The sequence below is a fragment of the Rhinoderma darwinii genome, chromosome 4 (assembly GCF_050947455.1).
Source record: "Rhinoderma darwinii isolate aRhiDar2 chromosome 4, aRhiDar2.hap1, whole genome shotgun sequence".
NCBI classification, from domain to species: Eukaryota; Metazoa; Chordata; class Amphibia; order Anura; family Rhinodermatidae; genus Rhinoderma; species Rhinoderma darwinii.
Genome location: NC_134690.1, coordinates 77,511,996 through 77,584,084, shown reverse-complemented (window position 1 = coordinate 77,584,084; position 72,089 = coordinate 77,511,996). Strand labels below are relative to the sequence as shown.

Sequence of the window (72,089 nt, the reverse complement as noted above, 5' to 3'; positions counted from 1 at the left end):
GGGACTAAGCCTACATATATACCTGGGGATGGTAGGATCCAGCATTGAATTGATTAAAATCACCCAGGGCAGAATGGGAGGAGTGCAAGAACAACAAGTGGAGGCAGTCACTAACCCCACATATATGGATCCCATAAACACAACAAAAATTTGAACAGCACATTCCAACTAAATGATACAAAATGTATGCAGGTGCAAGAACACCTGTGACTGCAGATATACAGCAGACATAGAATGGCGACAGCACACTGCGACACTAATGCCACCTAAACCACTATATATATATATATATATATATATATATATATTAGTATGTGTGTGTATCAGTGTGATTGATTGATTTTATTAAAAAATATTTTTACTTTTTGAGATACAGCTGCTTTGTATCTGACAGGATCAGTGACACGCAGGATCCACCTCAAATCTATCACATCTAAGATTATAATTTAGCGCAGGGCCCGTTTCACTGATCCCGTCAGTCCTGCTGACCTGACGGAAACCGGATACAAAGCAGCTGTATCTCAAAAAGTGAAAATATTTTTTCATAAAACGTAATTACAAAGTTGCACCAAACACACATTTTTATTAAAAAAAAATAAAACCGACGTGATTTTTGCGATGTTTTTTCCGTAGACAAGGCAGGTTTCATTTTTTATTGTTTTTATACACACCTTTTTTGCTATTTTAGAATTTTTATTGATAAAGTTTGAAAATAATACTAAAAAAATAAGCTTTTTTACGTTTCAGCTATTTTTTTTTGGTAATATAGTTTTACCCTAAAATAGACCTTTTATTTGTAATCGTCATTGTTTACCGTAAATTTTTATATATTACATGTCTATATTAGGGTAATTGGGTCAGCGCTAGCGTTACAACAATGATTGGCGGGAGGAACGTTTTTTTTTGGGGTGGGTATTTTATGTGTATTTATTATTTAATTTTTTTTTGCACTTTACTTTACAATTTTTTTATTACTATGGTCTGATCCTCAAAGGTCAAAAAAGACCTTTGGGGAACTTTATATATATTTTTTCTTTCTTTTACACCATGTTTTTCCACTGTAACTGGAGCTGCACAGCAGCCCCAGTTACAGGGGAAATCAGCCCTCTCAGGGTATGTGCACACACACTAATTACGTCCGTAATTGACGGACGTATTTCGGCCGCAAGTAGTGGACCGAACACAGTGCAGGGAGCCGGGCTCCTAGCATCATACTTATGTACGATGCTAGGAGTCCCTGCCTCGCTGCAGGACAACTGTCCCGTACTGTAATCATGTTTTCAGTACGGGACAGTTGTCCTGCAGCGAGGCAGGGACTCCTAGCATCGTACATAAGTATGATGCTAGGAGCCCGGCTCCCTGCACTGTGTTCGGTCCGGTACTTGCGGCCGAAATACGTCCGTCAATTACGGACGTAATTAGTGTGTGTGCACATACCCTCATAGTGACGATTGTCACTAATAGGGCTCTGCTGGGTCTAGTTAGACCCAGCAACAGTCTGCCACTAACGGCACCCGGCGATCATGTGACCAGTCACATGATCACCGGGAGGAATAGAGACAGCGCTGCTGCTGCTGTCTCTATTCCCATACACAGCGTTCATTGAACGCTGTATAAAAGAGATCAGAGCAGACAGAAGCAGCGAAAGCTGCTTCTGTCTTCTCCTCAGGGTCCCCGGCAGTCACTGACAGCCGGAGACCCGACATTCAGCTGCCCGATCGCGCGGGCAGCAAGTTAAAGCCCGAGCCGTAGAAAGTCTATGGCTCGGGTTTTAAGGACCCGTCCCTGACCGCTGGCCCTAAAAATACAGCCAGCGGTCGGGAACCAGTTGGGCAGGAGGATAAGCCAACTAACCTCAGCGCCGGTGACCACCCGCCCGGCTCTTCTCTTGCTGCTTTGGAGTAACAGAACAGCCGTCCGTCGCTGTTCTGTTACTCAATGGCGGCGGCCCGCACTTGTCAGGGAGGCGTGTCCTACCCCTTTCCCGGCCAATTCCCTGCTCCTCGGCAGTTAGCAGCGCTAGCGCGCTGAATAGATTTATAAGATGATGTGCGGTTCAGGCTGCCATGGGCCCCCTGGGAGCCTCGGGCCCCGGGCGGCCGCCCGAACTGCCCATATGATAATCCGCCACTGCTTATCACTTAAGTCATTGAAAACCATTGAAAAAGTTAAATTAAAGTTTCTTGACACTGTGTATTCAATGTATTTAACCCCTTCGCGCTCAGCGACGTAATATTCCGTCGCGCGGACCGCCCCGTTCGCGCTCAGTGACGGAATATTACGTCGCAGGGAAAATGCATCGCCATATTCCAATGACGCGTGCACAAGTTGTGACAGCTGCTGTTTCAGACAGCAGGCTATCACAGCTCAATACGTCGGGACCTGTCGCGATGGTCCCGCCTCCATGATCGCCACTATTGGTCAGTCAGTGAGTAACTGTCCAATAGTGGCGATCGGCCTCTTCACTTCCTCTCCCTGACATCACATCCTGCGGCACCTGCCCTGAACGCCTCTGTTGGAGATAGCGAGGCGTTCAGAGTGGTTGTGAGAAGAGGGAGAGAAGAAAAAGAGTGAAAAAAGTGAAAAAAAAGTGAAAAAACTACTTTTTTCTGCTTCCAACCTCCCCAATCCACTACCCAGTCCTGTACCCTTCCTCCTTGTGTTCCCCCCACGTTTTTGGTCAGTTATTTCCTATCACTGACCACTTTTTAGTCTTTAGGACCAATTTCTTGGTCCCTGGGGATTATTTTTTTCTACCTGTTAATTTAGACAATTTAACTGGTTAGTTTAGTATTAGGGTTAGTTAGTGTCAGGGAACCGTCAAAAAGCGTAGTTCGGTATGGCGTCAAGGAATTTAGTGTCAGGAATCCGTCACCGTAGTTAGATCTAGTGTTAGGGGCCCTTCACAATAGTTAGGTTTAGCGTCAGGGAAGCTCGGAATAATCTAGATAGTTTTAGTGTCAGGCACCCGTCACCGTAGTTAGGTTTAGTCTTAGGGAAGCTCGGAATACTCTAGTTAGGTTTAGTGTCAGGGAATAGTCGCCGTAGTTAGATTTAGTCTCAGAGAAGTTCAAATATAATCTAGTTAGGTTTAGTGTTAGGAACCCTCGCCCTAGTTAGATTTAATCTCAGGGAAGCCCACTCGTTTTTTAAAAACACCAATTTTTTGGGCTGGTTTAGGTAGCAGCATATGGCTCCTAGTTAGGGAAGCAATCAAACATGTTCCAACGGACATTTAGTGCCGAAGAGGCATATTCATTTCTTGCCTCCAACACTGAGTCGTCGGATGGTGAGACTCTGTTTTATTTATCCACCTCCTCATCCAGTGATGAAGAAGAGTAACCCCCTAGGAGACGCCCCAGGACCACCACTGCAGTTCAAGCCCCCGAGCGAAGTGACCCCATTTGGACCGCCACACCAGACATTTATGAGCCGCAAATCCCAGAGTACACAGGCAGCTCAGGGATAAAATTTAATACGGCAGGGCTGATGACTTTATAGATCTTATGGTCTCCCAGACTGATTAATATGCCCAACAGTATATTACTAAGAACCCCACATCATTTTATGCCCAATCCCACAGGTGGACCCCTGTAGATGCAGCAGAGTTGGGTAAGTTCTGGAGACTTCACTTGAACATGGGGCTTCTGAAAAAGCCGTCCATTAGGACCTACTGGAGCACGGACATCTTATACCACACCCAGATGTACCGTACCGCCATGTACAGGATGCGCTATGAGGCAATACTTCGCTTCTTACATTATACGGATAATGAGCAGTGCCCACCCCGAGAGGACAAGAGAGATGTTGTTGTATTGACAACAATACATGGCCACACCAGTACCCATGTACCTGTACGAGGTACCAGTACAGAGATCCCCAAACCAGACTGCATCCTGGACTATAATAGGTACATGGGAGGGGTTGACTTATCAGATCAAGTCCTGAAGCCCTACAGCGCCATGCAGAAATCGAGGGTGTGTTATAAGAAGCTGGCCGTGCACATCATACAGATGGCATTGTACAATGCGTACGTGCTACGTCGATGTGCAGGCCAGAGGGGAACTTTCCTGGAATTTCATGAGGTGGTTATCAAGAATCTAATCTTTAAGGACCAAGACGAGGGAGCACCCAGTACTTCTGGAAGCGAGGCCACACGCATCATACCAGGGCAACATTTTCCAGGAGAAGTTCCCCAAACTGGCAAGAAGGGAAAAAGTCAAAAGAGGTGCAGAGTCTGCTTAAAGAGGGGGATAAGGAGGCAAACAATATACCAATGCGACACGTGTCCCGAAAAACCAGGGCTCTGTATGAAAGATTGTTTTCAAATTTATCATACATCCCTTAATTTTTAATTTACCCTGTGGATACACTCCGCACAGCTTATCCCCCTCATCTTTCCCTTCTGAGCCCTGCCGTGTGTCCAGGCAGCTAATAACAGCCACACGTAGGGTATTGCCGTACCCGGGAGAACCCACATTACAGCTTATGGGGTGTATATCTCCGGTGGCACATGCTGGACACCATATCGGACACTGACATGCCATATATATATATAAAATTGCAAATCTCACTCTGCACCATCTGCTGCACATTATCTTTTACACAGTACCTGTGGAGTCAAAATGCTCACTACACCTCTAGATGAATGTCTTAAGGGGTGTAGTTTTTAAAATGGGGTCACTTCTCGGGGGTTTCAACTGTACTGGTACCTCAGGGGCTTCTGCATACATGACTTAGCACCAGAAAAGCTCCAGTAGGCCAAATGGTTGTCCTTTCCTTCTGAGCCCTGTCGTGTGCCCAGGTAGCTAATAACAGCTACATGTTGGGTATTGCTGTACCCGGGAGAACCCACATTACAGCTTATGGGGTGTATATTTCCGGTGGCACATGCTGAGCACACTATATCGGACACTGACATGCCATATACACTACCGTTCAAAAGTTTGGAGTCACCCAGACAATTTTGTGTTTTCCATGAAAACTCACACTTATATTTATCAAATGAGTTGCAAAATGACTAGACAATATAGTCAAGACATTGACAAGGTTAGAAATAATGATTTTTATTTCAAATAATAATTTTCTCCTTCAAACTTTGCTTTCATCAAAGAGTGCTCCATTTGCATCAATTACAGCATTGCAGACCTTTGGCATTCTAGCTGTTAATTTGCTGAGGTAATAGGGAGAAATTTCACCCCATGCTTCCAGAAGCCCCTCCCACAAGTTGGATTGGCTTGATGGGCACTTCTTGCGTACCATACGGTCAAGCTGCTCCCACAACAGCTCTATGGGTTTGAAATCTGGTGACTGCTGCCTGCTTCTTCCCTAAATAGTTCTTGCATAATTTGGAGGTGTGCTTTGGGTCATTGTCCTGTTGTAGGATGAAATTGGCTCCAATCAAGCGCTGTCCACAGGGTATGGCATGGCGTTGCAAAATGGAGTGATAGCCTTCCTTATTCAAAATCCCCTTTACGTTGTACAAATCTCACACTGTACCAGCACCAAAGCAACCCCAGACCATCACATTACCTCCACCATGCTTGGCAGATGGCGTCAGGCACTCTTCCAGCATCTTTTCAGTTGTTCTGCGTCTCACAAATGTTCTTCTGTGTGATCCAAACACCTCAAACTTCGATTCGTCTGTCCATAACACTTTTTTCCAATCTTCCTCTGTCCAATGTCTGTGTGCTTTTGCCCATATTAATCTTTTCCTTTTATTAGCCAGTCTCAGATATGGCTTTTTCTTTGCCACTCTGCCCTGAGGGCCAGCATCCCGGAGTCGCCTCTTCACTGTAGACGTTGACACTGGCGTTTTGCGGGTACTATTTAATGAAGCTGCCAGTTGAGGACCTGTGAGGCGTCTATTTCTCAAACTAGAGACTCTAATGTACTTGTCTTATTGCTCAGTTGTGCAGCGGGGCCTCCCACTTCTCTTTCTACTCTGGTTAGAGCCTGTTTGTGCTGTCCTCTGAAGGAAATAGTACACGCTGTTGTAGGAAATCTTCAGTTTCTTGGCAATTTCTCGCATGGAGTAGCCTTCATTTCTAAGAACAAGAATAGACTGTCGAGTTTCACATGAAAGCTCTCTTTTTCTAGCCATTTTGAGAGTTTAATCAAACCCACAAATGTAATGCTCCAGATTCTCAACTAGCTCAAAGGAAGGTCAGTTTTATAGCTCGTCTAAACAGCAAAACTGTTTACAGCGGTGCTAACATAATTGCACAAGGGTTTTCAAGTATTTTCTAATCATCCATTAGCCTTCTAACACAGTTAGCAAACACAATGTACCATTAGAACACTGGAGTGATGGTTGCTGGAAATGGGCCTCTATACACCTATGTAGATATTGCATTAAAAAACAGATGTTTGCAGCTAGAATAGTCATTTACCGCATTAACAATGTATATAGGGTATTTCTGATTCATTTAATGTAATCTTCATTGAAAAAAAACTGTGCTTTTCTTTCAAAAATAAGGAAATTTCTAAGTGACCCTAAACTTTTGAACGGTGGTGTATATATAATTCATTGTCTAAAACAATAGATCATAATAAAACACACATATAAAAGAGAGATAGAGGGTCTCTTGAGGTACAACGGGTTTAGGGGAAACAGAACCCCTTTATCAAGTAAACATGAGACCATAACGTTTAACCCCTCCCCCCTGCTTGCATTCTGGGCCCTAATGACCAAGCCATTTTTTACGTTTTTCCATTGTCAAATTCGAAGAGCTATAACTGTTTTATTTGCGTGTCGACATAGCTGTATAAGGTCTTGTTTTTTGCGGGACAAGTTGTACTTTTTAATAGCACCATTTTGGGGTACATATAATTTATTCATTAACTTTTATTAACTTTTTTTTGCGGGACCCTAAATCTATGTAGTTTACCGTGTGGTATAAATAACACAATAACTTTATTCCGCGGGTTGTTACGATTGCAAAGATACCAAACTTGTATAGATTTGGTATGTTTTACTACTTACACAGTAAAAACACTTTTTTTTCAAAATTATTTGTTCTTGCGTCTCCATATTTGGAGAGCCATAACTATTTTATTGTTCCACAGATGCAGTTGTATGAGAGCTTGTTTTTGCGGGACGACTTGTAGTTTTTGTTGGTACCATTTAGGAGTAGATGCGAGTTTTTGATCACTTTTTATCAAATTTTTTTAAGTCATGATTAACAGAAAACAGCAATTTTTCCATTGTTTTTTATTTTATTTTTTACGGCGTTCACCGTTCGGGTTAAATAACTTAACAACTTTATAGTCGGGTTCTTTACGGACGCGGCGATACCAAATATGTGTAACTTTTTTGCTTTATTGTGTTTTTTTAATAGTAAAGCATTTTGTAAGGAGAAAAAGATGGTTTTTCATTTTTTTTTTCCACACTAGGGGACTTTAATATGCGATCATCCAATCGCTATTATAATACACTGCAATACTTTTGTAATACTTTTGTATTGCAGTGTATTACTGTCTGTCCGATTAAAATGGACAGGCTCCTGCTAGGACATGCCTCTGGCATAGGCTAGCAGGCATTCACTATAGGCAGACCTGGGGGCCTTTATTAGAACCCCGGCTGCCATCTGAGACACAGACACTCGGCGATCCCATCGCCGGGTGTCGGTGGGATGAGAGGGAGCTCCCTCCCTCTTTCCAAAACCACTCAGATGCGGTCCACGCTATTGAGCACCGCATCTGAAGGGTTAAACGGGTGAGATCGATACTAATATCGATCTCACCCGGTCGAGCAGGGATGCCCCCAGCCCTCAGCTACCTCTGGCAGCTGAGAGCAGAGAGATTTGACAGTTCCCTGCTCTGTTTACATTATTCTGATGCAGCGCCGTGGAATGGCGGTGCTGTAGAATAAAGCCAACTAATGACCGCAGTGAAAAGGCTTATCGGCGGTCATTAAGGGGTTAAGGACCGCCGTAAAAAGGCGTATTGTCATTAAGGGGTTATATTCGCAGTGTTGGGCGATCATCTCCAGTTTACTGTAGTATCATTTTTATTATTACACCGAAATTTATATTATATAATATAATAATATATAATATAATATATATATTATTATATTATACCTGTTAGGAGATTATGTCACCCCCAGACGAAGGCTGTGCCGAAACGTGCGTCGTGGTTGGCGCCATCCCGGTTGTGTCATATAGATGGTTATATATTGCGGCATGTTATTTCATATGCTGTACTCTTTTGAACATGTGTTGCAACTATCCTAGGACCATCACTACTTGTATTTAGCTTCTTGTCCATGTCCTTATCCATCCTGCAGTATTGCAAAGACAATTTATATTATATATGGTATATATCTTTATTTCATATATTGCTTAGCACTTTGCACTTTATAAATAAGATGTATCCGTATTGTTATGGGCATGTGTTCACCCTGTGTATTTCACTCCGGAGATGTTGCTATATCTATTGTGTGACTCTTTTTATTCATTTGTCCTCTGTATTTAATAACGTTTTTTGATACTTTTCAAAAGCATCACTATTGGTGCTTTGTGCCATCACTGTTTAGGTCAGGTTCGCCCCCTGCCGCTAGGGGCTGTGGGGTAACACAGGCGGAGTTGTATGTAGATGCCTGAGGGACTCAGTGGGGTGCCTGCTGAACATGGTGGGGCGGTTCCCTGGTGAAGGGTGCGGGACCATCCCAGGTTTTTGCGTGGGCGGTCCTGTAAAGTCTGGGTAGGAGGGCGGTTTTTCCACATTTTCCCTTGTTAACCCTCTTCTGGTGAGTCATGAGGCGGTTGCGGTCTCAGTCCAGACTGAGGCACCTAATTAGGTAAACGGGGATCAGTTGGCTGTGTATGTCTGCTTCGAGGGATCGGGGCCCATCTTAAGCAGGAGGTCAGGAAACGTATAGGGAAGGATAGGTATGTGAAGAGGTTCTCCCTCCTCCCCTTGGAGATGTTCTATCTGGATCAGGGGAAGAGGGACTAAAGCAAAAAAGAAGGACGAGGAGAAAAGGCGTTATCTCCTGATTCCGCAAATGTTTACCAATTGGTTAATATGGTAAACGTTTGCATTTGCGATTCCAGCTAGTGTGATTTGCGAAAAGACGCCGGAGCACTGCTCGGCCCTTTTATGTTTTATAGATTCTATTGCGGAAGCACATAGTTTGTATGAGGGCCTGGTATGGCTCTGTTATGATAAAGAAGTCACAGTACAGACAACTCAGCTGACACTAAGCTTTATGCAGAACATAGTGGAATGTCAAAAACAGCAAAAAAAATCAAGAGAATCAAAAGAAATTTAATAAAACAACACCAGTCTCAAGTGAATATAATTCGTAATGTTGTAGGGGGGGGGGGGGTAAGGGAATGATAATGCTGGGAACTCAATCTGTTATACTCTACTTAAACCCTTCCCACCACTGCAGGATAGCCGCTCTGATAAAAGCAATCCAACACTCGAGCCTACAGTACCTATTATACGCTAGATCCACCTGCATAATTATTAGTGGGACCAAAGAAATGGTGACCAAAAACATCCAATTCCAATGCCATTCCCTATGTCTGAAGGTTATAGTTCATAAGGGAAACAAATATAGTTATTGGCCATATCAATCAGATCCTGAGTATACAGTAATAGATGTGTGAGATAATTGTTGTTTGGGTAAATATAAGACACAGTACAGAAGGTTGTATTGATCATGACAATAATTATATAGTTATATATTCCAAAATGAGGGACCAGTACAAATTAAAGTTGCACTGATCACAGCAATAGTACTTGTATGTCCCCAGTGTAGAAAGAAGTCAGCCGCATAGTATAGCTGGCCACCCGATGTCAGTCCATAATGGTGCAGGGGATAGAGGAGTATTCCCTGCACATAATATAAATAGCATCTGATGTCATAAAGTACTGCCCCGGATGTGATGATGAGCGGTACCATTGCACGGTGCAGAAGTCTATCAAGCATGTGTCACTGGTGGGAGTATCACGTGTCTCCCATGATCGAACGCCCAGAGTGTAGTCCATGAGGCTTCTCATGACATGAGCTGCCAACGTGTGTCAACAGATAGGGAACCAATAAGTGTGTCAGATGCCGGATACCACATCATCGGTAGCTGTGTATTGTATCTGTAGAGACCTGACCACAAATGTATTAACTCTAGGCACCCTCAGGAGTTTTCAGTGGTGGTCCTCTCTGTGATTATTTTTTTGCTGTTTTTACCTTCCACTGTGTTCTGTAGTCAGCGTACTGACAGCCCCATGATCAAATCACAGGGCGCTTATGGAGTGATAGAGGGAGCCGCCTCCCACTGTCTACCCACTTAAATGCTGCGGTGGCCAATGACTACACCATCTAAGAGGTTAAATGGTCAAGATCAGAGGTTTCAATCACAGCCGGGCTCCTCCTGTGCCCACACAATCACCATGATGGAATAGTACGTCACGGTGGCCCTATGTAAAGCAATCCATGACGTACATTTATTTTATGGAGGCTTAAGGGGTTAATTTTATGGCTGAACTTTGTATAATCATCAAGGGCTTAATAATAGGAGTTGCAGGGGTAAAAGCCTCACTGGTGCCTTGCTACCTGAGGGGCCCCAAAAGAAGACACTTGAATTATAAATGGAGCACAGTCTAGAAAAATAGTCGCCTATTGGTCAGTGTCTGTAGTGTCCGGAATAAAAAGAATACGTTGTTTCAAGGTAAAGTTGTTATGATGAGACGACCCCTTTAAATACATAAGTGACAGTTTTACACAATTAATTTATATAAGTGACACTATTGATATAATTGTTCTGCAATATGTCAGCTTCTATGTACAGATATAGTGATCTTTAACTTGACTTTAACCCCTTCCCGACATTTGTCGTAAGTTTACGTCATGGAAAGCCAGTGCTTCCCGCAAAATGTTGTATACTTACGACAAATGTTTGGCACTGGATCATCGCCGGATCTTAGCTGTATCTGACAACTGACATCCGGCTGTAATTGCGGGGACCGAAATTAGCTTCGATCCCTGCCATTAACCCCTTCAATGCAGTGTTCAAACGTGATCGCTACATTTAAGCTGTTTGTAGCTCATCAGAACCCCAGCAATTAAATTGTCGGGGTTCCGGTGGCTGCAATGGCAACCGGAGGGCTAATACTGGCCTCCCGATCTGCCTAGCATGGAAGCCCGTCAAGATCTGCCCGGCGGCGGAGCCTGATCGGCTTCCGTAGCCGCCGGCAAGATGGCGCCGACTCAGGAGCTGATCCAGCATCATCAGCAGTGAAAGTCAGCTGTATGTTACAGCTGACATCCACCTGTAACGGCAGGAACCGGAGCTAGCTCCGATCCCTGACATTAACCCCTTCGATGCAGCAATCGAAAGTGATTGCGGCATCGTAGCGGTTACTAGCAGATCGCCAGCCCTGACAGGCAATCGGGACTGGCAACTGCTGCTATGGCAATAGGAGACACAATGGCATCCTGCTCTACCATTACGAAAGCCGATTAGGCCCCACCGGGAGGCGAAGCCTAATCGGCTTTCTGTCAGTGAATAACTGACAGATCTAATACATTGCACTACGTAGGTAATGCAATGTATTAGAAAAAAAACATCAGACAGTTGGAACTTCAAGTCCCCTAGTGGGACTTGAAAAAAAGTGTAAAAAAAAAGTATTAAAAAAGTGTCAAAAAAAGTGAAAAAAATAAAAGTTTGAGAACAATAAAAGTTTCAAGTAATAAAATAAAACACAATCGCCCTTTTTCACTTATCAAGTCCTTTATTATTGAAAAATAAGAATAAGCCATACGTATTTGGTATCACCGCGACCGTAACGACCTGAGGTTTTAAAATATTATATTATTTATTGCACGCGGTGAACAGCGTAAAAAAAAACCGTAAAAAACTATATCAGAGTTTCTGTTTTTTGGTTACTTTGCCCTACAAATATTGGAATAAAAAGTGATCAAAAAGTCGCACCTATCCAAAAATGGTACCTATAAAAACTATCGCTTGTCTTGCAAAAAACAAGCCCTCATACAGCTCCATCGACAAACAAATTAAAAAGTTATGGTTCTCACAACTTGGCGACAGAAAAAATACATTCTTTTTACAAAAGTAATTTTATTGTGCAAAAAGTTGTAAAATATAAAAAAGTTCTATAAATTAGGTATCGCCGGAATCGTACTGATTTGCAGAATAACGTGAACATCTAGTTTATAACACATGGTGTATAAAAAAAAAATAAGAAAAACTATGGCAGAATTTGTTGTTTACCTGGCTTCCCAAAAAATAGGATAAAAGGTGATCAAAAAGTCGCATGTACCCCAAAATGGTACCAATAATCGCTACAGCTCGTCCCGCATATAAAAGCCCTCATACCACTATGTCTTTGAAAAAATAAAATTAATTAAGGCTCCAATAAGTCAGGAAATAAAAAATATGCAGTTGTGCCGGCCCGAGGGGAACATTTCTTCTGTTTCAAGAGGCGATTTATCAAGGACCTAAAATTAGGGAACCAGGAAGGGGAGGGCCAAACATATCTGCTGGAATCGAGGGCGCCCGTATTATACCAGGACAACACTTTCCCAGCAAAATTCCCCAAACTACAAAGGTGCGGAGTGCGGACCAAAAGGGGGATAAGAAATGACACCATTTATCAGTGCGACACTGGCCTGTGCAGAAAGGATTGCTTTACAGCGTAACACACATCTATTGATTTTTTTTTTTTTTACCCCATTATTATACCACCTGACTATGCCCCTTATATACTCCGACCCGCTTACATGTACCCCCACATTATAAATGGAAACACCAGCAATACTCAAACAACTATAGTACCAAGCAAAATCCGCTCTCCAAAAGGCAAATGACGCTCCCTCCGCTCCGAACCCTACAGTGTGCCCAAACAGCAGTTTCCTTCCACATATATGGCATCGTCATACCCGGGAGAACCCTTTTAACAATTTTTGGCGTGTGTGTCTCCAGTGGCATAATCTGAGTATGACATATTTGCCACTGAAATGGCATATCTAGGGAAAAATATAAATTTTTAATATGCACCATCCGCAGTGCAATCATTTATGGAAAAGACCTGTGGGGCGAAAATGCTCACTACACCCCTTAATAAATTCTTTGAGGGGTGTAGTTTCCAAATGGGGTCACTTCTCAGGGGTTTCTTTTTATTATTTCACATCTGAGCCTCTGCAATTGTCAACCAATACTTTGTAAATGGCCAAATTAGGCCTCAATTTTACATGGTACGCCTTCACTCCTAAGCCTGGTCGAATGTCCAGGCAAAAGATTAGTGCCCCATCCATGTAGGGTGTTTCTAAAACCGAGAAACACAGCATAATAATTAGAGAGCATGTCTTGTTATGGTGGCACAAGCTGGGCACCACATATTGGCATATCTATGGAAAAAATCCCATTTTCACTCTGCAACATCGAGTGCACACTAATTTCTACAAAACATCGGCAGGGTTAAAATGCTTACTACACCCCTAGGTAAATGCATTGAGGGGTAGTTTCCAAAATTGGGTCACTTCTGGGGGGTTTCTACTGTTTTTGGCCCACAGGCACCCAGAGACCAATCCAGCAACATCTGCACTCTAAATGGCCCTCCTTCCCTTCTGAGCCCTGCCGTGTGCCCAAACAGAAGTTTATGACCACATATGGGGTATTGCCGTACTTGGGAGAAATTGCTTTACAAATGTTGGGTTCTTTTTTTCCTTTATTTGTTGAGAAAATGAAAAATTTTTTGCTAAAGCCACGTCTTATTGAAGAAAAAGGATTGTTGTTTTTTTCACTGCCCAATTCTAATAAATTCTAAGAAACATCTGTGGTGTGAAAATGCTTACTACACCCCTAGATGAATTCCTCAAGAGGTATAGTTTCCTAAATGGAGTCACTTTTTGGGTGTTTTCATTGTTTTGTCCCCTCAGGGGCTCTGCAAATGCGACCTGGCCTCCTCCAAAAGCCAAATAGCGCTATTTCCCTTCTAAGCCCTGCCGTGTGTCCAAACAGCCGGTTATTACCACATGTGGGGTATTGTTTTACTCGGGAGAAATTGCTTTACAAATTTTGCAGTGTTTTTTCTCCTTCAGCCCTTGTGGAAATGAGAAAAAATTTGCTAAACCTACATTTTCTCTGAAAAAATTTAGATTGTCATTTTCAGGCCTACTTCTAATAATTTCTGTAAAAAGCCTGTGCGGTCAAAATGCTCACTATACCCCTAGATAATTTCCTTAAGGTATGTAGTTTCCCAAATGTGGTCACTTTTGGGGGATTTTCACTGTTTTGGCACCGCAAGAGCCCTTCAAACCTGACATGGTGATACCCGGACCCGCTAGGAGTCAATGGTTATAGAAACGGAGCGAAGCTCAGAGATTCATTCAAGCCATGTGGATACATTGTCCCAAGGGTCCATATCCAACGAATCTCACATTGTGCCAGCTTTTGTTTAACAGCACCTCCCCTCATACCCGATATGATGTGGTCAATCCCTCTCACCTTTAATTGAGATGGATCACAGGAATGATGTAACCTGAAATGTCGGGCTACTGGTTTGAGACCTTCCAAATTGTCCACTTCTGTCGCTCGCTTGATGTCGGACATATGTTCCCTTACTCGGACCTTCAATTCTCTGGATGTAAGGCCAACATAGATTTTGGGACAGGGACATACCGCATAATACACTACAGCTTTTGTGGTGCAGGTTATTGAATAGGTCATGTAGTATATTTTTGTACCTGAGGCATTCGTGAATGTTGATGCCTTCTCTATATTTGGACATGCAATGCAGTGTCCACAAGGATTACAGACCCATTTCGGGCCCCTAGTCCCAAAAGGATACTTGCTTTTGATTGGATTGTAGTGGCTCCTCACCAGGTGGTGCCTCAGGTTTTTAGAGCGTCTTGCTGTAATGCTTGGGTATCTGGTGATGAATCTCTCCAGTGTAGGGTCTGTCAATAAAATGGGCCAATACCGTTTAAAAATGTCCCTCATTTGTAACCACCTTGAGTGGTAGCTGGTTATAAACCTTACCTGTGTTTGTGTGTTTGTCTTTTTCTTTGGAAAGAGCAGGTCATCTCTAGTAGTATGTTTCGCCCTGTGATATGCCTTTTCAATGGACCTCATACTATATCTGCGGTTAAGGAAACGATTTTACAATTTGTCTGATGAACAGATTTTCCTAATCTGCAGAAATTGTCCAATGGGGACTGCCTGAATAGTCTGTGGGGGATGGGAAGAAGAAGAGTGTAACAATAATCTGACAGAGGTCTCCTTACGATACAGATCGCTTTGCAGAAAGCCATGTATATCCTTGACAAGTTTAATATCTAGAAATTCTATTTGTTTGCAGTGGAATTTATAGGTAAATTTCAGGTTTAATGTATTCTCATTCAGATTAGTCATGAATGAATCCAACTCAGACATCGCTGTCCCACATCCTCCCTGATGACGCGGCTTCCGGAAGTGGGGCGGCGGCCATCTTTGTACCCCCTATCTGACGCCGGTGTCCTCTTTCCGCTTGTGACCGGTGATTTTTGATCTGTAACACATGGGCCAGGTAGGATATAGGAGGGGCTCCCGCTAGGATGATGCCAACCCCAGACGAAGGCATTCACCGAAACGCACGTTGGGTGTTGGCGTCCTTCCTATGTGAGACCATGACTTTTGGTATGTACTTATTCCTTACACTCGTCTGTTATCTCATGTTGGCAGTTTGATGTCATTCAGTCCTTTGGATTTTCCATCATATAACCATTAGCCCCATTATTGATGTGTATAGGGAATATTAGCATGTGGCTATAAGCTATATATCTGTACTGTCTATCACTGCAAATTTTGACTACTATCTCACATCTATCAACTATCTGATGCATTTCCCATGCGGCTTGGCTGTCCTCCTTGGACTTTGATATACATTTGTGTCTGCATCCTACTACAAATATGCATAAACATGCCCATTACATTTACTTTTTGGTCTAGCATAGGCTGACGCCTTCTCATTGTGTGACTCATCTTTTTATTCTGTCATGTCTATTTGTAATAAAATTTATATATTTTTAAACTCCAACATTTTGTGCCGAAGTTGATAATTTTTCCACTTTGTAGTGTTCTTCTGGAAAAAAACTAAAGATGTCAGTGTGTCGAAATGCAGACAAGTCATGGCTATGAGAAGTCGTCTTGGCGGTCTTGGCTATGTGAAGAAAAGAAAAAGGGAAAGTGACCTACACTGTACATAAAATAAGTGCCAAACAGCCACAATTATATCTAAAAAAAAATATATCATCTTTTATGCTGCAGTCAAAACAATCATTAAAACCAATGATGAGTCTCGCAAGAATCGGCATCACAGGGGCACACTAACTAGACCCCTAAGTTAGTCCAAACCCCTGACCAGTTCCTTAAATTATTCCAGACCCCAGACAAGACCCCTAAATCAGACCCCAAAATTAATAAAACCCCAGATTAGACTAAAGGAAATTAACTCAGACCGCTCTATTTACTTACTGTTCCTCGCTGGCTTCTCTTCTTTTTGGGCGCCGCTGCACACATGGTCCTGATGCCAGCCAGCACAAAGACCTTGTATGTACCGCAACACACAACATCCTGGCGGTGACTAACATCAAGACCCTGTGTGGCGGGCTGTGAATAAATTCAATATATCTTATGCATGACTTTCATCTGAATGGACACCATGTAACAATGTGACACTACATTTCTCTACCTATGCAACCAGTATACTAATAGTTATGTCACTGTACATAGAGATCAGGACAATACACAGTATATAGAGAATTTATATAATAGAAATATATATGGCTATGAATGTATGACATATGGGGGCACATGTATGACAACAATGCCAGTTAATTTCTTGTAAATCTGAATAGAACTGATAAGATCACATTATAAAGCTTCTGGTCCTCAGTTTTTGCACATTTTACCCACGTCCAACAGATTTTTGGATTTGTGGATGCGTCAAATTTATGAGAGGCCTGCAAGATGTTAAATGGTAAAGATGACATCCTCCGCCAGGTCAGACATCAGTCAACATGCTTCTAACTCCAGCACCTGCACCAAAGATACATACATTATATATCAATTTTATATTAAAACGCACCATGACATTATTTCAGTGTACTTTCCCTTTAAACTTGCTGAGGCATGAATCATCATGGCAAGTGCCGCAAACAACAACAACCAATAGAATTGCAGGATTTGAATTTAAAGATAGAAAAATATCATCAGTTGGTGCCAGTCTGCGATTGCTCTTTTCAGAGATAAGACAGGCTCCATTTTGTTCTTCAAAGCGATTTGACAAACGTTTACTTTTATCGGAGGAGAAGACACTACTGCGTATCTGCGTCTTCTGAGAGACAACACCAACTGTCTTCAAGACTTCACAGGTAAAGTGCCGCCATTTACTAACCATAATGACCACGTCATCCCAGACACAGACACAGATGCTTCTTCCACTACTGAAATTTATTGTATTTTATTAATAAACTTAAAGGTTTTCACCTAAATACCCAAAATCTGGATAAACTAAGGAGACAAGAGTAAAATAACCCGACGTATCATCTCCTTCCTCAGATCTTGCTGATGGATCCCAAGCTGTAGGACCGTATGCTTATTATTATTCTGTATTTAGAGAGGTTTCCATTCTAGAAAATGATATCAATAGGATTTTCCACCATATTCTGATCAGTCTGCCAGCACCATCACCCCATTTCTTCAGTTTTGCCCTTCACAGTGGCATCCCCCCCCCCCACCCCGGTTTCCAGGGAACTACAACATAGTCTGATTTAATTGATTACACAATGCTGTCTCTTCATTCTCAGGATCGGCAGGGGTCCCGGAGATCAGACCCCACTAATCAGAATGTTATGTCATATCCTAGTAATATGCCATAACACTCAATTATGAGTAAACCCCCTTAATATTCATAGTGTATACATTTTATACCTCAGTGCAGCTGTCCTGTGATTCTTCTTTTTTTTATTTTCAACCAAGTTTTAAAATTGTCTTTAATCTATAATGTGTGTAAATTGGGTCCGGGGATGTGGATAATGTTAGAGGGGTGCTTATTGTGTTTTTACTATAATATATAAATATATTCCTGGTCTCTAATGTAAAATCTGTAGCAGGGCCCTTTCTATACCATGTGTCATTTATAATACTGGTGTCTTCTTATGGAAGAGTGGATTTTGGGCCCCCTATGGCAGTAGATCCTGGGTGTGACTGCTACCTCTGCACCCTCTATATAACGTCAGTCCAGCACACCCACTACATGTTTATATTAATTAAGTTTTTGTAACATCTTCTTCAGGAAACTTGAGGCCATCAGGCTTATTAGCCATTGGGCCCATGACTGTGTGGCACGGAAGGGGTTAAAGGAGGGATATATCCTGCTAGCGGTGGGTCTGTCCAAGATCAATTTAGGTGGGCCACAGGACCTATAGGGATAGAGGGCACCCGCCCAGGGGCGTAACTAGGAAAGACTGGGCCCCATAGCAAACTTTTGACTGGGGCCCCCGCCTCCCCTGGGTGTCACACAACCCCCCCCCCCCTTGTAGATAGTGCCTTTTTTACAGCCCCCCTTTAGATAACGCCATACAGCCCCCTCTTTAGATAGCGCCATACAGCCCCCTCTGTATATAACGCCATACAGCCCCCTCTGTAGATAGCGCCATACAGCCCCCTCTGTAGATAACTCCATACAGCCCCCTCTGTAGATAGCGCCATACAGCCCCCTCTGTAGATAGCGCCATACAGCCCCCTGTAGAGAACGCCATACAGCCCCCCTGTAGAGAACGCCATACATCCCCCTGTAGATAACGCCATACAGCCCCCACTGTAGATAACGCCATACAGAGTCCCCCCTGTAGATAATGCCATACAGCCCCCTTTGTAGATATCGGGCTGGCATACGGGTATAATAAGAAAACATTATTTTGAAAATACTTAAATAAATAAAGCTGTGGCCGACCCTCGTGTCAACCCACGTTTAAAAGTTTAGTTGTGTGTCGTTCAAATTACTTGTATGGTTTATGTATAATCCACCCTAGCCTGTACATGGTACAGGTATGCGCACAGTCAGTCACATTCCCAAATATTCATGGTAATTTTCTCTTCTGTTTAAGTTTCCCAGGAAGAGGAGAAGAGATGGCGAGGAAGAGGAAGAGAGAGATGGTCACTCTACATGTGGAGGAGACGTCAGTACAAGATTTTATATCACTGCAGTCACTACATACCAAATCCATACTTAGTGTTACAAACCATTACAAATCTAATGTATCAGCTTCTTATTAACCTCTTCACCCATGGGAATAAACACCCTATAAGGGTGACGCGTCCTTCTACCAAGGTCATACAAAGCTTAAAGGGAATGTGTCGCTAGAAAAAAATTTTTTTTCTAGTTAAACAATTAGTATATAAATGATTACACATTGTTCTAATTTTTTTAATTTTTTCACAAGTCTGGAAATATTATAAATTAGATTCTAATTTATAACATTTCCATGTGCTGGTAACTAGAGGGAGCAATTCCCAAAATTGCAGCATTGGCATGTGGTAAAGCAACCTCATTGCCTTATGCTGCAAAATTGGAGAAGACACACTCTTTCTAGTGTCCCCAAACAATCCCCCTTCTTTATCCTGGCTAGTGCCAGGAGAAAGGAGGGGGTTGAATGTTCAAATCTCCTACACTGTGTGCCGCCATTTTTTGAGCGAATGCACAATGTAGGAGGATTAGATACCGTGGTAATCACACAATATAAAACGAACATACACAAACATAACTTACCTGCTCCTGACGCCACCGTCGCTGTCGCCGCCACTGCCTCCGCCCCTTGCCCTTGCTTCTTAACATATGAACGGAAGCCGTGACCGGAAGTAGTCGTCATACTGTCCGGCCGCGGCTTCCGGTCCACATGAAAATGGTGCCGGATGTCGCTCTGCCAAAGACCTACCTTTTGGTCTGTGTGGGAGCGGCGCTTCCGCCGTTCCCACACAGACGGCGTACACTATAGTGAATGGAACGGCTCCCGTTCGCCTTCTCTATGGGGATGTATGTGCCGTATTCCATCTCTGTATGTGTAGTTAATCGTCACATACAGAGATGAAAAAAAAAATGGCAGCCCCCATAGAGAAGTAAAAGAAAGAAAAAAGAAACACAAACACACAAATAAATAAAATGTATTTTAATGACATACTAAAAGCAATAACATATAAAAAAAAATTTTTCGTGACACCTTCCCTTTAACTAATGCTCTGAGAGGTACTAACCCCAGAGACATACCACGAGGAAATGTTCTTAAACATGGATTTTACTAAGATTTCCCTGTCATTTATTCATTTCATTGTAAACTTATTAGCACATAATTGTCTGTATTTTATATTTTTACATTGGACTGCTGATTGTAATATCTATTTCTTCGCCAAACATGGACTCCTTGGATTGCTTTTCAGGGTTCTGACTCCTATAAAGACATTATACGAGAGCTGAGTACTGCGCGGCAGCCTGAGTAGCGCTCTTTACTTTGCGGGATGTCATGGTGGGACACCCCACTCACTTTAATCTGCTCCTCACCCTCCTCTATTTCTTTTTTTTTTGTAACTTTCTCTTCGTTCTCTGTACTCTTATGCGGCTGTTGAATCCGTCCTCTTCGTAGGGGGCCTGAGTCATGTAGACTACTCTCCTGCGTGGGAATATTGGCTTTCACAGCAGTTCTTTATATGTACGCTGCATTTATACTTTCTGTACTCTTATGTAATTCTGTACCCCAAATGTTTTACAAAATGGACCTTTTCGATCATGAAAATAAAGATTTTATATTTTTACATTGGACTGCTGACTGTAATAACTATTTCTTCTATGACAGTTCGCTGACCTACATGATAGACGAGTGCCGGAAGAGGAGGAAGGAGCATACCCTGCAGCCAGAAGAACGGACTGCTTTCTACAATCTCCTCGGTAAGATTCACTGCACCTTCCAATGATTTCTGACCAGACACAACGAGGGGGATTTATTAGGACTGACGTTTCATACCCCGGTCTTAGTAAACAGTTCGCTGGAGTAGGATGCCACACATTTAATAAGAAGCTAATTTCTCATAATAATTTTGCCTCATCTTTCAGCTGGCCATTCACCACAATCGTGGCGTAACAATTGCACTCACAGGGTGTGGGAACGTGACCGCAGCCCTATCCCTTTTCTCCCAGGATCGGACATTAGATAAATATATATATGCTCACCGCTCATCTTCTCCCTATGCCCTCTCAGCATGCTGCGGCTCATACAACATACAGGGCCATATATGTGATGCAGCACTCAACTACCTCAGTGCTGCATCACATACAACGCTCTGCGCCAGTGCCTTGTACGAGCTGTGGTCCGCAGGGAGAGCCTAAGTGGGGAGAAGCGAAGTGGAGCGTTGAGGTGAATACATTTTTATTTTATTATTTTGATGTATTGTCCGATAGGAGGGGAGGGGGAATTTGATCACACAAAGTGTGATTTACATTTATTCTCATGTACAAACATATGACAACTTATTCTAAACATAAGCCATCAATATTTTATCAGTGAGGGTCTGGCTCCTGGCACCACTATAGTAAGCAAAGTAAAGGAGCTGCAGTGTTCCAGCGAGTGTTAGGCTGGGTTCACACAACCTATTTTCAGATGTAATGGAGGTGTTTTACGCCTCGAATTATGTCTGAAAAAACGCCTCCAATACGTCGGCAAACATCTGCCCATTACTTTCAATGGGCTTTGCGATGTACTGTGCTGACGGCCTGTCATTTTACGCATCACTATCAAAAGACGGCTCATAAAATTACAGCCTCGTCAAAAGAAGTGCAGGACACTTCTTGGGACGTTATTGGAGCCGTTTTCTCATAGACTCCAATGAAAACAGCTCCAAAAACGGCCGTAAAAAATGCTGCGAAAAAGCTGCGAAAAACGCTGCTAAAAACGCGAGTTGCTCAAAAAACATCTGAAAATCAGGGGCTGTTTTCCCTTCAAAACAGCTCCGTATTTTGATACGTTTTTTGTTAAGCGTGTGAACATACCCTAATAAATCCTTTACTGTTTACTCAAGCACAGCGCCATACATATAGTTGTGGCTGTGCCTGGTACTGCATTTCACTGCTGCTCAGTCCCAATAAAGTGAATGGGACTGATTTGCAGTATCAGACATAGCCACAACCATATATATGGTGCTATGCGTGGGTAAACAACAAAGGGGCCGTTGTTTATCCCTTCTCCCTGCTTGCATTCTGGGCCCTAATGACCAAGCAATATTTTAAGTTTTCCATCGTCACATTCGAAGAACTATAACCTTTTTATTTTTGCGTCGACATAGCTGTATAAGGTATTGTTTTTTACGGGACAAGTTGTATTTATTAATAGCATCATTTGGGGTACATATAATTTATTGATTAACTTTTATTAACTTTTTTTGGGGGGGGGGTAGAAGAAAACCTAAAATTTTGCCCATCTTTTTTGCGTCCTAAATCTACGCCGTTTACCGTGTGGTATAAATTACAAATAACTTTATTCAGCGTGTTGTTACTATTGCAACGATACCAAATTTGTATAGATTTGGTATGTTTTACTACTTACACAGTAAAAACACTTTTTTTTCAAAATTATTTGTTTTTGTGTCTCCATATTTGAAGAGCCATAACTTTTTTATTGTTCCGCCGATGCAGTTGCATGAGGGCTTGTTTTTTGCGGGACGACTTGTAGTTTTTATTGGTACCATGTTGGAGTAGATGCGACTTTTTGATCACTTTTTATCATGTTTTTAAGTCAGGATTCACAGAAAACAGCAATTTGTCCATTGTTTTGATTTTATTTTTTACGGCGTTCACCGTGCGGGTTAAACAATGTAATAGCTTTATAGTCGGGGTCGTTACGGATGTGGTGATACCAAATATGTGTAACTTATTTGCTTCATTCTGGTTTTTTTAATAGTAAAGCATTTTGTAAGGGGAAAAAATGTGTTTTTAATTTAATTTTTTTTCACATTTTTTTTAAATTAACTTTATTCAACTTTTGTTTTTCACTTGTCCCACTAGGGGACTTTACTATGCGATCATCCGATCGCTTTTATAATACACTACAATACTTTTGTATTGCAGTGTATTACTGCCTGTCTGTTTAAAACGGACAGGCATCTGCTAGGACATGCCTCTGGCATTACCTAGCAGGTATTCACTACAGGCAGACCTGGGGGCCTTTATTAGGCCCCCGGCTGCCATCGGAGACACAGACACTCGGCAATCTTATCGCCGGGTGCCGGTGGGATGAGAGGGAGCTCCCTCCCTCTCTCCAAAACCACTCAGATGCGGTGCACGCTCTTTAGCGCCACATCTGAGGGGTTAAACGGGTGAGATCGATACTAATATTGATCTCACACATTCGAGCAGGGTTGCCCCAGCTCTCAGCTACATCTGGCAGCTGAGAGCAGGGAGATTTAACGGCTCCCTGCTATGTTTATTTATCCTAATGCAGCGCCGTGAAACGGCTATTGCATCAGAATAAAGCCCACTAATGACCGCCGTGAAAAGGCTAATCGGCGGTCATTAAGGGGTTAAGCATTTACTTAACCTTTAATTCTTTGTATATAAACTATTTTGCATTTAAAGAATTTGAAATAAACTTTTTTCGTAGATGATGAGCAGATCCAGCTGTTTTTGGCCAAGGACATCTGTTTGAGGATTTCGGACAAGGTAATTTTATAATGACAAAACAAATAGACAATCAGCCAGATATAGACATGACTGACAAGAAAGATCAGATTTGAATAAAAGGGTTTATGTGGCATTACGGGATATTCTACTTTACATCTACATCCTTGGTAAGATAATAATATTAGATTCAGAACAATGAGGATAATCCTGTGATTTATGTGTTAGGATTATGGACCGACATTAATAAACATATAAATAGAATCACCACATAAAGATAAGACATAAGAAGAGACCATTTCTCTATCTCCAAATTCTAACCTCTTGTCTTCTTCCACTAGTATCTGCTGGCCATGGTCCTCGTGTATTTCAAGAGAGCCGGACTGCGTACCGAGGAATATAGAGAGAATTTCTTTGCATCCCTGTGAGTATATTCACGTATCACATGTTTGAAGGAATACGCTCAAGTAGTTGTGGATCATGTGCTTTCAGGGTCACCATCAGGGCAGTACAGCTGGTACGGCAGTCAGGGGCCCGGCCACAATGCTGAAAAAAAGGGGTCTGCCCGCTTCTTAGTAACTGTAAACATTTCTATCAGGGCCCCAGCGTTAGTTACTTGGAGAAAGGAACGGACCCTTCCGTTCCTTCCTTGTAAGTAACTGTAACGCTGGGACTCCGAGAGGACAGTAGGGGAAGCTGCTGCATGAGAAGCATGAAAGCAGCTCCGTGTGGAGAGAGCCGCCCACCAGACATTTAAAAATTGCGGCAAAACTGCCTTATTTGTGCCGCAATTACAAAAATTACATGAAAATAATAATGGAACAAAACATGAAAAAAACTGTGCTTTTAGGCTATATTTTCACAGAGCAGTTAAATCAAGTTTTTGCTGAGATTTTGCAAAAAATTGCATTTGACTGCACTGTGTGAATAGACCCTAAAGGCCGTTTTACCGGCAGATAATCGTAAGGTGCAGCCAGCGCTGTTCAACGAGACATCGTTAATTAAGGCCCGTTTGCTCCTGTCACACGGAGCTATGGATGGAGACGAGCGGTCGTTACTCGGATCCCTCATCCCCATACGTTATTATCATTTACACAGGGAGATGTGATGCCGACAACGATAATATTTCACTTATTTAAAAGGATACGACCAGTAGATGATCGTTCATCTTGTGTTCGCTGCCCTGTTTACACGGGGCAATTATCGGCAACGAGCGTTCTGTCAATGCCTATGTCTACTATTTTTGGTGCTGTTGAACACTGAAAATCCACTACAAATTACAATTTGTACAATTTATGTGAATTAGGTTTTCAAATCCGCATTCACATGCAGCAGAAAAAAAATCTGCATGGGCTAATTTAGGGCATTCTGCTGATTGTTAAATCAGCAGCATGCCTATTATGTTGCAAAATTGGCACGCATGTCACCCTTTACAATGCAAAGGGTTAATTTGCTGCGAATCCTTAGCAAAATCTGTAAAGGTAAATTCAAACGTAGCATAAACACTACGGATTTTCCACAATGGATTTCATTTTGGAAAATCCGTAGCATAATACAGTAGCAGCAGCAGAGTGGATGAGATTTGAACAAATCTCATCCATACGCTGACTAAAAATATACAGAAAAACAGTTCATAAATTGACCTGCGGTGCGTTTTTTTAATCCGCAGCATGTCAATTTATGCTTTGGAATCGCTGCTTTTCTGTTGAGAGTTTTCCCAATTGGATTTAATGGGGAGGTAAAACCCGCAACAAATAGCAGATGTTGCAATTTTTGTGGTGAAAAAGCTGCAATGTCAGGGGCTTCCCAATGCCGGAATCCCCAGACAGAGCATCACAAGCAGTCTGCCCGTGGACTTTGGCCCAGGTAAAGCCCCTGACGTATCTGTTCATTTATGGATACGGATATGGATACCGTTCCCCAGGCGACGTATCCCATTGTGTGCCATATGTTTTGGCTGAATTCAATAAAATCCAGGGTATCAACTGGTCACTGACTGCTTCATGGTTTCGTTCCCTATAACTTGAACAAAATCAGTTACTGCATATAACGTACAAACGCGAGCGCCCCATTTTCCGTTGCCCACCCACGGTAATGAAGGGGGGACCCAATCTCTTTGGCTGTATGGGGCCCAGAAATTCCTGATTGTGGCCCTATTCGCTTTACATTAGCTTTATCCCTTATAGGTTACAAAACAATTATGGTCATGTTTTAGCAGTAAAATAAAAATATTTTAACATTTTAATATCCAAAAGACAAAATATCAAACCTATAGATTACACTATGTAGCCTTCTGACTTTGGGGGGAGGGGTCATTCTAACATCCTTGGACACCATCGCTATCATTTATAGTAACACAAGTTTCCTTTACATTGAGATATATAAGTATACAGTGCACTGCTCTTCCATGTGTCATTAATAAATTATTATTTTTTTCAGATTTCTAGCGAACCAGTTCGAGGAGGACGAGGACTTCAGAGACGAGATCTACGCGTGGGCCTTAGGAAGTGACTGGGAAATGAAGACAGAAGAGCTGCATCACCAACGCGACCAGTTGCTCTGCCGGATGGACTTTAGAGCGTGGGTGGCCCGGACCACATGTGATCTGGTCTGTAATAAAAAACAGAACAAGTGCCGTCTTTGATTAAGAGTCTGTGATGAGAAGCCAATTTTACCTCATTTACTATTCCATTTTAGATCATGGCACAAGACCCTTTCCACTGGGCATGGATGAGAAACAGGCAAATCCATCACAGCTGGGCCATACGTGCGTCAAGGAGAAATAAAGAGGAGTTTTACACCCGAGGCCCATGGAAGAGCGCGCTGTCCTGTGCCCGTTGTAGAAACATCATTTTGCATCCGTGCATGTGGAAAGTGGAAGGAAACATCATTAGCCGGATAGACACAGCAGTGGACCCGGAGACACCGATTGAGGTCCCTGACTAATAATAACGCTGGTAAGTAAAATGTTGGTGTTATAAAGAAGTAGGTAGGAAAAAATGATCACAAAAGTGCGAAGTAAAATGCAGTAATGGATCTTCTAATCCACATGTTGCTGAACGTTTTCTCTTGTACCTCTATTCCCACCCAGGAGGTTCTGCTGCCTGATCCACAAGAGAGATGAAGACCATGATGGATGACCAAACATGAGGAGCAGGTAATGTATAAGACATGCATGCACGCACACAAAAACACATAATAAATACATACACACTAATACTTACACACACACATACATAACTATACACAATCATACTCACTGACACACTGCACATAGTAACACAGTCACTTTTTACATTTTCTGGCTCTATTCCTTGTATGGGGGAATCCACATATACACATGTATACTGTACACGCGCACATACGTTATATAGCGTTAACCTCTCTTAGTATGCCAGAGGAAGGACAGTACAGCGGCCATGGTTTCCCTGCAGGTTTCCTCCACTGGGGGTTTTGCCTGTCCTGAGTGTCGCTCTACGCTCTTTGTGAGTGATGGGAGGTAACAGACAATCACAACACACACACATACACACAACAATAAAATTCACATAGTTTAACACTCCTTACGTTGTCTGAGTCATTTCTTGTATGAAAGCGACATATGGTGGTCTGTGTGATGGGTTTGTGATAATGTCCTCCCTTCTGATCGCACTGGAGAATTTACTGACACTATGTGAAGGACGTCCGCTCATCATCGACATTCAGGAGAGGCATCAGCAGAAGTCTACAGGAAAGAAAACATTTACAAATCAATGAAGAAATGCATTTATTGGATGTAAGGTTCATGGGTGGGCGTTAGTTAAATTGTAAAATTAAACAATTTTCTAAATAGTCTTTCTTAAAAATGGTCTACCATTTTGTTGCTCTAGAGTCTGTGCAATTCCTATACATAGCTGGCTGTGCTTCTGCTTTTGTCATAGATCTGACAGCTCACTGCTCGCTCGGGACTGACATTATCTGCTCTCCCCTCCTTTCTTTCAGTGTTAGGGTATGTTTACACGACAACGCAAAATACGTCTGAAATTATGGAGCTGTTTTCAGGTGAAAACAGCTCCTGAATTTCAGGGGCTTTTGCATGTACTCGCGTTTTTCGCGGCGTCTTTTACAGACGTAATTGGAGCTGTTCTTCATGGAGTCAATGAAAAACGGCTCCAAAAACGGCCCAAGAAGTGTCCTGCACTTCTTTGATGCGGGCGTAATTTTACATACCGTCTTTTGACAGCGACGCGTAAAATTACACCTCGTCTGAACAGAACATCATAAGACCCATTGCAAGCAATGGGCAGATGTTTGCAGACGTATTGGAGCCGTCTTTTCATGCCTAATTCGAGGCGTAAAATGCCCAAATTATGTCTGAAAATAGGCCGTGTGAACATACCCTTAGAGATACCAACAGAGAGGGGCGGGGGTTATAAACTATATTAGATACCCAAATACAGTGACAGCCACAGTGTGCCTAAATCTAATAACAGCCACTGTGTCATCAAATGCAGTGACAGGCACAGTGTCTTGAAATACAATGACAGCCACAGTGTCCACAGATTTAGTGACAGCCACAGTGTTCAAAATATACTAACAGTCAAAGCGCCCCCAGATATTGTGTTAATCACTGTGTCCCCCAAATATATTGACAGGCACAGTTTCCCCCGATATAGTGATAGACACATTGTCCCAATTTTGAAAACCAAACTGAGGGCGGCTGCAGTAAAGGCCCGGCAAAGCTTTACAAGGAGGGAAACTCATCATTTAGTGATGTCCATGTGTTTAGACTTCCGACAGTCAGTGACTTACAGCCAAGTATTAACAATAATCCTTATATCTATAGTGATGGTAGTTTGACTCTATATGCAGGGATCATCTGGTTTTATTTTTACACCAAATACTCATCTTATTAACAAGAAAATATCCCAGGTCACACTTCCAAAAAAATTAGGTGAAAAGCTTTGATATTAACCTTAAAGAGACTCTGTCACCAGTTTATATGTGCCCTATCTCCTACCTAATCTGATAGTTGCTGTATTGTAGATAACATCAGTTTTATTTTTTTAAAAGAGTCATACACTTCTCTTCATTCATGTTCAGCTGTACTCACAGCACAGCGTGATCTCGCGAGATCACGCTGTGCTGTCACTCCCACAATAACTTTACCGGATTGTCGGGAGAATGAAAAGACATCTCCTCCTGGCTGGAGGCGATGTCTGGTCATTGACCCGTAGGTCCGGTAAAGTTAATGTGGGAGTAAGTGACAGCACAGCGGGATCTCAGCGACTATCAGATTAGATAGGAGATAGGGCACTTATAAACTGGTGACAGAGTTTCTTTAAGGTTAATATCAAAGCTTTTCACCTAGTTTTTATTAGATGAGAATACCACTTTAAAAGATGCGGATTGGTTGGATGCACTGGAGTATCCCTTTCTAGTATCTCCTGCTGTTCACAATAAGAAATTATTGCTACCTCACACCAATGCCACTGCTTAGAAGGGGTTGTAGTCCATCTACCAATTGTCATAGATGTATGGCAGTCAACGCCGACTTTTGGCACCTTATATGGCAACGCCCCAATATTTCACACTTTTGGCAGGTAATTGTATCCTTACTGACTGATATTTCCCAGAAGACAGTTCCTATGACTCCTGATGTTTGTCTTCTTGAAGCCTGGTCCTACTGCAAATAATCACTTTCACAGGAGGCCCTCCTCTTGGCCTGGAAAACCATTGCTATGTGGTGGATGGCAAGGCAATCACTCTCTGTTAGGAAATGGAAAAATATGATTCAAACAATAATCCCATATGAGCGCTTGGTATACAAGAATAGGTGGTGTCCCCAAAAATGTACCATACTTTGGGATACAAGCTATTCATCCACACTCACACTTTACTCTGAGAACTGACTTAGGGCTTCAATGTCTGCCTATCCGATGTAACTCTGAAATGTGATGAGGAAATCGGATTCCCTTGGTTTCTTTTTCCTTAATCTGTACCATGTGCATATACTGTATATTGATATTATGACCCACATGATGTCTTACTATTGTAGGAAACATTTTTCTGTACCAAAAACAGGGAGAGAAAATGTTTAATGTACACAATTTATTGTAGTACATACGTAAAAAGTAATTCATACAATCTGTTGTGACATTTCTGCTGTAATGTATCTTTCTTATTGTCTACTGAATTTTCAATAAAAAGAGCTTTAAAAATCTTTTGTTAATTTATCCAATTTGTTTTTTAAATGTAAAAATGGAGGGATGATGTAAATAAATGGCTGTATTTCCTAAAAGCTTAACCCATTAGTGACTGCCAATTCGCCTTTTCACGGCGGCCACTAATGGGCTTTATTCTGATGCATACGCCTTTTCACGGCGCTGCATCAGAATAAATAAACAGAGCAGGGAGCCGTTAAATCTCCCTGCTCTCCGCTACCCGAGGTAGCTGAGGGCTGGAGGAATCCCGGCTCGAACGGGTGAGATCGATATTAGTATCGATCTCACCCGTTTAACCCTTCAGATGCGGTGCTCAATAGTGGGCGCCGCATCAGAGCGGTTTTGGAGAGAGGGAAGGAGCTCCCTCTCATCCCACCGGCACCCGGCGTTTTAAACGGACAGGCAGTAATACACTACAATACAAAAGTATTGCAGTGTATTATAAAAGCGATCGGAGGATCACATATTAAAGTCCCCTAGTGGGACTAGTAAAAATAAAAATAAAAAGTTTAATAAAGTTATTAAAAAAAAATGTGAAATAAAAATTGAAAAACCCACTTTTTCCCCTTACAAACTGCTTTACTATTAAAAAAACAAAATTGAGCAAAAAGTTACAGATATTTGGTATTGACGCGACTGTAATGACCCAGACTATAAAGCTATTACATTATTTTAGCTGCACAGTGAATGCCGTAAAAAATAAAATAAAAAACAATGGAAAAATTGCTGTTTTCTGGGAATTTCTGACTTAAATAAAAATGTGATAAAAAGTAATCAAAAATTCGCACCTATTCCAAAATGGTACCAATAAAAACGACAAGTCGTCCCACAAAAAAAACGCCCTCATACAACTGCATGGGCGAAAAAAGAAAAAAAGTTATGGCTCTTCAAATATGGAGACACAAAAGCAAATATTGTTTTTTAAATAGGCGTTTTTACTGTGTAAAAGTACTAAAAACATACAAAGTCTATACATATTTGGTATCTTTGCAATCGTAACAACCCGCTGAATAAAGTTATTGTGTTATTTATACCACAGGTAAAAGGCGTAGATTTAGGACACAAAAAAGAGCGGTGAATTTTTTTTTATCTATTCCCCCCCCAAAAAAAGTTAATAAAAGTTAATCAACAAATATTATGTACCCAAAAATGGTGCTATTAAAAAATACAACTTGTCCCGCAAAAAACAAGACCTTATACAGCTATGTCGACGCAAAAATAAAAAAGTTATAGCTCTTCCAATGTGACGATTGAAAAACATATAAAAAATGGCTTGGTCATTAAGGTCTAAAATAGGCTGGTCATTAAGAGGTTAATGCAATATTTTTGTTAAACCCCTAGTAAATAATCAGTGGGTAAAGTAGTTGATGGCAGATATGTGTCATTGAGGCTTCTTGTCTAAGTTATGTAAGTGACTGGAGTTTGGGTCTGGGCTTTAGGGGTGACTGAAGCTCCTGTGACAGAACAATTAAATTGCAAATGCAGGTGTGACGTCCTCGAATACAGTGATAGCCACCATATCCCCAAATTTAGCCACAACTTTAGTGTTTCCAAATACAGTGAAAGCCACAGTGTCCCCAAATATAGCAAAAAAAACACAAAATTACAGCAGTATAATGCGGAAACTAATATATACGCAAACATGGTATATGGATTTATTTAATTTGCATTCCTTCTATATCTACCATACTTATAATTGTGAGACTTGTAGCGCTGAATATAATCCACTTGCATGAGCCCAACTTCCACTACAAGGCGACTTCATTCAGGGGGTCCCTACACTAAACATTATACCTGTACAATTCTAAAATCGCCTTGTTATTTGGCTTTGGCCTACAAACTTCATTCGGGGCAGGTAGGAAAGCAAAAATAGCGACAGCCACAAAGTCCACAAATACAGCGACAGCTACAGTGTCTCCAGGTATAGTGATACCACATTGTTAGGCTGGGTTCACACGACCTATTTTCAGATGTAATGGAGGCGTTTTACACCTCGAATTACGTCTGAAAAAATGGCTCCAACATCTGCCCATTACTTTCAATGGTCTTTACGATGTACTGTGCCGACGACCTGTCATTTTACGCGTCGCTGTCAAAAGACGGCTCGTAAAATTACAGCCTCATCAAAAGAAGTGCAGGACACATCTTGGGACTTTTTGGAACCGTTTTCTCATAGATTCCAATGAAAACGGCTCCAAAAACAGCTGTAAAAAAGGCTGCGAAAAGACAGCGAAAACGCCGCGAAAAACGCCGCAAAAAAAGCGAGTTGCTCAAAAAACTTCTGTAAATCAGGGGCTGTTTTCCCTTGAAAGCAGCTTCGTATTTTGAGACGTTTTTGACTCTACGTGTGAACATACCCTCAGGCCTCATGCACACATCCTTCACCATTTTCATGTCCGTTTAACCCCTTAAGGACAGAGCCTAGTTTGTGTCTTATGGCTCAGAGCCCATTTCTCAAATCTGACATAATTCACTTTATGTGGTAATAACTTTGGAATGCTTAAACCTATCCAAGCGATTCTGAGATTGTTTTCTCGTGAGACATTGGGCTTTATGTTAGTGGTAAAATTTGGTCAATATATTCAGTGTTTATTTGTGAAAAATTGCAAAATTTAGAGAAAATGTAGAAAAAAATTAAATTTTTCTGAATTTAAATGCATCCGCTTGTAAAACAGATGGTTATACCACCCAAAATAGTTGCTAGTTCACATTTCCCATATGTCTACTTTAGATTGGCATCGTTTTTTTAACATTCTTTTATTTTTCTTGGACGTTACAAGGCTTAGAACATAAACAGCAATTTCTCATATTTTTAAGAAAATTTCAAAAACCTTTTTTTTAAGGTTCCTGTTCAGTTCTGAATTAACTTTGAGGGGCCTATGTATCAGAAACCCCTATAAAACACCCCATTTTAAAAACTAGACCCCTCAAAGTATTCAAAACAGCATTTAGAAAGTTTTTTAACCCTTCAGGCGTTTCACAGGAATTAAAGCAGGGTGGAGGTGAAATTTGGACATTTCATTTTTCTTGCTGAATTTCAATTTTATTCCATTTTTTTTCTGTAACACAGAAGGTTTTACCAGAGAAACACTACTAAATATGTATTGTCCAGATTCCACAGTTTTTAGAAATGTCCCACATGTGTCTCTAGTGCGCTCGTGGACTAAAACACAAGCCCCAGGAGCAAAAAAGCACCTAGTGCATTTTGGGGCCTCTTTTTATTAGAATATATTTTAGGCAGCATGCCAGGTTTGAAGAGGTGTTGAGGTGCCAAAACAGTAGGAATCCCCCAAAAGTGAGCCCATTTTGGAAACTACACCCCTCAAGGAATTCATTTATAGTTAATGTTACCATTTTGACTACCACAGTTTTTACACAGCACGTATTTGACTTGGGCTGTGAAATAAAAAAAATGAAATTTTTTCCAATAAAATATAATTTTTCATCAAAATTTCTTATTTTTACAGGAAACAAAATACCTGTAAAGGATCTGCCAGACACAGCTTCTGTGTCAACGCCCATAGGTAATCAGTCTGCACCTGCTTCTAAGTCTGTGAGACTGACTCCATCTTCCACCACTCAGGATGGCAGGCTTAGGAGTGGGAGAGCCTATCACAACTTGGCCAGACGGAGCTAGCTCCCGCCCTCTGTCTATTTATACCTGCCTTTCCTGTTCCTCCTTTGCTTGTGATTCTTCTCTGCTGGTTTCCTGGCCCTGCTGCAGCTTTTTGAACTACTGACCCTCTGCTTGTTATTAACCTTGGCTTTACTGACCACTCTTCTGCTCTGCGTTTTTGTACCTCGCTCATCTCCTGGTTTGACTCGGCTCGTTCACCTCGCTTGTTGCTCACGGTGTTCCCGTGGGCAACTTCCCATTCTCCTCATAGAGAATACGATTGCGCAATTAATTTGGTACCAGGAGCTAAGCTCCCTAAGGGTAGGATATTTAATCTCTCTTGTCCCGAACGTGAAGCCATGAGAGAGTATATCCAGGAATGCCTGGCCAAGGGTTACATTCGCCCCTCTACTTCTCCGGTAGGTGCTGGCTTCTTCTTCGTAGGGAAGAAGGATGGTGGTCTTAGGCCATGCATTGACTACCGAAACTTGAATAAGGTCACTGTAAGGAACCAGTATCCCCTTCCTTTGATTCCTGATCTCTTCAATCAGGTTCAGAGGGCCCAATGGTTCTCTAAGTTTGATCTACGGGGGGCTTATAACCTTATCCGCATCAAAGAGGGGGATGAGTGGAAGACTGCGTTTAACACGCCCGAAGGTCATTTCGAATACCTCGTCATGCCCTTTGTGTTGTGTAATGCTCCCGCGGTCTTCCAGAATTCCATAAATGAGATTTTAAGAGACTACCTGGGGGTATTTCTTGTAGTGTACCTTGATGACATATTTGTGTTTTCCAAGGACTGGTCCTCCCACATTGAGCATGTCAGGAAGGTGCTCCAGGCCCTTCGGGAAAACAAACTGTTTGCTAAGACCGAAAAATGTGTGTTTGGGGTACAGGAGATACCATTTTTGGGTCAAATCCTCACTCATGAATTCCGCATGGACCCCGCCAAGGTTCAGGCTGTGGCGGAATGGGTCCAACCTGCCTCCCTGAAGGCGTTACAGTGCTTCCTGGGGTTCGCTAATTATTACAGGAGATTTATTGCTAACTTCTCGGTCATCGCTAAGCCTCTTACGGATCTCACTCGCAAAGGTGCTGATCTCCTCCACTGGCCTCCTGAGGCTGTCCAGGCTTTTGAGGTCCTTAAGAAGTGCTTTATCTCGGCCCCTGTGCTGGTTCAGCCCAACCAAATGGAGCCATTTATCATGGAGGTTGACGCGTCCGAGGTGGGAGTGGGGGCTGTCTTGTCCCAGGGTACCAGGTCCCTCACCCATCTCCGTCCCTGTGCCTACTTCTCCAGGAAGTTTTCGCCCACTGAGAGTAACTATGATATTGGCAACCGCAAACTCTTAGCCATTAAATTGGCATTTGAAGAGTGGCGCCACTACCTGGAGGGGGCTAGGCACCAGGTAACGGTCCTTACCGACCACAAGAATCTGGTTTTCCTAGAATCTGCCCGGAGGCTAAACCCGAGACAAGCTCGATGGGCGTTATTTTTTACCAGATTCAACTTTTTGGTCACCTATAGGGCTGGGTCTAAAAATATTAAGGCTGATGCACTGCCGCATAGCTTCATGGCCAGCCCTCCTTCGGAGGAAGATCCTGCTTGTGTTTTGCCTCCAGGTATAATCCCCGGCTTCTTTGTACCCTTGTCTGTTTGTCTGTCATGCACCTATTGAGTGTAGGGACCGTCGCCCAGTTGTACCCCGTCACCTACGGCGGGTCGTTGCAAGTAGGCGGGGACTGAGTGGCGGGTAGATTAGGGCTCACCTGTCTGTCTCCCTACCCCGACATTACAATACCCCATTTTGTTGCCCAATTTCTCCTGAGTGCAATACCCCATTTGTGGTGATAAACTGCCATTTGGGCCCATGGTAGGCCTCAGAAGAGAAAGAGCGCTGTGTGTTCTTTGGAGTGCAGATTTTGCTGGATTGGTTTTCGGGTGCCATGTCGCATTTTCAGAACCCCAGAGGTATCAAAGCAATGGAAAGCCACCAGAAGTGACCCAATTTTGAAAACTAGACCCCTCAAGGAATACATTTATGGGTGTTGTGACCATTTAGACCCCACAGTTTTTTCACAGAATTTATTTGAATTGGGCTGGGAATTTAAAAAAAAAATGAAATGTTTTCCAATAAGATGTAGTTTTGGCTCAAAATTTCTTGTTTTCACAAGGAATAAATTATCTCATTTTGTTGCCCAATTTGTCCTGAGTTCGGCAATACCACATTGGTGGCTATAAACTGCTGTTTGTGCCCATGGGAGGGCTCAGAAGGAAAGGAGCGCTATGTGTTCTTTGAAGTCCAGATTTTGCTGGATCGGTTTTCGGGTGCCATGTTGCATTTGCAGAGCCCCAGAGGTATCAAAGCAATGGAAACCCACCAGAAGTGATCCCATTTTGGAAACTAAACCCCTCAAGGAATTATTTTATGGGTGTTGTGACCATTTAGACCCCACAGTTTTTTCACAAAATTTATTTGAATTGGGCTGTGAATTAAAAAACATTTAAACAAAAGAGACAGGACGGAGCATAGAAGCCATATATGTATAAAAAATAACAATCTTTATTGATCACATAAATTTGGACAAACCGTTTAAAAAAGGTACAAAAAGGACAAGAAGACTCTATAGTGTTCCAGTAAACATGGGAGGCGGACTCCCTGTATCATTTATGGGAATATGTAATATATCCTAAAAAGGAGTATGGAGGATGGGTGGTGGGAAAATCGGTGAACACTGAATCATCATATAATATCAATTAGTTATGGACATAGTAGTCAAATAAATTTCAAACACTTATATGAAAGAGACAGTAGGTCACAGATGGATAGTATCCCCCCCCCCTCCCCTTCAAAAAACCTTACCCATATTAGTGCTCATGGAAGTCAGGATACCATGCAAAGGACCCCAACGCGCATTTCGCGGTGTGCTTCCTCAAGGAGTGCATAGTGTCTAAATGCAGTCAAGCTTTAACTAGGATCAGACCCAGGTGTACTTGCTCGTTTTCTCTGTGCACTGAGATTCCGGCGCATGTCTGTTGCCGAAACCGGAAGTGAGGCATGCCCCACTTCCAGCCCCCAGCGCTGTAGCGCACATCCTGGTCCCCGACGCGTACAGGGATCCCGGACATGCGCAGTGCGCTATAGGGGGCGGGACTGGGGCAGGTCAAACAACGGCAACACACAACCAAACTGCTGATGACGCCGGCTCAGCGTCTGAGCCGGAAGCTGAGCCGGCGCCATCTTTCCGATGGTACCGGAAGGATAGACCATCAATAGCTGATGGGTCGGGGTCCAAATAACGGGACCCCCGCCGATCAGCTGTTTTGAAGGGAGTGCAGCGCTTGTACGAGCGCTGCTTCCCCTTCATTTCGACTTGCTCTCTGAGAATCGTCGACACAGATGTAGTGCAATTCAGAGTATTGCAGCCTTCACACATTGGGAGAGGGCTGCAATACTGTGAATAAACGCTATATCCGTGTCGACGATTCACAGTGAGCAAGAAGAAATGTATGGGAAGCACCGCTCGGACCGACCCTAAAGCTATTGATGGCCTAACTTGAGGATAGGCCATCAATTTTTAAGGACTGGAAACCCCTTTAATAGGAACCTTTTAGCACACTCATGCTGCCCTAACAATGGACACATGCCAGTGCTAAAGCTATGATTTCTCTAAAATGTCACAGCACTTTAGAGTAACACATAGTTTAGTTTAATCACCTGTCACTATATCATACTGCCCGCAGCTAGGGCAACATTAACAGGCCAACAGGTTCACTTAAACAAAATAGAAGATACAGGATTTGTTTTGGTACAATCTTAAAACCCCATCTATGATCAAAAATAGATGCATAAGAGCAAAGGAGAAAAAGGTTGTTAAAACAGTGGCATAACAATTGTGGTCACCGGGGGGCGGGGTGGGTCGACCTGGAATGGGCGAGCCCCACTTAAAATTGGATCAACGTATTTAACGAGGCGTTAGGATGGTGTATGCTGCGTCTTATATAATTTACTAATGCTGCCCGGCCGGATGTGGCAGTGGGCCTTGTGTACCAGGCCATGAAGGCAAGAGGAGCGAGTAGTGGGGAGTACATCAGTTTACATTTTTATGTCTGTTCTGGGGTCCATGCTTAAGGTGGATGAGGCTATTCAAAAGTGTGGCATGGGGCCCAGCACAATGTAGTTACACCCCTGTGTGTAAATATTATTCTAGTTCTATATGTAACCCATTTATTAATTTTACGCTTACCTTTGCAGTCTTCTCTACAGCAGGGGGGCATCAAGCTCACAAGTGCTTACCACACACTGAAGCTGAGCCGCTCCCTCTGCCCTATCCAGACATAGCAGTTGGTGTCACTGGGATCGCTCTTCAGCGCTTTGGACATTCAGCAATAATAAAAATTATTAAGTAAAAGAAAAAATAAATATATATAAACATTATAAAGAGCTTCGTCATTAGTTCTATAGAGTTTTAAACTTTAGAGTTAACGCTTATGACGTTGTGAGCGTGACATCAAGATGTGCTAGATTGCAGCATGAGACCGCTGAGCAACGTAAATACACCACAGCTAGACGCACATTGGAGCTGCTGCTTACTGGTTAAAAAGCAACCATTCAGTACAAAAAAACAAACAAATTAAAAACTGCAAAGTTATTGTTAACCTTCCTGCTGGCCTTCCTTACTTGATTCTGGCTCTGCTTCCTCTTTCCGGTTATTTCTAAATATAACTTATATTGTGACTAGAGATGAGTGAACCGGGACAACCGAACCCAGTTTCGGTCCGAACTTCCGGAAAAGTTCAGTTCGCAGCGAATCCGAACTTCACCGGGTTCGGCCGAACCCGTTTTGACCGAACCCGGTCAAAAATATTATACAAATCGGTAGCCACTTATCTCTATCAATCACTGATAGAGAAAAGAGGCTGCTGATTAAAAATAAAATAAAAAGCATTTCATACGTACCCGGTCGTTGTCTTGGTGACGAGTCCCTCTTCTTCCTCCAGTCCAACCTTCTTTTCTGACGCGGCAGCCTGTGATTGGCTGCAGAGGCCTCTGCAGCCTGTGATTGGCTGCAGAGGCCTCTGCAGCCCGTGATTGGCTGCAGCGCTCACATGGGCTGCATCGTCATCAAGGAATGTCGGGCCGGATGTCGCGAGGGACGCGTCACCAAGGCAACGGCCAGGAGACCGGACTGGAGGAAGCAGGGAGTTCCCGGTAAGTATGAACGTCTTTTTTTTTTTTTACAGGTACTCTATATTGTGATCGGTAGTCACTGTCCAGGGTGCTGAAACAGTTACTGCCGATCAGTTAACTCTTTCAGCACCCTGGAGAGTGACTATTTACTGACGTCGCCTAGCAACGCTGCCGTAATGACGGGTGCACACATGTAGTCACCCGTCATTACGGGGCCTCATGCACACGACCGTAAAAACACCCGTTATTACGGGTCGTAATTACGACCCGAAATAGCGGGCCCATAGACTTCTGTTAGCCACGGGTACCTTCCCGTTTTCTCACGGGAAGGTGCCCGTGCCGTTAAAAAGATAGAACATGTTCTATTTTTTTATTTTACGGGCCGTGCTCGTAATTACGACTCGTAATTACAAGCACGGCTGGCCACGGGCAGCCGGCCGCTTTTGCGAGCCGTGCTGTCATTATAAGGGTGTGTTCACACGCACTAATTACGGACGTAATTCGGGCGTTTTTGCCCCGAATTACGCCCGAAAATAGCGCCTCAATAGCGTTGACAAACATCTGCCCATTGAAAGCAATGGGCAGACGTTTGTCTGTTCACACGAGGCGTATATTTACGCGCCGCTGTCAAATGACGGCGCGTAAATAGACGCCCGCGTCAAAGAAGTGACCGGTCACTTCTTTGGCCGTAATTGGACCCGTTATTAATTTACTCCAATGAATAGCAGTGCCAATTACGTCCGTAATGGACGCGGCGTTCAAGCGCCTGCACATGCCGTTACGGCTGAAATTACGGGGATGTTTTCAGGCGGAAACATCCCCGTAATTTCAGCCGTTACGGATGCTGTCGTGTGAACATACCCTAATTATAGCAGCACAGCCCGTAAAATAGAAAAATAGAACATGTTCTATTTTTTTAACGGCACGGGCACCTTCCCGTGAGAAAACGGGAAGGTACCCGTGGGTAACAGAAGTCTATGAGCCCGTTATTGCGGGTCGTAATTACGACCCGCAATAACGGGTGTTTTTACGGTCGTGTGCATAATGGGAGCACGGCTCTGAAAAATGACCGGCTGCCTGTGGCCGGCCATGCTCATCTCCTGAAATACTCTGTGCTGCCTTAAACTCTGTGGACAGGTCAGGATCCTGTTTCTTTTAAATGCTGCTAGGGAACCCACTCGATCCACTATATAAGGCTGCGCTACAGTGCAGCATTTAAAAGAAACAGGATCCTGACCTGTCCACAGAGTTTAAGGCAGCACAGAGTATTTCAGGAGATGAGCGTGCAGATTCAGTGCTGCTGTGAACTCTGCTCTTATTATTACGTAGCTCTCAGTCTGTTACCTCTCCTCCACTACTGTCCTCAATAACACCTTCATGATTGGCAAGTCACCACGTAACGGTAAGAGCAGAGTTCACAGCAGCACAGAGTATTTCAGGAGATGAGCGTGCGGATCTTGTGCGCGGTGGTGACTTGCCAATCATGTGAAGGTGTTCTTGAGGACAGGAGTGGAGGAGAGGTAACAGACTGAGAGCTACGTAATGGTAAGAGCAGAGTTCACAGCAGCACAGAATATTTCAGGAGAGGAGCGTGCAGATTCTGTGCTGCTGTGAACTCTGCTCTTACCATTACGTAGCTCAGTCTGTTACCTCTCCTCCACTCCTGTCCTCAATAACACCTTCACATGATTGGCAAGTCACCACCCCACACAAGATCCGCACGCTCATCTCCTGAAATACTCTGTGCACCTGTGAAATCTGCTCTTACCATTACGTGGTGACTTTCCAATCATGTGAAGGTGTTCTTGAGGACAGGAGTGGAGGAGAGGTAACAGACTGAGAGCTACGTAATGGTAAGAGCAGAGTTCACAGCAGCACTGAATCTGCACGCTCATCTCCTGAAATACTCTGTGCTGCCTTAAACTCTATGGACAGGTCAGGATCCTGTTTCTTTTAAATGCTGCACTATAGCGCAGCCTTATATAGTGGATCGAGCGGGTTCCCCAGCAGCATTTAAAAGAAAGAGTGTGTGTGTTTGGGTATGTGTCTTTGTCTGTTTTTGTTTTTATATGTGTGTTTGTGTATATGTGTGTTTATGTGTGTTTGTATATATATATGGGTGTGTTTGTGTATATGTGGGTGTATATATGTGTGTATTTGTGTATATGTGTGTGTTTGTGTATATGTGTGTGTTTGTGTATGGTTGTTTGTTTGTGTGTGCGTGTATATATGTGTGTAGGTGAGTAGAAGTATTGTTATTGTTCACATTGATAACTGTTTTTTTATGTTGTTGCAGATTTTGATGTACCGATTGGACTACGTCTTCGATTCGTTGGACTACTGCGTAGATCTACGTTTTTTCAAATTTTAATAAAATGGTTAACGAGGGTTTTGTTGGGGATTTCTTATTTCAATAAAAAAGAATTGTCTTTGTGTTTTTTTTTAAACTTTATTAGTGCCTAGATAATGGCAGTTGGCTGATTGACAGCGTCCATTATTAAGGCGGTACTTAGTGTTAGCCGGTGCAGAGGCTAGCACTAACCACCCATTATTACCCCGGTACCCACCACCACCAGGGGTGCCGGGAAGAGCTGGGAAGGGCCAAAAACAGTGGACCTACGCACCCTTGTAATGCTAGGCTGCTGCTGTGTTGTATCGGGCTGGTGATAAAAATTGGGACACCACGTCGTTTTTTTTTTTAATTTAACAAATTTAACAATAGACGGGTCCCCCACATTTTTAATAATCAGCCATAAACAAGGCCGCAGCAGTCTGGCATTCCCAGGCTAATAACACTGTGTTGTTTGTGGCTGGTTATGATAAATTGGATGGAACACCATGTCTTTTAAAAAAATAAAATAATAATAATTATTTAAAAAAATTACGTGGGGTCCCCCCCACTTTTATAACCAGCCAGATACAACACAGCAGCAGCAGCCTAGCATTACAAGTGTGGGAAGGTCCACTGTTTTTGGCCCTTCCCAGCCTCATAATACCAGCCTGCGGCCGCCCCAGAGCCCGTCCATCACAACAGATGGTCGGGTACTGGATCGTACCTGGCTCTTCCCGGCACCCCTGGTGGTGGTGGGTACCGGGGTAATAATGGTGGTTAGTGTTAGCCTCTGCACCGGCTAACACTAAGCCTCGCCTTAGTAATGGATGTTGACAGCGGCCATTACTAAAGTGGTAGTAATAAAATTTGAAAAGACAAAGATATAGATAAAATATTTTATTGAAATAAAGCACCCCCAACACAACCCTCATTAACCATTTTATTGTAGAAAAAAAACCAGTCATCGAAGTAGTCCTCGTAACCGACGTAGTCCAAACACCAAACCTGTAAAAAAAAAAAAAATGAAATAAAACATGTCGTAGGCTTAGATTCAGTTTAATGTGTGATACTGACTGTTATACCATGTATAGAAGCCTGCCGCGAAGTTGACTTAGATACAGGGTGCCAGCAGACAGTATCATACATGGCCATACAGACATATATACAAACAAACATACATGCAAACATACATATATACAAACAAGCATGCACATATATACATGCAAACATACACACATATATACATACATACATGCAAACTATCATACATACATGCATACACACACACATGAAAACATACATACAAACAAACATGCAAAGATACATACATACAAGCATGCACAAATATACATGCAAACATAATTACATACATGCACATATATATAAACATACATGCAAACATACATGCAAAAATAAAAACATGCAAACAAACATACATGCACATATATACATACATACATGATAACATACATACATACATACATGACAACATACATACATGCAAACATACATACAAACATACATGCAAACATACATACATGCAAACATACACACATACATGCAATTATACATACAAACATGCACATATATACATACATGCCAACATACATGCACATATATACATACATACATGACAACATACATACATACATACATACATACATGACAACATACATACATACATACATACATGCAAACATACATACATGCAAACATACATACAAACATACATTCATGCAAACATACATACATACAAATATATACATGCAAATATACATACACATGTATACATACATGCCAACATACATGCAAACATACATGCATGCACATATATACATACATACATGACAACATACATACATGACTACATACATACATACATACATGCAAACATACATTCATGCAAACAAACATACATACATGCAAACATACATACATACATACATACATACAAATATATACATGCAAATATACACATACATGACAACATACATACATGCAAACATACATACATGCAAACATACACACATGCAAACATACATGCAAATATATACATGCAAATATACATACAAACATGAACATATATACATACATGCCAACATACATGCAAACATACATGCACATATATACATACATACATACATGACAACATACATACATGCAAACATACATACATGCAAACATACATGCAAATATGTACATGCAAATATACATACAAACATGCACATATATACATGCATGCCAACATACATGCAAACATACATGCACATATATACATACATGCATACATGACAACATACATACATGCAAACATACACACATGCAAACATACATGCAAATATATACATGAAAATATACATACAAACATGCACATATATACATACATGCCAACATACATGCAAACATACATGCACATATATACATACATACATACATACATACATACATACATGACAACATACATACATGCCAACATACATACATACATACATACATACATGCCAACATACACACATGCCCAAAAAAAATAGTAATACGTTCATACTTACTTTCCTCCTGTCCAGCCTCCAGCGATGACGTTTCATCCATGTCGCCGCTGCAGCCTGTGATTGGCTGGAGGCCGGACAGGAGGAAAGTAAGTACGAACGTATTATTTTAATTTTTTTATTACATTAAAATTTTATTTTCCGCGCGCCGAGCATGTACTGTCAAGGTTGCTGAAAGAGTTAGTGCAGCCCATTAACTCTATCAGCACCCTGGACAGTAGCATGCTCGGCGCACGGAAGTGACAGGTTCGGTCCGAACCAGTTCGGTCCGAATCGAACTTGTTTGTGAAATTCGGCGAACTAGCCGAACCGAACTTTTGAAAAGTTCGCTCATCTCTAATTGTGACATTCTTATGATTGTATTATGGATCTTGCTATTTTGTTAGGCATTTAGAGGACCAGTTGACAGAGTTTGTCTGATTGTGAACACGGTGTGTTAAAATGTATACATGTGAGAGGAAAGTGTGTGGTATAAAATAATTTAGTCATGTTTATACTGGAGATGGATAAGAATATTGATACAATGTATATGTATTATTGTACTTCTTTAGTTTAATTAATTAATTAATTAATTAATTTATTTGTTCCTTAGTATGTAGCAAGTGTTGAATTGAGTACAAATGGTACGTCCTTGGGTTCATTTCCTTAGAAATAGAGAATAATATTTATTATTTAATCCATTTGCCCTGGGCAAAAGTGCAGCACAAGACCATTCTATCCAATATATCCAATATATCTTTTACACGCTCTGATTTACACTCAAAATTAACATGTCCAATTTTAATTCTCCAAATAGTACTACAGGATTAAATAATAAATATTATTCTCTATTTCTAAGGAATAATGAAAGCATATAATATGACATGAACCCCTCGATACAAATCTGAAATGAACCCAAGGACGTACCATTTGTACTCAATTCAACACTTGCTACATACTAAGGAACAAATAAATAAATTAATTAATTAAACTAAAGAAGTACAATAATACATATACATTGTATCAATATTCTTATCCATCTCCAGTATAAACATGACTAAATTATTTTATACCACACACTTTCCTCTCACATGTATACATTTTAACACACCGTGTTCACAATCAGACAAACTCTGTCAACTGGTCCTCTCATCTGCCTAACAAAATAGCAAGATCCATGTTACAATCATAAGAATGTCACAATATAAGTTATATTTATAAAAAATATGTATCTTACCTGATCAGCGATGTCCGGCTATTGCCCTCAGATTCATCCAATTAGCTTCCCGGATGCAAAATGGGGAAGCGTTCCATCAGAACAATTACTTTGGACCGCAATCAATTCCACATGGCTGACCGGATACAAAATCTACCTGCACCAGTCAGAGTTGGACAGAAAGCCATGACTAAGGACGCAGACCACGTCTGAAACGCGTAGGCACCCGCCTCTCCCCTTCAAACTAGCCGTTTGGACTTTGAACTAACACAGAATGTCTATTTTAATCACCCTTTGTCGTCAATAAAACTTGGAAGAAGTTTCCAAATTTAACAGATCACCTGGTCTCAACGCTGGATCCTTCCTTTCTTCTCATTGCTATATCCATTACGTGTGCCGACACGAGGACCCGGGCACTAAAGACAGTGTGACGTCTACAACCAGGTGAGCTGGAGGATTCCTCCCTTTCTTCTAGTCCCTGATATACGTATAGCTATACTGCAAACTGATCCATTGTAGGTATGTAAGACTTAAAACATGAAACCTTTCAGGTCTTTGGTACAAAAGGGGAACATATGTACCATGTAACATATTAATATAGCATTCAGTAAAGCCATTAAGCATCAACAGTGACGACACATTGCCTTCGCCATAGTGGCTTTTCATATATACGAGGCAAGAACCCATGTGTTAGTATATGAGTTAATACCTAGTATCTATCTAATCAAGACATAAGAAAAAGGCATGTATGACTGTTATCTGAACCACGGAAAGCCGTGTTCATTATCCAGAGTATGCCAGAAAGAAGAAATATGTCAAAGATACAGCGTAGCGTCCATCTGATATATATACATATTGCAAGTTCAAGGATACATATAGAGGGGAAAAAAAAACAGCAGGACACATGGAATCACGCAGCCATCTTTAAAGTGGTCAGCATAGCATCAACGCAGGATGCGGCAGAGAGTCTCAGTTCCACTCTGGTGACTCACCCAGTCATCGGCATCTTTTGGGGTCGCAAAGAACAGTGACCAATCTCCATCCACAATACGTAGTCTTGCAGCATACGCCATGGAGTATGGGATTTGTAGATCGCTAAGCCTCCTTTTCACCGACATAAAAGTAGCGCGACTTTTCTGTAACTCCGCGCTGAAGTCAGGGAATATAGACACTGCAGCTCCATTGTATCTAATATCTTGCTTTTTGCGAGCAAGACGAAGGATCAAGTCCCGGTCGTTGCTATTCAATAAGCGTGCCAGCATAGATGTAGGGGGTGATCCCGGTGGTAAGGGTCGTGCCGGTACTCTATGAGCTCTCTCCACCTCGAAAGCAGTAGAGAACACTGCATCAGGAAACAGCTCATGCAGCCATGCAACTATAAAGGCAATAGAATCTTGACCTTACGCTTTTTCAGGCAATCCCAAAACTCTGATGTTATTTCGGCGCAGATGATTTTCCAAGTCGTCAGATTTCTGCTTCCATAATTCTGCAGCTTCTTCCAAGGCTGTTAAGACCCTGGGTACAGGATCAATCCGATCTTACAGGTCGGAAATGCGTTCCTCAGCATGGGACATACGTTCCCTCATGGCCTGCATATCCTGCCTTATGAGGCCTATATCGATCTTAACCCCTTCGCGCTCAGCGATGTACTATTCCGTCGCGCTGACCGACACGTTCGCGCTCAGCGACGGAATAGTATGTCGCAGGGAAAATGCATCGCCATTTTCCACCGGCGCGTGCACGAGCTGTGACAGCTGCTATTTCCGACAGCAGGCTATCACAGTTCAATACGCCGGGACCTGTCGTGATGGTCCCACCTCCACGATCGCCACTATTGGTCAGTTAGTGAGTAACTGTCCAATAGGGGTGATCGGTCTCTTCACTTCCTCTCCCTGACATAACATCCTGCCGCTCCCGCCCTGAACGCCTCTGTTGGAGATAGTGAGGCGTTCAGAGCGGTTGTGAGAAAGAGAGAGAGAAGAGAAAGTAAAAAAAAGGTTACAAAAAAGTCTAAAAAACTATTTTTTTCGGCATCCCACCTCTCCCATCCACTACCCATTCCTGTACGCTTCCTCCTTGGGTTCCGCCCACGTTTTTGGTCAGTGATCACCTATCACTGACCACTTCTTAGTCTTCAGGACCAATTTCTTGGTCCCTGGGGATTATTTTTTTCTTTTTTTTCTTTATAAAAAACATATAAAACAAACAAAAATATAAAAATAAAAAAATAAAAAATACAGTTAATTTAGACAATTTAACTGGTTAGTTTAGTATTAGGGTTAGTTAGTGTCAGGGAACCGTCAAAAAGCGTAGTTCGGTATAGCGACAGGGAATTTAGCGTCAGGAATCCGTCACCGTAGTTAGATCTAGCGTTAGGGGTCCATCACCGTAGTTAGGTTTAGCGTCAGGGAAGCTCGGAATAATCTAGACAGGTTTAGTGTCAGGCACCCATCACCGTAGTTAGGTTTAGTGTTAGGGAAGCTCGGAATAATCTAGTTAGGTTTAGTGTCAGGGAATAGTCGCCGTAGTTAGATTTAGTCTCAGGGAAGTTCAAATAAAATCTAGTTAGGTTTAGTGTTAGGAACCCTCGCCCTAGTTAGGTTTAGTCTCAGGGAAGCCCACTCGTTCTATAAAAACAACAATTTTTTGGGCTGGTTTAGGTAGCAGCCTATTGTTCCTAGTTAGGGAAGCAATCAAACATGTCCCAACGGACATTTAGTGCCGAAGAGGCATATTCATTTCTTGCCTCCGACACAGAGTCGTCGGATGGTGAGACTCTGTTTTATTTATCCACCTCCTCATCCAGTGATGAAGAAGAGGAACCCGCTAGGAGACGCCCCAGGACCACCACCACAGTTGAAGCCCCCGAGTGAGATGACCCCGCCGCAGTTCAAGCCCCCGAGCGAAGTGACCCCATTTGGACCCCCACACCAGACATTTATGAGCCCCAAATCCCAGAGTACACAGGCAGCTCAGGGATAAAATTTAATATGGCAGGGCTCAGTGAAATTGACTTTTTCAAGTTCTTCACTGATGACTTTATAGATCTTATGGTCACCCAGACGAATTTATATGCCCAACAGTATATTACTAAGAACCCCACATAATTTTATGCCCAATCCCACAGGTGGACCCCTGTATATGCAGCAGAGTTGGGCAAGTTCTGGGGACTTCACTTGAACATGGGGCTTCTGAAAAAGCTGTCCATTAGGACCTACTGGAGCACGGACATCTTATACCACACCCCGATGTACCGTATGGCCAGGTCCAGGATGCGTTAAAAGGCAATACTTCGCTTCCTACATTATACGGATAACCTACAAATCTAGGATATATGAAGGGAAGGACAGTATTCAGCCACCAGAATGCTCCCCCTTACTGAGAATTAATGCATTAATTGTGTGGGATTTGGTGCACCCACTGCTGGATCAGGGTTACCACCTCTACCTGGATAATTTTTATACCAGTGTCCCACTCTTCAAGTGCCTCGCTTCCAGAAGTCCTGCGGCATGCGGCACTGCTAGCAAAAATCTGAGAGGCCTCCCTAAGACTCTGCTTAGGCAAACACTCAGAAGGGGCGAGAGCAGGGCACATTCTAGCAGCAACATATTGTGTGTCAAGTACAAGGACAAGAGAGATGCCACACCAGTACCCATGTATCTGTACGAGGTACCAGTACAGAGACGCCCAAACCAGATTGCATCCTGGACTACAATAGGTGCATGGGAGGGGTGGACTTGTTAGATCAAGTCCTGAAACCCTACAGCGCCATGCGGAAAACGAGGGTGTGGTATAAGAAGCTGGCCGTGCACATCATACAGATGGCATTGTACAATGCGTACGTGCTACGTCGATGTGCAGGCCAGAGGGGAACTTTCCTGGAATTTCAAGAGGTGGTTATCAAGAACCTAATCTTTAGGGACCAAGAAGGGGGGGCACCCAGTACTTCTGGAAGCGGGGCCACACGCATCGTACCAGGGCAACACTTTCCAGGAGAAGTTCCCCATCTGGCAAGAAGGGAAAAAGTCAAAAGAGGTGCAGAGTCTGCTATAAGAGAGGGATAAGGAAGGACACAACATACCAATTCGACACGTGTCCCGAAAAACCAGGGCTCTGTATGAAAGATTGTTTTCGAATTTATCATGTTCGGATTTTTACTTTAGACCAAGTGGGCGTTGTACAGGGGAATGTATGACGCTGACCAATCAGCATCATGCAGAGATCGCAAGATTACGCGGTAAATGACAGGTTACAACGAGATCACGCTTCCTCTGCTATAACTACCATAGAAATAGTAACAAAGTGCAGAGATTGTGAATAGACATCCCGTGGAATGTCTATTCACTGTCTAAACACTTCAGTATTGTTAATGTGTTAGTATAAGAGAGCACATAAGGTTCTAACAGGATCCCTATGCGCTGTGTAAATGAATGGAGAGGAGTGCATGATGCTGATTGGTCAGCGTCATACACTCCCCTGTACAACGCCCACTTGGTCTAAAGTAAAAATACGCCCAGTTGGGTATTAAGCAACTCATTAGCATAAATCTAAAAACGCTAATAAAGTGGTAAAAATAGATTGTTTATTTAAATAAAAAGCACTGCAGTCACCTACATTATAGCGCCCATCTCCTTATGTAGGAAATAGGGCACTTATAATGTGGTGACAGAGCCTCTTTAAGCTGCAACGGCTTCCATAGACATCTCAAAAACTAGACAAGCCCTTCCCCCCTTATCGTTCCCAAAATTTCCTGGTACAAGTATGTGTAGGTAGAAATCAACAAACATGTTTCCTGGCCCCAAATTTTACCCCTCTTTCCAGTAAAGGATTGGCTTTCGGTATCACGCCTCCTCGCTTTTACCTTTTTGCTTTATCCTGCTTAAACATTTTTTTCAGCACCTTACTTGTCTTGCCCATTAGCCCTTCTATCCCCAACATCAGACCACTCATAATCATCTGACAGATCAGAATCAGACTCAACCAGCTACTGTTGCCTTCTTCTGCTTCTCTTTACATCCAGATGCCCTGCTCCTGTAATTCCAAACATTGTGCCAGTACCCCATGTTATAAACATTTTGGCAACCCCCAAGGTGTCCCTCTCCCATGTTGAGATTTTGAGGCCCTCCTGGGATAGTGTTTCCCTCACCGACCCAGGAACCCTGCGCAAGGACCCTGGCACTTGGCCCATCATTGTGCCATGTTCCCTCAAATTCTTGCTAGAATGATGCCATTGAGGATACCTGCCTTGCTTCCTTGATGCCAGGACACTTCTTACTTCTAGCCATCGGCTCCAAACAATCCAGTATACCCCAAGTCCAGGTTCTTGTGCTGCATGACTTGTGGGGGCTCTATACGTGGCAATATCCTGGCACCTTCCATTGCTTTCCGCTTGAGTGCTGTAAATATAAAAACATTCTGCTAGTGTCCATTATCACCTATGCCTGCAGATCATGACTGTGTAATGCAACTCACTTAAATCCTTTTCTATTACATCGGAGTGGTACGGCCGCCTCCAGTTTCACACCAAACTATTAGGCATAATTTAGGTCTATTGAACTTCCAGCCTATGGCGCCGTGAAATCGAGGTCATTGACGGGCCCCCTAGTTACTACTCTCCCTTCTTGAAGCCATTGCAGATACTTTAACCAGGCCTTGACACATTGCAAATGTTCTTGGCAGACCAAAGCTGTCTAAAATCCCACTCCACTACCCTAAGTCCCCTCATCCAATTACCTTACACCTACATTCAGTCCCAATGTGGCCAGCATTTTGGACAAAGATACCCCTAAGTTACATTATGCCTATTCCTAACAACTATCCAAAGTTCCCCACTGCTACGCCTTTCTTGACATTTTGCCCGCTCATCACTTTTTCAATGTACAGAGCTACTGGTGGGTACTGTATATAGTAACTAATGATGTACATACCGCATATAGATGAAATATTACTTCAGAGAGTCCCCCTGGCAGCAGGCAGCCGATCATAAGTATTTCTGGAACAAAAAGTATAAACTGTGAAGATATTATGACGTGCGCTTAGTATGGTTCATCATATCAACAAATATATGATCTGCCTATTGACAACCTTGGAGAATTTGTTCCCACAGTCTTGTCATTAGTCTTTATAGGAACATTCTGGATGACATCAGATTATAGAATTTCTATAGGTTGTTATTTGATATAATACTTACATATATACAGTGGATCTTCTAGCATGTCGGCTGTCACTGGTGCCACATATTCAGATGTTATAAATGTCTGTAAAATACATAATGGGTTTAATGCACATACATAAAATAGCCCCATATCTGTAATGAATAATAATATATTTACTTTCACACATTTCATTTTCTATCACAGGACGAGTCCAATGCCCCTCTGCCACACAAATAACACCAGCAGTATAATGGCACATAATAGTTGGAGGACACTGGTATAGATTTTGTATCAGGGACCAGGAGCTTATCGTTAATCTTGTATATAATCTTATCCTTAATGGAAAACTTCTAATTTGTCTTTTGTGGAGTCTTTTGGACTGGAGTAGAGAATAGAGAGTCCGTGTGCCGTCCGTTTTTTTGACGGGCCCATAGATTTCAATGGGCCCGACAGTCACTGAACGACGGACAAAAGTAGGACATGCCACTACTTTTGTCGGAACGGACGAACGAAACTGTCAAAACAACTGAAGTGTGCATGGCCCCATAGAAATTAATGTGTCAGGGTGCTATCAGTTAAAAAAACGGATAGGACCCTGAAGAAAATAACTGAAGTGGGCATGAGGCCTTAGGCCTCATGCCCACTTCAGTTAAAAGCCCTTATGCCCACTTCAGTAATTTATTCAGGGTGCTATATCTTTTTTTAACTGATAACACCCTGACACATTCATTTCTATGGGGCCAGGCACAGTTCAGTTGTTTTGACGGTTCTGTTCGTCCATTCCGTCAAAATAAGTGCATGTCCTACTTTTGTCTATCGTTCAGTGACCGTGGGGCCCATTGAAGTATATGGGTCCATCCAAAAAACCGGACGGCACATGGACGGCATCCGTGTGCCACCCGTTTTTCACGGATCCGTTGCTAAGCAACGGTAGTGCGTGCCAAAGTTCCCTGCATTCAACACACAAGACGGATTTTAACAGACCGTTTAAAACGGAAGACAAACTGAAGCACAGCATCCACTTCAAATAGAACAACGGAACAGATGCGGAGTGACAACGAAAACCACACGGATGTCACAACGGCACACGGATCCGTTTTAAACGGACATGAAAATGGTGAAGGATGTGTGCATGAGGCATATTGCTAAAAATAACAAATAGTGCCTACTAATTTTTTTAATTCCCTGTGGCTCCTGCGCTGGTGGTTCTGTTGTCTTTAGTTACTAGGCCACAGCGGTCATGTCCGTGTGGATGGCATGTCACGTGGCAGATGTGTCACATCCAGGGCCGGCCTTAGGTTTAATGGTGACATGTGCAGTATCTTGTGGGAGATCCTGACACCCGTGGAAATTTAGCTGCTACTAAAAATAGTTTAACCCCTTAATGACCGGGCCTGTTTGGGCCTTAATGACCAAGCCAGATTTGTTAAATCTGGTATGTGTGAATTTATCAGAGAATAACTCTGCGAAAGTTTTGAATATCCAAATAATTCTGACATTGTTTTTTCGTCACATGTTGTACTTTATTTTAGTGGTAAAAGTAGACTGATACGATTTGCGGAAATTAATAAAAAAATAGAAAAAATGAAGACATTTTGTAAAAATTATAATTTTTCCCTAGTTTTAACGGCAATATGTCACATATGTACATACATACTTAACAATTTTTTTTATAAAATAAATATTTCCATCTCTTTACTCAATTTTGGAAGCACTTTTGAAAAAAAAAAAATTTTTTTTCAGCAATTTAGAAGACTTACAAGTTTAGTAATCATTTTAGACATTTTGAAGTACATTTGGTTTTCCTGCACCAAGCCAGGTTTTCAGAGGCTCATAGGTGTCAGAATGGTGGAAACCCCCACAAGTGACCGCATTTTGCAAACAACACCCCTTAAGGTATTTATTAAGGGGTGTTGTAAGTATTTTGACCCCACAGTTTTTTTGTAAGAATTCATGCAAAGCAGGGGTAAAAAAATATAATCTCACTTTTTTCATAAAAGTATCACTTTGAAGACCGATTTCTTTGTAAAGTGACCATGAGAATGAAGAAACACACCCCAAAATATATCACCCTGTTTCTCCTGTTTTCAAAAATGCCCACATTGTGACCCTAATGCATTGCCTGGACACACGGCAGGGCCCGAAAGGAAGGGAACACCCGGAGACTTTCAGGTCTCATATTTTGCTTGAAAATGTTTTAGGCCCCACTGTATATCTGGAGAGGTTTTGAGCAGCCAGAACGATAGAAACTCCCCATAAACGACCCCATTTAGAAAACTAGACCCCTTAAGGTATTTATCTAGGGGTGTAGTGAGTATTTTGACCCCACAGTTTTTTTCTAAATTTAATGCATAGCAGGTGAAAAAAAATAAAAAATCACTTTTTTCATAAAAGTATCACTTTGAAGACAGATTTCTGTGTAAAGCGACCATAAGAATGAAGAAACACACCCCAAAATCTATCACCCTGTTTCTCCGGTTTTTGAAAATGCCCCCATTGTGACCCTAATGCATTGCCTGGACACACAGCAGGGCCCGAAAGGAAGGGAGCACCCGGAGGCTTTCAGGACTCATATTTTGCTTGAAAATGTTTTAGGCCCCACTGTATATTTCGAGAGGTTTTGAACTACCATAACAATAGAAACTCCCCATAAACGACCCCATTTAGAAAACTAGACCCCTTTAGGGATTTATCTAGGGGTGTAGTGAGTATTTTAACCTCACAGTTTTTTGTTAAATTTAATGCATAGCAGGTGAAAAAAAATAAAAAATCACTTTTTTCATAAAAGTATCACTTTGAAGACAGATTTCTGTGTAAAGCGACCATAAGAATGAAGAAACACACCCCAAAATCTATCACCCTGTTTCTCCTGTTTTCAAAAATGCCCCCATTGTGACCCTAATGCATTGCCTGGACACACAGCAGGGCTTGAAAGGAAGGGAGCACCCGGAGGCTTTCAGGACTCATATTTTGCTTGAAAATGTTTTATGCCCCACTGTATATTTGGAGAGGTTTTGAATTACCATAACGATAGAAACTCCCCATAAACGACCCCATTTAAAAAACTAGACCCCTTAAGGTATTTATCTAGGGGTGTAGTGAGTATTTTGACCCCACAGTTTTTTGCTAAATTTAATGCATAGCAGGTGAAAAAAAATAAAAAATCACTTTTTTCATAAAAGTATCACTTTTAAGACAGATTTCTGTGTAAAGCGACCATAAGAATGAAGAAACACACCCCAAAATCTATCACCCTGTTTCTCCTGTTTTCAAAAATGCCCCCATTGTGACCCTAATGCATTGCCTGGACACACAGCAGGGCCCGAAAGGAAGGGAGCACCCGAAGGCTTTCAGGACTCGTATTTTGCTTGAAAATGTTTTAGGCCCCACTGTACATTTGGAGAGGTTTTGAGCTGCCAGAACGATAGAAACTCCCCATAAATGACCCCATTTAGAAAACTAGACTCCTTAAGGTATTTATCTAGGGGTATAGTAAGTATTTTGACCCCACAGTTTTTTGCTAAATTTAATACATAGCAGGTGAAAAAAAATGAAACTTCACTTTTTTCATAAAAGTATCACTTTGAAGACCGATTTCTTTGTAAAGCGAACATGAAAATGAAGAAACACACCCCAAAATCTATCACCCGGTTTCTCCTGTTTTCAAAAATACTCTCATTGTTGCCCCAATTTGCTTATTAGACGTGTGGCTGGGCCAAAAAGGGAGGGAGCACCCTTTGGCTTTCAGGGCACAATTGAATAAATTCTCGGCCCCATATCAAGAAGAGGCCGTACTGCAGACAAAAAAGAGAAAATAAGGGGAGGCCTCCATGACTGGAATAGTTGGGAGGGAATCAGAGTTGGCTGGCCTATGAGAGTCGGGGAAGGATGGTAGGAGGGCTTGAGGGAGGTAGGGGTGGGGATTGAAGGGGAGGTACCTGTTTCCTGTTGTGCTCTTCTCTCTCTTCGCCAGGACACAGAAGCAGGAGCATGTTTGTTACCCCTGCTGCGTCTGACGAGGAGGCTATGGAGCTGTTGCGGGCCGCGGCAGCCTCTCAGGGTCCTGGATGGCTCGGAGCACGAGTGGCGACGCTGCTGCAGGGACAATCGGGCGCTCCGGTCCAGGAGCGAGCAGAGTCGTCTGGAGCAAGCGGGGAGCGCTCTGTCATGCCGGTGGTCGCGGGGCTGCTGGAGCAGGCCGAGGTACAGGACCGGCGTACCAGGGGGTCGGGCAGGAGAAGAGGAGAGCCCGTTTCCCCCATGACTCAGGCCAGTGCTGGCACTCCCGGCGTGACGCGCAGCACGAGGCGCTCGCGCCCGCCCGCAAGGCTGAGTCCTGAAGACATCCCGCGGGCGCGGCGGCGCAAGAGGAGCCCCTCAGTGGACCCTGCAGGCCAGACCCCAGGGCGGCCTGCCGCTGCTCTTTCGTCTGGTCCTGGGAGGAATCCCAAAACGCGGCAGCGCCCGGCGGCAGCGGCGAGGAGGACGCGGCCTTTACTTCCGGTCACATCCTCTCCTTCTTCAGTACGTGGCGGAAGGGCAACGGCGACCCTGCATGGCGATGTGCCAGCCAGAGGGTCGGCTCATGGTGTCGTCGAGGTGGAAATGAGCAGAGGTCGCAGGATGAGGTCGGTGGTTGGAGTGCCAGGGACGGAACAGCTTGGAGCTGGTTCAGCGGGACGGATGAGACATGATCTGGAGCTCGGCCAATTGGATGATGCGATGTCACCCCCCCTTTTCTCAGACGGAAATCGGAATTCCCCGTGCACACATTGCCAATGCGGACAGCACCAGAGGGAGTCCGGAGCATTGGAGGACGGTGAGCGGCGGGCCTCTCCACGTGGACATGGGGGTCCGGCTGACGGGTTCACAGCCCCTGGGCAGCCTGGTGAGTTGACACCTACGTTACCATTTCCAGCTTTATTGATGTCGGGTATCGGTGTAGAGGGTGTCGCGTCGGCGGGCGTCGCGGCGGAGTCGGGGGTCCCGTCGTTACAGGCGGGTGCGGGGGATAGTTTGGCGGAGTTAGTGGGATGTTTAAAAGTGTTGGTGGGGCGGCTAGGTGGTTTCCCTTCCCAAGAACCGTCAGGTGTGGCGCCGGCCGCGGTGTGGGGGGGCAGTGTTGGAAGCGCTCCGGTTCTTCAAAACGGTGGGGGGTTGACTGCCGGGGCAGCGGTGGCAGTGGCGGCGGCGGTTCAAACAGACTCGCCAAAGGAGGTTGATAGGGTGCGTCTTGATAATCGTGCGCGCGGGGAGGTTTACGTTTGTTATGAGGGCCCGTTAGGGGCGCATTTAAAGCAGGAGGTAAAGGAAAGGATTTGGAAAGACGAGTATGTGGAGATTTTTTCCTTGCTTCCGCTGGAGAAGTTTAATTTAGATAAGGTGAAGCAGGATGAAACAAAAAAGGATGAGGAAGAAAAGAGACGGTACAGGTTGATTCCAAAAACGTTCGTCAATTGGATGCAGGCTTTTGCAATTTTGGCGAGTGTTATTGGGGAAAAGGCGCCAGATAATTGTTCCGGCTTGTTTTGTTATTTGGATGCGGTGGGGGAGGCGCATCGGGTTTATGGGGGCCAGGCCTGGCTTCGTTACGATGAGCAGTTTCGGCAGAGGAAAGCGGTGCGGCCGAATATACGGTGGGACCATAAGGACATAGCCTTATGGTTAAAAGTGACGGCACTTTATAAGCAGGGCAGTCCTTTCCCGGGAGCGGGAATGCAGCAGGACCTTCCGGGGGAGGTAGTCAGGCCTCAGGTTCCAAATTTGGGACGTGTTGGCAGTTCAATGAGGGGCAGTACAAATTTGGAGCGGCGTGTAAATTCAAGCATGCGTGTTCACATTGCAGCGGGCAGTCACATGGAGCGTCTAAATGTTTTAAAAAGGGTAAACGACAAGGGGGAGCCAGCGGTGCGTCTGGTTATGGGGGAGACTCCGGTGAAACTCATAAAGATGGCCCCCTTTCTAAGTAGGTACCCCAATAAGGAGGGGGCGCGGTTGATTAGTTTAGGTTTTGGTTCCGGTTTCGTTATTCCGCCCCCTTTGCATGAGGTCCCTTTCACGCAGCGCAACCTTAAGTCGGCATATCAGCATGCGGGGGTAGTCTCGGAAAAAATCCGGAAGGAGATTGATCTGGGCAGAATGGCGGGCCCTTTTAGCACGATCCCAGTTCCAGGTTTGGTGGTGTCACCGTTAGGGGTGGTTCCAAAACGAGAAGGTAACAAATTCCGGCTTATTCAGCATTTGTCCTTCCCGAAGGGGGCGTCGGTTAATGATGGCATTGACCAGGATCTCTGTTCTGTGGTCTACACGTCGTTTGATGCGGCGGTAGCGTTGGTACGTGGTTACGGAAGAGGGGCTCTGATGGCTAAAACTGATATTCAAGCGGCGTTCCGTTTGTTGCCGGTTCATCCGGACAGCCAGAGGTTGTTGGGGTGTTATTGGGACGGGGATTATTACATTGATCGATGCCTTCCCATGGGTTGTTCGTTGTCGTGCGCGTACTTTGAGGTGTTTAGTTCTTTTTTGGAATGGGTAGTCAGGGAGGTCGCGGGGGTGGAATCAGTTATTCACTATCTCGACGATTTCTTGTGCGTTGGCCCGTCGTGTTCGGGGGTTTGCGCAAATTTGTTGGAGACGGTCAATTGGGTGTCAAGGGAGTTCGGTGTACCATTGGCTGTGGAAAAAACTGAGGGTCCGGTGACGACCATTTGTTTTTTGGGAATTACAATCGACTCCATAGCAATGGAGTGCAGATTGCCGGAGGATAAGTTGGAGGATTTGCGGTTAGTAGTGGAGCGAGCGTGTCGGATTAGGAAAATTACGCTACGTGAATTGCAGTCCTTATTGGGGAAGTTGAATTTTGCTTGCCGCATCATGCCGATGGGCAGGGTTTTTTGTCGGCGGTTGGCAGCGGCGACGGCGGGGGTTCGGGAACCCCATCATTTCATTCGCCTGGCTGCAGAGCACAGGGAAGATTTACAGGTCTGGCTCCATTTTCTGGCACAGTATAATGGGCGCTCTCTTTGGATGTCCCGGGCGTTAGATAGCTTCGATTTGGAATTGTTCACTGACGCGTCTGGGGCAGTGGGGTTCGGGGCGTTCTTTAAAGGTCAATGGTGCGCGGGAAAATGGCCGGTTGCATGGGTGGAGGCGGGACTGACGCGTAACTTGGCCCTACTCGAACTGTTTCCCATCGTGGTGGCGGTCACCATTTGGGGAGACAGGTTCCGGGACAAAAAAGTGCGTTTTCATTGCGACAATTTGGGGGTGGTGATGGCTATAAATAATACTTCGGCGTCGTCCCCTCCAGTGGTTCGCTTGTTGCGTCAGTTGGTGCTTTCCTGTTTGAGTTTAAATGCATGGGTGGTGGCGGTGCATGTTCCCGGGGTAGAGAATTGTATTGCTGACGCGCTTTCTCGCTCGCAGTGGGATCGTTTCCGGCAGCTGGTCCCGGACGCGGAGTTAACAGGGGTGGACTGTCCCAGTCATCTGTGGGAGCTGGTATCCAGGCGGCAGGTGCATTGATTAAACGTTCACTGGCCAGTGCGACGTGGTCGTCGTATGCTGCTGGATGGAGGCAATGGGAGGAGTGGGTGAGATCTTTGGGTGATGTGTGCTCGGATGATGATAGGATGGTGGCCTTGCTGTTTTGGTTGGGGGATGCGTTTGCCCGGGGTTGCACGGTCGCTAAGGTTAATCGCTTCGTGGCGGCCATTGCTTTCGGTTGTAAGTTACGGGGGTTGGTAGATATCACGAAGCGGTTCTTGGTGGGCCAGGCATTGAAGGGGCTGAGACGGGGTGTAGTGGTGAGGGATAAGAGGCGTCCCGTGTCATTTCAATTGTTGTGTTCACTGGAGGTGGTGGTGCGGCAGGTGTGTCGTTCAGAGTATGAGAGCAAGCTTTTCCGGTTGGCTTTTGCGTTAGCCTTTTTTGGAGCTTTTCGGGTAGGGGAATTGGTTTCCCCCAGTTCGGTAAAAGCGGGGGGCTTGCTGCAGGATAATGTCGATTTGTATGAAGACAGGGTGGAGATAGTGTTGCGAAGGTCGAAAACGGACCAAGTAGGGGCGGGACGTCGAGTGGTTTTGTTGGCGGTCCCAAAGAATCCGGTTTGTCCAGTGTTGTGTGTCAAGGAGTACTTGGCGGGTTTAGATCTCTCAGACGGGCCGTTGCTGCGGCACGAGGATGGCTCGTTTCTGTCGCGGTATCAGTTTATTTCGGTTTTCAAAAAGTGTCTTGTGGCTAGCGGGGTGCAGGCAGAGCAATACTCGTCTCATTCTTTTCGTATAGGGGCAGCGACGGAGGCGGTGAGATGGGGTTTAGATGATGCAGGCGTGCAGCGGATAGGGCGTTGGGAGTCGGCGCGTTTCCGTTCTTATGTGCGCTTGAACATGTTGTGATATGTTGATGTATAGCCTGTTCCGGGTGCGTGCGTTTCCGCCTGAGTATTAATGGTGCGCGGCAGCAAGAGGTGGTGCGTGTATGTTCTTCATTTGTTTTGCAGGCCGTGACTCATGCATGGTGTGGATTATGGGACATTCTTTTGTGTACTGGGGTGCCCTTCGCGCGGATGTACGGCCGGACGGTCGAGAGCTCAGGATTCCGCGGGACGCGGTGGTTGTGAGGTGGATGGGTATACGGGGAATGACATGGAACAGGGTATTGCCCGAGTTTCACAATTTTGTACTGCTTGACAGGGCGCCGGAGGTACTGGTGTTGCATGTGGGAGGCAACGATTTGGGTATACGCCCTTTCCGGGAGTTGGTACGGGACGTCAAGCATGATTTGCTCTGCTTATGGGCAACTTATCCTAAATTGGTGACGGTGTGGTCCGAGATGGTCCCTAGGAAGAGCTGGCGGATGGCCCGTTCTGTGGAAAAAATTAATAAGGCTCGCATTAAGGCTAACAGGGCCATATCGAGCTTCGTGGCGCGTAATGGTGGGGTTGCGGTGCGCCACTAGATTTGGAGGCCGGGACAGGCAGGTATTGGAGAGAGGATGGGGTGCACCTCAATGAGGTGGGGATGGATATGTGGAGTCTGGCTTTGACCGATGGAATTGAGCGAGCGGTGGGAGTGTGGAGGAGCTCGCAGGCGTGAGGTGGTCAAGGCCTGTTTCGCTTTGGCGGGGGGGAGTCCTTGAAGTAGGTCGTAAAAAGTGGTGGGGGGGAATGCATCACGGGATGCACCCCCAATTTGTCGGCTTCTTAGGGTGTTACCCCTTTTTGAAAGCTGGGTTATATATATGGTGGTCATCTGCAAAAGGTAATTGGTGCCCCCGGGCCGGGTTACGGCTGGGGGTAAGGTATTGGTGGGCAGATGGCCAAAATTAAGTATCGGTGGCTTCAAGGACTTGCCCCTGTCATTCTGGTTGGTTAATAATGTTGTGACCCTGATAGGGTCACAGTGGGTTATTTAATGTTATGATGAATCCCCTTTTTGGGGATTAAAAAGTTATGGTATTTAAAAAATTTCATTGTTATTTAAATAATAAACGGCTGCTGTGGCCATAAAAATCCAACTCTGTTTCAGTGTCTGCTTTGGGAAGGGTAGTATTACATAGGGGAGAAGTGACTCGACTTATTGGAGTCAAGAAGAGGCCGTACTGCAGACAAAAAAGAGAAAATAAGGGGAGGCCTCCATGACTGGAATAGTTGGGAGGGAATCAGAGTTGGCTGGCCTATGAGAGTCGGGGAAGGATGGTAGGAGGGCTTGAGGGAGGTAGGGGTGGGGATTGAAGGGGAGGTACCTGTTTCCTGTTGTGCTCTTCTCTCTCTTCGCCAGGACACAGAAGCAGGAGCATGTTCCCGCCCGCCCGCCCTGATGTGGAGTGGTAGATCGCGGCAGAAGGTTGCTGCGGGTGGTGGTTATTGTCAGCAGTTATTATTTGCATATTAATGTATATCTACGGGGTGGTTAATTTTTGTCATTGCAGCTGCGGGGGGAGTCCTTGAAGTAGGTCGTAAAAAGTGGTGGGGGGGAATGCATCACGGGATGCACCCCCAATTTGTCGGCTTCTTAGGGTGTTACCCCTTTTTGAAAGCTGGGTTATATATATGGTGGTCATCTGCAAAAGGTAATTGGTGCCCCCGGGCCGGGTTACGGCTGGGGGTAAGGTATTGGTGGGCAGATGGCCAAAATTAAGTATCGGTGGCTTCAAGGACTTGCCCCTGTCATTCTGGTTGGTTAATAATGTTGTGACCCTGATAGGGTCACAGTGGGTTATTTAATGTTATGATGAATCCCCTTTTTGGGGATTAAAAAGTTATGGTATTTAAAAAATTTCATTGTTATTTAAATAATAAACGGCTGCTGTGGCCATAAAAATCCAACTCTGTTTCAGTGTCTGCTTTGGGAAGGGTAGTATTACATAGGGGAGAAGTGACTCGACTTATTGGAGTCAAGAAGAGGCCGTACTGCAGACAAAAAAGAGAAAATAAGGGGAGGCCTCCATGACTGGAATAGTTGGGAGGGAATCAGAGTTGGCTGGCCTATGAGAGTCGGGGAAGGATGGTAGGAGGGCTTGAGGGAGGTAGGGGTGGGGATTGAAGGGGAGGTACCTGTTTCCTGTTGTGCTCTTCTCTCTCTTCGCCAGGACACAGAAGCAGGAGCATGTTCCCGCCCGCCCGCCCTGATGTGGAGTGGTAGATCGCGGCAGAAGGTTGCTGCGGGTGGTGGTTATTGTCAGCAGTTATTATTTGCATATTAATGTATATCTACGGGGTGGTTAATTTTTGTCATTGCAGCTGCGGGGGGGAGTCCTTGAAGTAGGTCGTAAAAAGTGGTGGGGGGGAATGCATCACGGGATGCACCCCCAATTTGTCGGCTTCTTAGGGTGTTACCCCTTTTTGAAAGCTGGGTTATATATATGGTGGTCATCTGCAAAAGGTAATTGGTGCCCCCGGGCCGGGTTACGGCTGGGGGTAAGGTATTGGTGGGCAGATGGCCAAAATTAAGTATCGGTGGCTTCAAGGACTTGCCCCTGTCATTCTGGTTGGTTAATAATGTTGTGACCCTGATAGGGTCACAGTGGGTTATTTAATGTTATGATGAATCCCCTTTTTGGGGATTAAAAAGTTATGGTATTTAAAAAATTTCATTGTTATTTAAATAATAAACGGCTGCTGTGGCCATAAAAATCCAACTCTGTTTCAGTGTCTGCTTTGGGAAGGGTAGTATTACATAGGGGAGAAGTGACTCGACTTATTGGAGTCATGTATTTAGAGGCATTGAGCAGCCTGAACAAAAAAAAAAACATGCAGAAATGACCCCATTTTAAAAACTAAACCCCTAAAGGTATTCATCTAGTGGTGTAGTGGGCATGCGGACCAAACATTTTTTAAAGGAGGAAATAATGGGTATTATTTCAGACACTATGGGTATATAATGTTTTCTTCAAACTCTTATTACGTTTCCACATGAAATAGAGGAGACGTGGTAGAAGGTTATTTTGTTAGAAATATGCCACATTAATAAATTTGTGCGCCATACAGAAGAGAAGTGAAGCCGTGTATTCATAACGGATAAATGTTGCTATAGACGTATTTGCCTGTACTTATGACTATGTCTTGCTGAAGAAGCAGTTGGTGCCATTATGATGTCATTGTGGACAGAATTCTGTCCTAATATAAAATCAGTCAGAGAGGAAAAAAGAAACTGTACTGGAGTGATGGGCAATATCTTCAAACAAATTGAGGAAAATGTATCCAACTATGTTGCAAACTCAAGTCTGTTCACTAGATAGAAGAACACCTGCAGGGCTGTCATGACAAGGTTTTTTTTTTTCAGTGACTGGTTGTACAACGTCTCTTTAGCTCCATCAATCCTTATATGAGGGACGAACGTGCCAAGTGACGCGGTACACCATAACAGACCCCTGCCCGGCAAGGTAGGAACCGCTATGTGCACAAAACAATCAATCACCTACAGAATATATAGAGGGGCAATGTCCAAAACCATCTATAAGAACAGTAAAGGATCACTAATCCCCAAAATGATGTCAGTATTTCCATAAGAACCGTAACAAAGCCCATGGTGTATTGATAAGGAACAGCTCGATTATTAGAGATCCTCCAAAAAAAAAATATCATGCCCGTATCACGGTACAGAATTAGGAATGTAACAGCCGTATGTGGCAGGACATAGTCATAAGAAAAAGGAAATACATCCCCAATTTATTCTTGTAACCATTGCTAAAATGCACGACTTCCACTAATTCAGGGGCGGCACGGGCCACAGGTGTTGGATTTATCTACTAATAAATGCAATGCCCACATTTATTTTTTATTTCAAGAACACTTGTGGGGTCCATATTCTGAATAGACAGATGTGGGCTCCTGCACAATAACTGTATTAATTTGTGAGTGATCAAGTCCAGGATTTAATTGTCCAAGAATTGTATAAAAAAAAATCATAAAGGGGAAATTTAGTTTTACAGTCTGAAATAAATAAACCTCCCCATGAGAATCCCTCCCTCCCTTGGAAAGCCCAGAAACTAAACAAAAAAATATGCATAAATGAAATTGACTCACTAAAAAGAATCCCCCCCACCCCACCCTTTTTGGTTTTCCCTAAATTATAGATAAAATTAATAATTAGAAACGGTGTGGTAGGTCTCAAAACAGGGGTAGTTGCACAGGCCTGGATTTGAAGGGCACATGGGGCAGTAAAATCGGGAATCGCTCCTCCTTCCGTGTTTACTGCACACCCGGCATCTCTTTTGGGGGTATCTTTGGTTCACAGAGGCAGGGACGGGGTGAAGGAAGTGGCGCTCAGTGAGCCTTTTGACATCCGCTGACTCGAAGGAGTCTCTAGGTGTGGGGGAGTCAAACAGGAGGTGCTCTATCATTTTCTCCTGATACTGGAGGAAACTGAGCGTTCCCTGGGTCTTGTAGAGCACATAGCTGTTGTAAGTTGCCATTTGGATAAGGTAGATCGCTACCTTTTTATACCAGGCCCTAGTTTTGCGCTTGACCAGGTACGGCTGTAGGACCTGGTCAGATAGATCGACTCCCCCCATGAACTTGTTATAGTCCACCACGCAGACCGGTTTCCTCTTATCAGAGGTAGCGCCCCTCTCTCTTACTGCCACTGTGGTGTCCTCATGCACGGTGGAGAGCATGTACACGTCCTTTTTGTCACTCCATTTGACAGCGAGCAACTGGTCACTTGCAAATGAGATTGACGCACCCCTTTCTAGTCGCCTGGACATCAGTCGTTGAGGGAAGCCGACTCTATTTTTTCGTACCGTCCCACAGGCCCCTGTATTTGCAGCATGGAGGGACTTATACAGGGGGACACTGGTGTAGTAATTGTCGGTGTACACATGGTACCCTTTTTGTAGGAATGGCACCATGAGTTCCCAGACAATTTTCCCACTAATGCCAATATCCTCTGGGCATCCTGGGGGATTAAGGTGGCGGTCCCTGTCCTCATAAATGAAAAAGGTGTAGCCCGTTGTGCTCTCGCACACCTTATAGAGTTTCACTCCGTATCGGGCTCTTTTGGAGGGGATGTATTGGCGAAACGATAGACGGCCCTTGAAGGACATAAGGGACTCATCTACCGCTAGTTTTTGGCCTGGGGTGTATAAATTGAAAAATGAGTCACTTAGGAGGGAGATTAGGGGTCTCAGTTTGGTGAGGCGATCATAGGCTGGGTCACTTCTTGGGGGGATTTGTGTATTGTCAGAAAAATGCATGAAACGCATTAGAGTCTCATAGCGCGTTCGGGCCATAACGGCTGCAAATACAGGAGTGCTATGGATAGCACTGGTAGCCCAAAAGGAGCGGATAGAGGTTTTTTTTGCTATGCCCATGTTTAGGGTAATTCCCCAAAAAATGTTTATTTCAGAAACTGTTGTGGGGATCCATCCTCTGGCATAGCAAGACCTGGGATTTTGGGTGTCAAATTGCCTGGCGTATAAATTCGTCTGCTGGACGATTAGTTCCAGGACCTGATCGCCTATAAACAAATGAAAAAAATTATAGGGACTAAAATTTGAGACATCTGCGTTGATGCCTGGAGTCGCTGTAAATGGTAAACTTGGGGGGAGAAAGCAATTGCAGGATCCCAAATTGCGGAAGTGACTTCAGTACTAGGCCCGTCTCCTGACGCTTCACCGCTGACCGCTGTGTCCACCACCATAGGGCTGGGGGGTCCAGTGGCAGAAGCAGAACTTGTGTCGCTTTCTGAGCCAAGTTCTGCTTCTGACGCAGTATCCGTATCACTGCCGGAACCGCTAGAGCACAGCATGGCGTATGCCTGCTCTGCAGAGAACATTCTGCGGCTTCTGCGGTTCATGTTCACTACACTAATAATTTTTTTATTTTTTTTATTTTTTTTTAGAAGACAAACAAAAAAACGGGGGTGATTACGTGTAATCTGGGGTGATTACTGGTAATCTGGGGTAATTACAGGTAATCTGGGTTAATTACGGGTAATCTGGGGTAATTACGGGTAATCTGGGGTAATTACGGGTAATCTGGGGTGATTACGGTAATCTGGGCTGATTACGGGTAATCTGGGGTAATTACGGACAATATTCGGATAATATCGGGACACTGGCGAGTATGTGGTGTATTTTACAGTATAATACAGCACAAGATTTGTATAGTGTCTCTCTCTCTCCTCTCACAGACCAACTACAGTGAGAGGAGGGAGGGAAAGAGCACAAATCCTGTGCTGTATTGTGTAAATATGAGACTATGGTCTCTGTGATAGGTATATCACAGTGACCATCTCATCAGGGACCAATTATAACGGTCCCTGATCAGTTTCTATTTACAGGCAGAATAGCTGCCTTTCACTGACAGCGCATGCGTGCGCCATTTTTTTTTACATTTTCCCGGCGTTTGGGGGGTGGGGGGGTGAAGGGGGGGGCACGATCGGGGGCCTAACAAGTAGTTTTTTATCTCCTCTCACCAAACATTCATGGTGAGAGGAGATAAAAAGTTAGATTTACACTGCTGCACTAATTGTAAAACAACGCAAACAACGGTCCCCAGACTGTGCTCCAAGCCCTCAGCTACCTCTGGTAGCTGAGGGCAGGGAGCTATCCCTCTGCACGGCGCCGCAATCTTAATTAGATTGCGTGCGCATGCGTGGGCGCCATTTTTTTTCTCTTCCCGGCAGCTGCGGGGGGAGAAGAGAACGGGGGCACGATCGCGGGCATCGGAGGCCCTTCAGGTTAGTTTTTTATCTCCTCTCACCAAACATTCATGGTGAGAGGAGATAAAAATTTTACTTTTCCACCGCTGCATACATTGTAACGGCGGTCGACGGTATTCGTTGAAACCGCAAACAACAGTCCCCAGACTGTGCTCCAAGCCCTCAGCTACCTCCGGTAGCTGAGAGCAGGGAGCTATCTATTTTCACGGCGCCGCAATTTTATTCTGATGCAGCGCCGTGAAAAGGCGTATGCTTCAGAATAAAGCCCGTTAGTGGCCGCCGTGAAAAGGCGTATTGGCGGTCACTAACGGGTACAACTACTTAATGAACAAAAGAAACCTGATACAGGTATGATTTCGCAAACAATAAGGAAACGATCAACAAGATTTCCTCCATTCGCTATATGTCCGGTGGTTGATCTATTTGTCAAATTGGTCTCCCAAGATCTGGAAAAGATATCTACGGGTATTAGACATGACAATCTGACTGTGGGTGAACGTAGCAGTTTGAAAAGATTAAAATCTCTCAAAGACACTGTATACAAACCAGCTGACAAGGGTGGTAATATAGTGGTCTGGCCAAGAGACATGTATGAAAGGGAGGTGTATCGCCAACTAAGGAATCCCACTTGTTATAAGAAGTTGACTTTTAATCCCCTCTCTTCTTTTAGTACCTCGCTTCTTAACATACTAAGAGAGGCCTTGAATGTGGGCACCATTTCTACTGCTCTATCAGAATGTCTTATGGTACAGGACTCTATGGTAGCGAGTCTGTATCTGCTGCCAAAGGTCCACAAGAATTCCAAACTACCACCAGGACGCCCCATCATCTCCGGGAGAGGGAATATTTGCGACAACATAAGTAAGTATATTGACGCAACCCTAAAACCACTAGTGGAGACATTGCCATCATACCTCAGAGATTCGGCGGATCTCCTTAAAAAATTGGAGGGGGTTCAGCTTGAACCCGACATGCTGTTGACCACTTGTGATGTTGAATCATTGTATACGAACATCAGACACCAAGATGGTCTCCAGGCAGTGGCATATTTCTTGAGGATGACTGACATTGACCCATCCATGTCTCAGTTCATTCTCAGCCATATGGAATTTGTGCTCACACACAATTTTTTTACATTTAATGGCTCCTTCTATCTACAGCTCCAGGGAACGGCGATGGGGGGCAGCTTGCACACCCTCATATGCCAACCTTTTCCTGGGGTTGTGGGAGAGGGATCTGTTCTTGTCCGACCGGATATCGTCAATGAATAAGGTGGTCCTTTGGACCAAATTCATTGATGATATCTTTATAATCTGGCAGGGCACTCAAGAGGAATTCACTTCTTTTATGGGTGAATTGAATGTCAATGATCTCAACATCCGACTGACCTGGAAAACAAATGAAATGTCCATTGACTTCCTGGATGTACTAATTAAGCGTGACAACATTGGCTTTGTCCAGACATATGTACATAGGAAAGACACGTCAGTCAACTCATATTTACATGCCTCATCCTCGCACCCTAGACATATGATCCGTTCCATCCCAGTTGGACAGTTTTTAAGGATAAAGTGATTGTGTTCATCCGAAGAGGATTTTGACAAACAGGCAATAAATCTTAAACAACGTTTCTCTGATAGGGGCTACACTAGAAGATGTGTCAACAAAGCATATGAGAGGGCATGCAGGTCCACACGGGCCCAACTACTCCACCCTGCCATCAAGAAAAGTGGCGACATTAAAATCAGGTATGTCACCACCTATCCCGACAGATGGGGAGAAATGCGGAAATGTCTGTCTAAACACTGGCCCATCTTACAAACTGATGGTATTCTATCTGAAATTTTACCTACTAAACCTGCAGTAGCGTCAAGGAGGGCAAGGAATCTTCGCAATACATTAGTTCACAGCTACCACCAACCCCAAGCGATTAAACCGATCTTTGGAGCATCTAAACCGAAATGGGGTTGTCGCCAATGTGGCCGATGTATAGCCTGCCCAAACATTGTTAGCAGTGATGATTATGTGGACTTATCTGGCCAGGTAACATACAAGATTACCTGGCATATTAACTGCAACACGAAGGGAGTAATCTATTATGCATGTTGCCCATGCCCAAAAATCTATATTGGTCTCACTACAAGAGAACTCAAGGACGAGGGAACATGTAAATAGTATTGAGGCAGCTAGGGGAACGGCTCCTGATAATATAGATCTTTTGAAAACTCTGCCACGACATTTTCTCCTGCATCATAATTGCGCATCTAAAGACCTTAAAATGAAAGGCACTGATCATGTGGAACTTGACCTGAGAGGGGGGTCTTTAATGAAAAAACTGTTGAGAGTAGAATCCAAGTGGATCTGGAAACTGAAGACAGTACAACCCAAGGGTTTGAATGAAAACCTTGGTTTTGCAGCTTTCCTGTGAGGGTGTTAGGATTTTTCATGGTGTTGTTTTTAAGATGTTTGTTTATGTGTCTAGCAAAGGCCGTTTTTTTAATGTTTATCTGTTTTTAGTTCCTGCAGATTGTCATCCAATTTATTTGTGAATTTGCTGTGACCTAATACTCTGATGTCCTCCTGAGCCTGTAATAATTCTTCATCCTCCTCATCGAATTAACAAATAGCTTATTAGGGGATGCACTCCATGTTACCTACCTCGACAGTGGTTATCTGGATCCAGATACAGCATATAGATGGATTCATCCATTTGGTGTTGCTTCTTCATTTTCTTTCTTTATCTAGCATCATCTTTCACTTTTTAACATTATTATATTATATATGTATATATATGTTTTTCACTACATCATGAATTTTGTAATTGCTATTTTGCACTTTATGTCAATTTTGTATTTAATTTTCAGTGGATGTATGTATGTATGTATTTATGTATGTATGTATGTATGTATGTATGTATTTATGTATGTATGTATGTATTTATGTATTTATGTATGTATGTATGTATGTATGTATGTATGTATGTATTTATGTATGTATGTATGTATGTATGTATGCATGTATGTATGTGTGTATTTGTGCGTAAATGTGTGTATTTTATCATTGCTTGTGCATTTACACAATCTCCTAGTATGTACTGGATAGATATCTATTTTTTTGAATCTATTATATTTTTTGTAAATGCTTCTTTAACATGGTTTTTTGATAATCATCACTTTAGCTACATTATTAGTAGTTCTTGCACGACATTCACTCTTTTTTCAATAATATGTATGAGTTTATTATTTTATGATTTTATTATCTATATTCTTACGTGTTTTATACTTTTTCACAGTCTTAGTCACATACCTGACACAACTAATTAATTATTTACACACAGGTATACATGCATATATATATATATATATCCTCTGATGTACATAATCATATATCACATTATTCCACTTTTAGCGACTATCTTTTCGTCGTCTTACACAGTATTGCGATGTTTTTTGTGGTCTTCTTTACTCATATTTTATCTTTATCTTTGGTTTTCTCACTTTTTGCATTAATAATAAATTCCTTTCCTCCGGCAGCGGATTGTCACTACATTGAATTATTTTTCCTTATTGATGTTTTTCAGTTTGTCACCTCATTATATTTATTCATTCACTTTCATAGTCTGATATGCTCAGATATGCAGCGCACAAGTATGAGCATGCATATATATTTTACATATATTGTTTTTAAGTGTAACTTTTTATATTCTCTATTATTTTAATTATCTTAAATAAAAAAAAATGTATGTGTACTTATGAATTTTTCATGTGCACTTATAACAATGTTATTTTTCATTAATTCTATGTACTGTCACATTATGTATGTGTTATAGATGTGTAAATATATATTTTTTGGCAACAACGTATTGATTTGGATGTTCAGTTGATTCAATTGACTATGTTACTCTTTATTGAATATGTATAGATGCTTTATGCAATAATGATATGCAACACCAATTTTTATTGTGGGTTTGTTTAATCTATATACTTTTCCTTCTTTCCCCTTTTATAATGAGCATAGGGATAGGTTAGGGATAGATTATAGATCCATAAATATACAATAACAAGTCCCCTTTTCCCACCTTCTTGCATTCCCTCTTTTCTTATGTATGTATCCATCAAATGTTTTCTGTATCACGAACGATCCCCTGCTTCCTACCTTATGCGCATGCGCGGTCTCGCTGTCCGTGTCTCCACCTCCCAGGCCGGACCAGATTGCGGTACACGTGTTTCTGACGTCTTCTGCTTCCGGGGCCGTGCCCCGGATGTTGATGCATCGGACTGTGACGCCGTGGATGATATGATATTTTATTATACCTTTCAAAACTCCTTACCTGTGATTGGTTGATGGGTATTTAAAGGGCTTGGGTTTTCTTCTTGACACCACACCCAGACGAAGGCTTCCGGGCCAAACGCGCGTCGGGGTTGACGCCAGATACGGTGACATTTGAGATGGGTAAGAGATCCTCTTGTGCATTATAACAGACCTTTATATATGGTGTGTATACACCTCTCCTAAATTCATTTATTACTGTTAGGGTATGTGCACACGCTAGCTGTCATTTACGTGTGAAAAGACAGACTGTTTTCAAGAGAAAACAGCTGCCTCGTTTCACACGTAAATGCTCCTCCTCGCATTTTGCGAGGTGTCTGAGACGCTCGTAAATCTTGAGCTGTGCTTCATTGAGTTCAATGAAGAACAGCTCAAATTACGTGGCAAAGAAGTGTCCTGCACTTCTTTGCCGAGGCAGTCCATTTACGCGTCGTCGTTTGACAGCTGTCAAACGACGATGCGTAAATTACAGGTCGTCTGCACAATACGTCGGCAAACCCATTCAAATGAATGGGCAGATGTTTGCCGACGTATTGTAGCCCTATTTTCAGACGAAAAACGAGGCATAATACGCCTCGTTTACATCTGAAAATAGGTCGTGTGAACCCAGCCTTATGGGCAAGTTCTCATATGCATCATGTAGAGGCCACACATGGTGAATATATCATTGTTGCATCCATCATCGAACCACCATATGTTTATATACATTTGGCTGCTGGAATTACCTTTCAAATATAGTCCATATACAAAATGCTGAGTACGTTTGCTGACTCCTTTACATTGTGATAAATATATATACTTAGGTGTAATGTGCTATAGTCTTGTCCTTTCTGGTTTATACAGCACCATTTTCTGTACTGTATCATCTGGTTGTCTATCCGCACTGTGGCAATCATCTCTATGTTTTTAATGTGTTTTGTTAATTTTAATTGATCTAATAAATTTATATCGCTTTAATTCATTTTTGGTGTGTCAGACTCCAATCTTTAGGATTTGTAACATCTCCTAACAGGTATAATATAATAATATATATATTATATAATTTATTATCATATAATATAATATAATATAAATTTCGGTGTAATAATAATAATGATACTACAGTAAACTGGAGCTGACCGCCAAAAACTGCGAATAAAACCCCTTAATGATATTACGCCTTTTCACGGCGGATATTAAAGGGGTTCTCTGGAAAAAACGTTATGGTCTCATGTTTACTTGATAAAGGGGTTCTGTTTCCCTTAAACGCGTTGTACCTCAAGAGACCCTCTATCTCTCTTTTTTATGTATGTTTTATTATGATCTATTGGTTTAGACAATTAATTATATATATTTTTTTCTCAAAAATGTTTGGACTCCCTGAAGTATTGCGCCTGGATGGTGTCTCTTTTTTTACAATGGATCCCACATGGTTCCCACTGTTTTTATCTACCTGCTCTTACTGAAGACATCCGCAAAACTAGCATAATGAGATGGTAGATCGGAGAGTGACTGAGGCAGTGGAGGCAACACAGGGCGGACCTGTTGCAGGCAGCGGCTAATTCATCTGTGCACTCATTGGGGGACATCTCCAGAACTCCAGTCAAGGACCTGGGCGTGTAGACGAAGCCAAGGCAGATCCAGCAGAACCGGATTGATGGCTTTAGGCAGGAATAGGAAGGTGATCTGTTCAGAGTGAAGGACTCCA

At 43.3% G+C, this 72,089-nt stretch overlaps 1 protein-coding gene across 1 annotated transcript; it reads left to right on the top strand.

Moving 5' to 3' along the window:
• Positions 1-20,870: 20,870 nt before the first annotated feature.
• On the top strand, positions 20,871-26,620 carry LOC142760432 (speedy protein 1-B-like). Its single transcript, XM_075863622.1, has 5 exons — positions 20,871-20,949; positions 23,654-23,712; positions 24,012-24,094; positions 26,110-26,278; positions 26,368-26,620. The coding sequence occupies exons 1-5, from the start codon at positions 20,871-20,873 to the stop codon at positions 26,614-26,616; spliced, it is 639 nt and encodes a 212-aa protein (XP_075719737.1). The 3' UTR covers positions 26,617-26,620.
• Positions 26,621-72,089: the final 45,469 nt, after the last annotated feature.

Coding starts and splice junctions, on each gene's coding strand:
- LOC142760432 (XM_075863622.1), top strand. CDS start 20,871: ATGATAGACGAGTGCCGGAAGAGGAGGAAGGAGCATACCCTGCAGCCA. Junction 24,095..26,109: donor GAGAATTTCTTTGCATCCCT/GTGAGTATATTC, acceptor TATTTTTTTCAG/ATTTCTAGCGAACCAGTTCG. Junction 26,279..26,367: donor CCCGGACCACATGTGATCTG/GTCTGTAATAAA, acceptor ATTCCATTTTAG/ATCATGGCACAAGACCCTTT.